Source organism: Triticum aestivum, chromosome 5A, assembly GCF_018294505.1.
Source record: "Triticum aestivum cultivar Chinese Spring chromosome 5A, IWGSC CS RefSeq v2.1, whole genome shotgun sequence".
NCBI lineage: Eukaryota > Viridiplantae > Streptophyta > Magnoliopsida > Poales > Poaceae > Triticum > Triticum aestivum.
Window position 1 is genome coordinate 76526964 of NC_057806.1, and position 72089 is coordinate 76599052.

The 72089-nt window shown below is 45.2% G+C and overlaps 2 protein-coding genes across 4 annotated transcripts; both read left to right on the plus strand.

The window, feature by feature from the left end:
* Positions 1-22024: 22024 nt before the first annotated feature.
* Positions 22025-26123, plus strand: LOC123102378 (pentatricopeptide repeat-containing protein At5g14770, mitochondrial). 2 transcript variants are annotated; one of them, XM_044523713.1, is made up of 5 exons: positions 22025-25030; positions 25216-25279; positions 25392-25479; positions 25572-25613; positions 25790-26123. In XM_044523713.1, the coding sequence occupies exon 1, from the start codon at positions 22067-22069 to the stop codon at positions 24887-24889; it is 2823 nt and encodes a 940-aa protein (XP_044379648.1). In that variant the 5' UTR covers positions 22025-22066; the 3' UTR covers positions 24890-25030; positions 25216-25279; positions 25392-25479; positions 25572-25613; positions 25790-26123. The 2 variants fall into 2 exon arrangements, with proteins under 2 accessions (XP_044379648.1, XP_044379647.1); XM_044523712.1 differs by having other exon boundaries at positions 25392-25613.
* A 3339-nt stretch (positions 26124-29462) lies between these two features.
* Positions 29463-43461, plus strand: LOC123102379 (kinesin-like protein KIN-12F). Of its 2 annotated transcripts, XM_044523715.1 has the most exons (39): positions 29463-29899; positions 29995-30613; positions 31055-31210; positions 31291-31374; positions 31453-31572; positions 31681-31794; positions 31886-31978; positions 32078-32238; positions 32322-32396; positions 32490-32577; positions 32666-32724; positions 32817-32880; positions 32969-33034; positions 33113-33295; positions 33393-33497; positions 33589-33824; positions 33898-33967; positions 34046-34111; positions 34197-34250; positions 34359-34438; positions 34519-34588; positions 34721-36895; positions 37047-37385; positions 37904-39987; positions 40093-40264; positions 40353-40460; positions 40546-40706; positions 40889-40976; positions 41106-41180; positions 41268-41501; positions 41580-41678; positions 41775-41846; positions 41925-41983; positions 42067-42178; positions 42281-42391; positions 42483-42653; positions 42735-42800; positions 42900-43019; positions 43105-43461. In XM_044523715.1, the coding sequence occupies exons 2-39, from the start codon at positions 29996-29998 to the stop codon at positions 43234-43236; spliced, it is 8940 nt and encodes a 2979-aa protein (XP_044379650.1). In that variant the 5' UTR covers positions 29463-29899; position 29995; the 3' UTR covers positions 43237-43461. The 2 variants fall into 2 exon arrangements, with proteins under 2 accessions (XP_044379650.1, XP_044379649.1); XM_044523714.1 differs by having other exon boundaries at positions 37904-40264.
* The last annotated feature ends 28628 nt before the right edge of the window (positions 43462-72089 follow it).

Genomic DNA, 72089 nt, shown 5'->3' on the forward strand with positions numbered 1-72089 from the left:
TCAATACCTAGTTCAATCTCGTTACCGGCAAGTCTCTTTACTTGTTCCGTAACACATCATCCGGCAACTAACTTATTAGTTGCAATGCTTGCAAGGCTTATAGTGATGTGCATTACCGAGTGGGCCCAGAGATACCTCTCTGACAACCGGAGTGACAAATCCTAATCTCGAAATAGGCCAACCCAACAAGTACCTTCGGAGACACCTGTAGAGCACCTCTATAATCACCCAGTTACGTTGTGACGTTTGGTAGCACACAAAGTGTTCCTCCAGTAAACAGGAGTTGCATAATCTCATAGTCATAGGAACATGTATAAGTCATGAAAAAAAGCAAGAGCAACAAACTAAACGATCAAGTGCTATGCTAACGGAATGGGTCAAGTCAATCACATCATTCTCCTAATGATGTGATCATGTTAATCAAATGACAACTCATGTCTATGGTTAGGAAACATAACCATCTTTGATCGACGAGCTAGTCAAGTAGAGGCATACCAGTGACACTCTGTTTGTCTATGTATTCACACATGTATTATGTTTCCGGTTAATACAATTCTAGCATGAATAATAAACATTTATCATGATATAAGGAAATAAATAATAACGTTATTATTGCCTCTAGGGCATATTTCCTTCAGTCTCCCACTTGCACTAGAGTCAATAATCTAGTCCACATCGCCATGTGATTTAATACCAATAGTTCACATCACCATGTGATTAACACCCATAGTTCACATCGACATGTGACCAACACCCAAAGGGTTTACTAGAGTCAATAATCTAGTTCACATCGCTATGTGATTAACACCCAAAGAGTACTAAGGTGTGATCATGTTTTGCTTGTGAGAGAAGTTTAGTCAACGGGTCTGCCACATTCAGATCCGTAAGTATTTTGCAAATTTCTATGTCAACAATGCTCTGCACGGAGCTACTCTAGCTAATTGCTCCCACTTTCAATATGTATCCAGATTAAGATTTAGAGTCATCTGGATCAGTGTCAAAATTTGCATCGACGTAACCCTTTACGACGAACCTTTTGTCACTTCCATAATCGAGAAACATATCCTTATTCCACTAAGGATAATTTTGACCAATGTCCAGTGATATACTCCTAGATCACTATTGTACTCCCTTGCCAAACTCAGGGCAGGGTATACAATAGGTCTGGTACACAGCATGGCATACTTTATACAACCTATGGCTGAGGCATAGGGAATGACTTTCATTGTCTCTCTATCTTCTGCCATGGTCCGGTTTTGAGTCTTACTCAACTTCACACCTTGTAACACAGGCAAGAACTCCTTCTTCGACTGTTCCATTTTGAACTACTTCAAAATCTTGTCAAGGTATGTACTCATTGAAAAACTTATCAAGCGTCTTGATCTATCTCTATAGATCTTGATGCTCAATATGTAAGCAGCTTCATCGAGGTCTTTCTTTGAAAAACTCCTTTCAAACATTCCTTTATGCTTTGCAGAATAATTCTACATTATCTCCGATCAACAATATGTCATCCACATATACTTATCAGAAATGCTGTAGTGCTTCCACTCACTTTCTTGTAAATACAGGCTTCACCGCAAGTCTGTATAAAACTATATGCTTTGATCAACTTATCAAAGTGTATATTCCAACTCCGAGATGCTTGCACCAGTCCATAGATGGATCGCTGGAGCTTGCATATTTTGTTAGTACCTTTAGGATTGTCAAAACCTTCTAGTTGCATCATATACAACTCTTCTTTAATAAATCCATTAAAGAATGCAGTTTTGTTTATCCATTTGCCAGATTTCATAAAATGCGGCAATTGCTAACATGATTCGGACAGACTTAAGCATAGATACGAGTGAGAAAATCTCATCGTAGTCAACACCTTGAACTTGTCGAAAACCTTTTTGCGACAATTCTAGCTTTGTAGATAGTAACACTACTATTAGCGTCCGTCTTCCTCTTGAAGATCCATTTAATCACAATGGCTCGCCGATCATTGGGCAAGTCAATCAAAGTCCATACTTTGTTCTCATACATGGATCTCATCTCAGATTTCATGGCCTCAAGCCATTTCGCGGAATCTGGGCTCATCATCGCTTCCTCATAGTTCGTAGGCTCGTCATGGTCAAGTAACATGACCTCCAGAACAGGATTACCGTACCACTCTGGTGCGGATCTCACTCTGGTTTACCTACGAGGTTTCGGTAGTAACTTGATCTGAAGTTACATGATCTTCATCATTAGCTTCCTCACTAATTGGTGTAGTAGTCAGAGGAACAGATTTCTGTGATGAACTACTTTCCAATAAGGGAGCAGGTACAGTTACCTCATCAAGTTCTACTTCTCCTCCCACTCACTTCTTTCGAGAGAAACTCCTTCTCTAGAAAGACTCCGAATTTAGCAACAAAAGTATTGCCTTCGGATCTGTGATAGAAGGTGTACCCAACAGTCTCCTTTGGGTATCCTATGAAGACACATTTCTCTGATTTGGGTTTGAGCTTATCAGGATGGAACTTTTTCATATAAGCATCTCAGCCCCAAACTTTAAGAAACGTCAGCTTAGGTTTCTTGCCAAACCATAGTCCATACGGTGTCGTCTCAACGGATTTAGATGGTGCCCTATTTAACATGAATGCAACTGTCTCTAATGCATAACCCCAAAATGATAGTGGTAGATCGGTAAGAGACATCATAGATCGCACCATATCTAATAAAGTACGGTTATGACATTCGAACACACCATTACACTGTGGTGTTCTAGGTGGCGTGAGTAGTGAAACTATTTCACATTGTTTTAACTGAAGGCCAAACTCTTAACTCAAATATTTTACCTCTGTGATCATATCATAGAAACTTGTATTTTCTTGTTACGATGATTCTCCTCTTCACTCTGAAATTCTTTGAACTTTTCAAATGTTTCAGACTTGTGTTTCATTAAGTAGATATACCCATATCTGCTCAAATCATCTGTGAAGGTCAGAAAATAACGATACTTGCCGTGAGCCTTAACACTCATCGGACCGCATACATCAGTATGTATTATTTCCAATAAGTCAGTTGCTCGCTCCATTGTTCCGGAGAACGGAGTCTTAGTCATCTTGCCCATGAGGCATGGTTCGCAAGCATCAAGTGATTCATAATCAAGTGATTCCAAAAGTCCATCAGCATGGAGTTTCTTCGTGCGCTTTACACCAATATGACCTAAACGGCAGTGCCACAAATAAGTTGCACTATCATTATTAACTTTGCATCTTTTGGTTTCAAGATTATGAATATGTGTATCACTACGATCAAGATCCAACGAACCATTTTCATTGGGTGTGTAACCATATAAGGTTTTATTCATGTAAACAGAACAACAATTTATTCTCTTACTTAAATGAATAACCGTATTGCAATAAACATGATCCAATCATATTCATGCTCAACGCAAACACTAAATAACATTTATTTTAGGTATAACACTAATCCCGAAAGTATAGGGAGTGTGCGATGATGATCATATCAATCTTGGAACCATTTCCAATACACATCATCATTCACCCTTAACTAGTCTCTGTTCATTCTGCAACTCTCGTTTCGAGTTACTATTCTTAGCAACTGAACCAGTATCAAATACCGAGGGGTTGCTATAAACACTAGTAAAGTACATATCAATAACCTGTATATCAAATATACCCTTGTTCACTTTGCCATATTTCTTATCCACTAGACATTCAGGGCATTTCCGCTTCCAATGAACAGTCCCTTTGCAGTAGAAGCACTTAGTCTTAGGCTTAGGTCCAGACTTGGGCTTCTTCACTTGAGCAACAACTTTCTTGCCGTTCTTCTTGAAGTTCCCTTTCTTTCGCTTGGCCCTTTTCTCGAAACTAGTGGTCTTGTTAATCATCAACACTTGATGCTCTTTCTTCATTTCTACCTTCATCGATTTCATCATCATGAAAAGCTCGGGAATCATTTACGTCATCCCTTGCATACTATAGTTCATCACGAAGTTCTACTAACTTGGTGATGGTGACTAGAGAATTCTGCCAATCACTATTTTATCTGGAAGATTAACTCCCACTTGATTCAAGCGATTGTAGTACCCAGATAATCTGAGCACATGCTCACTGCTTGAGCTATTCTCCTCCATCTTTTAGCTATAGAAATTGTTGGAGACTTCATATCTCTCAACTCGGGTATTTGCTTGAAATATTAACTTCAATTCCTGGAACATCTTATATGATCCATGACATTCAAATTGTCTTTGAAGTCCCGATTCTAAGATGTTAAGCATGGTGCACTAAACTATCAAGTAGTCATCATATTGAGCTAGCCAAACGTTCATAACGTCTGCATTTGCTCCTGCAATAGGCCAGTCACCTAGCGGTGCATCAAGGACATAATTCTTCTGAGCGGCAATGAGGATAAACCTCAGATCACGGATCCAATCCGCATCATTGCTGCTAACATTTTTCAACTTAGTTTTCTCTAGGAACATATAAAAATTAAACGGGGAGCAACATCGCGAGCTATTGATCTACAACATAGATATGCTAATACTACCAGGACTAAGTTCATGATAAATTAAAGTTCAATTAATCATATTACTTAAGAACTCCCACTTAGATAGACATCCCTCTAATCATCTAAGTGATCACGTGATCCAAATCAACTAAACCATAACCGATCATCACGTGAAATGGAGTAGCTTTCAATGGTGAACATCATTATGTTGATCATATATACTATATGATTCACGCTCGACCTTTCGGTCTCAGTGTTCCGAGGCCAGATCTGCATATGCTAGGCTCGTCAAGTTTAACCTGAGTATTCTGCGTGTGCAAAACTGGCTTGCACCCGTTGTAGATGAATGTAGAGCTTATCACACCCGATCATCACGTGGTGTCTGGGCACGACGAACTTTGGTAATGGTGCATACTCAGGGAGAACACTTTTTATCTTGAAATTTAGTGAGAGATCATCTTATAAAGCTACCGTCGAACTAAGCAAAATAAGATGCATAAAAGATAAACATCACATGCAATCAAAATATGTGACATGATATGGCCATCATCATCTTGTGCCTTTGATCTCCATCTCCAAAGCATCGTCATGATTTCCATCGTCACCGGCATGACACCATGATCTCCATCATCTTGATCTATATCAATATGTCGTCACATGGTTGTCTCGCCAACAATTGCTCTTGCAACTATTGCTATCGCATAGCGATAATTGTAAAGCAATTATTTGGCGCTTGCATCTTATGCAATAAAGAGACAACCATAAGGCTTCTGCCAGTTGCCGATAACTTCAACAGAACATGATCATCTTATACAAAAACTTATATCTCATCACGTCTTGACCATATCACATCACAACATGCCCTGCAAAAACAAGTTAGACGTCCTCTACTTTGTAGTTGCAAGTTTTACGTGGCTGCTACGGGCTTAGCAAGAACCGTTCTTACCTACGCATCAAAACCACAACGATAGTTTGTCAAGTTGGTGCTGTTTTAACCTTCTCAAGGACCGGGCGTAGCCACACTCGGTTCAACTAAAGTTGGAGAAACTGACACCCGCTAGTCACCTGTGTGCATAGCACGACGGTAAAACCAGTCTCGCGTAAGCGTACGCGTAATGTCGGTCTGGGCCGCTTCATCCAACAATACCGCCAAACCAAAGTGTGACATGCTAGTAAGTAGTATGACTTATACTGCCCACAACTCACTTGTGTTCTACTCGTACATATGACATCTACGCATAAAACCTAGGCTCGGATGCCACTGTTGGGAACGTAGTAATTTCAAAAAATTTCCTACGCACACACAAGATCATGGTGATGCATAGCAACGAGAGGGGAGAGTGTTGTCCACGTACCCTCGTAGACCAAAAGCGGAAGCATTAGCACAACGCGGTTGATGTAGTCGTACGTCTTCATGATCCGACCGATCAAGTACTGAACGCATGACACCTTCGAGTTCTGCACACGTTCAACTCGATGATGTCCTTCGAACTCCGATCCAGCCGAGTGTTGAGGGTGAGTTTCGTCAGCACGACGGCGTGGTGACGATGATGATGTTCTACCGACGCAGGGCTTCGCCTAAGCACCGCTATGATATGATCGAGGTGGATTATGGTGGACGGGGGCACCGCACACGGCTAAGAGATCAAGAGATCAATTGTTATGTCTTTGGGGTGCCCCCTGCCCCCGTATATAAAGGAGTGGAGGAGGGGGAGGGCCGGCCCTCTCTATGGCGCGCCCTAGGGGAGTCCTACTCCCACCGGGAGTAGGATTCCCCCTTTCCTAGTAGAACTAGGAGCCCTTCCAAGTAGTAGGAGTAGGAAGGAAGGAAAGGGAAGGGAAAAGGAGAAGGAAGGAAGGGGCCCCCCTCCCAAGTCCAATTCGGACCAGCCTATGGGGAGGGGTGCGGCCACCCTTTGAGGCCTTTCTCTCCTTTCCCGTATGGCCCATTAAGGCCCAATACGAATTCCCATAACTCCCCGGTACTCCCGAAAATACCCGAATCACTCGGAACCTTTCCGATGTCCGAATATAGTCGTCCAATATATCGATCTTTATGTCTCGATCATTTCGAGACTCCTCGTCATGTCCCCGATCTCATTCGGGACTCCAAACTCCTTCGGTACATCAAAACACATAAACTCATAATATAACCGTCATCGAACTTTAAGTGTGCGGACCCTATGGGTTTGAGAACTATGTAGACATGACCGAGACACGTCTCCGGTTAATAACCAATAGCGGAACCTGGATGCTCATATTGGCTCCTACATATTCTACGAAGATCTTTATCGGTCAAACCGCATAACAACATACGTTGTTCCCTTTGTCATCGGTATGTTACTTGCCCGAGATTCGATCGTCGGTATCTCAATACCTAGTTCAATCTCGTTACCGACAAGTCTCTTTACTCGTTCCGTAACACATCATCCGGCAACTAACTCATTAGTTGCAATGCTTGCAAGGCTTATAGTGATGTGCATTACCGAGTGGGCCTAGAGATACCTCTCCGACAATCGGAGTGACAAATCCTAATCTCGAAATAGGCCAACCCAACAAGTACCTTCGGTGACACCTGTAGAGCACCTTTATAATCACCCAGTTGTTGGAAATATGCCCTAGAGGCAATAATAAATTGGTTATTATTATATTTCCTTGTTCATGATAATCGTTTATTATCCATGCTAGAATTGTATTGATAGGAAACTCAGATACATGTGTGGATACATAGACAACACAATGTCCCTAGTAAGCCTCTAGTTGACTAGCTCGTTGATCAATAGATGGTTACGATTTCCTGACCATGGACATTGGATGTCGTTGATAACGGGATCACATCATTGGGAGAATGATGTGATGGACAAGACCCAATCCTAAGCCTAGCACAAGATTGTATAGTTCGTATGCTAAAGCTTTTCTAATGTCAAGTATCATTTCCTTAGACCATGAGATTGTGCAACTCCCGGATACCGTAGGAGTGCTTTGGGTGTGCCAAACGTCACAACGTAACTGGGTGGCTATAAAGGTACACTACAGGTATCTCCGAAAGTGTCTGTTGGGTTGGCACTAATCGAGACTGGGATTTGTCACTCCGTGTAAACGGAGAGGTATCTCTGGGCCCACTCGGTAGGACATCATCATAATGTGCACAATGTGATCAAGGAGTTGATCACGGGATGATGTGTTACGGAACGAGTAAAGAGACTTGCCAGTAACGAGATTGAACAAGGTATTGGGATACCGACGATCGAATCTCGGGCAAGTATCGTACCGCTAGACAAAGGGAATTGCATACGGGATTGATTGAATCCTCGACATCGTGGTTCATTCGATGAGATCATCGTGGAACATGTGGGAGCCAACATGGGTATCCAGATCCCACTGTTGGTTATTGACTGGAGAGTTATCTCAGTCATGTCTGCATGGTTCCCGAACCCGTAGGGTCTACACACTTAAGGTTCGATGACGCTAGGGTTATAGGGAATAGATATACGTGGTTACCGAATGTTGTTCGGAGTCCCGGATGAGATCCCGGACGTCACGAGGAGTTCCGAAATGGTCCGGAGGTAAAGATTTATATATGGAAAGTCTTGTTTTGGTCGCCGGAAAAGTTTCGGGTTTATCGGTAATGTACCGGGACCACCGGGAGGGTCCCGATGGTCCACCAAGTGGGGTCACCAGCCCCGAAGGGCTGCATGGGCCAAGTGTGGGAGGGGACCAGCCCCTGGTGGGCTGGTGCGCCCCCCCACCAAGGCCCAAGGCGCAAGGAAGAGTGGAAGGGGGCAAACCCTAGGCTCAGATGGGCCTAAGGCCCACCTAGTGGTGCGCCCCCCCCTCTCCCCCCTTGCCCGCCCCCCTAGATGGGATCTAGGCTGGCCACTACCCCTAGGGGTGGAAACCTAGGTGGGGGCGCAGCCCCTCCCCTCCCCCTATATATACTTGAGGTTTTGGGCTGCCATAGACACGATTCAATCTCCTTCTTGGCGCAGCCCTACCCCTCTCCTTCCTCGTCTCTTGCGGTGCTTGGCGAAGCCTTGCTGGAGTACCACGCTCCTCCACCACCACCACGCTGTCGTGTTGCTGCTGGATGGAGTCTTCCCCAACCTCTCCTTCTCCCCTTGCTGGATCAAGGCGTAGGAGACGTCACCGGGCTATACGTGTGTTGAACACGGAGGTGCCGTCCGTTCGGCACTAGGATCATCAGTGATTTGGATCACGACGAGTACGACTCCATCAACCCTGCTCACTTGAACGCTTCCGCTTAGCAATCTACAAGGGTATGTAGATGCACTCTCCTTCCCCTCGTTGCTAGATTACTCCATAGATTGATCTTGGTGATGCGTAGAAAATTATGAATTTCTGCTACGTTCCTCAACAGTGGCATCATGAGCTAGGTCTATGCGTAGTTATTATGCACGAGTAGAACACAAAGTAGTTGTGGGCGTCGATATTGTCAATTATCTTGCCGTTACTAGTCTTATCTTGATTCGGCGGCATTGTGGGATGAAGCGGCCCGGACCAACCTTACACGTACGCTTACGTGAGACCGGTTCCACCGACTGACATGCACTAGTTGCATAAGGTGGCCGGCGGGCGTCTGTCTCTCCCACTTTAGTCAGATCGGATTCGATGAACAGGGTCCTTATGATGGGTAAATAGAAATTGGCAATTCACGTTGTGGTTTTGGCGTAGGTAAGGAACGTTCTTGCTAGCAACCTATAGCAGCCACGTAAAAACTTGCAACAACAATTAGAGGACGTCTAACTTGTTTTTGCAGCATATGCCTTGTGATGTGATATGGCCAAAAGGATGTGATGAATGATATATGTGATGTATGAGATTGATCATGTTCTTGTAATAGGAATCACGACTTGCATGTCGATGAGTATGATAACCGGCAGGAGCCATAGGAGTTGTCTTAATTTATTTATGACCTGCGTGTCAACATAAACGTCATGTAATTACTTTACTTTATTGCTAAAGCGTTAGCCATAGTAGTAGAAGTAATAGATGACGAGACAACTTCAAGAAGACACGATGATGGAGATCATGATGATGGAGATCATGGTGTCATGCTGGTGACAAGATGATCATGGAGCCCCAAGATGGAGATCAAAGGAGCTATATGATATTGGCCATATCATGTCACTATTATTTGATTGCATGTGATGTTTATCATGTTTTTGCATCTTGTTTACTTAGAACAACGGTAGTAAATAAGATGATCCCTCATAATAATTTCAACAAAGTGTTCCCCCTAACTGTGCACCGTTGCGACAGTTCGTTGTTTCGAAGCACCACATGATGATCGGGTGTGATAGATTCCAATGTTCACATACAACGGGTGTAAGACAGATTCACACATGCAAACACTTAGGTTGACTTGACGAGCCTAGCATGTACAGACATGGCCTCGGAACACAGAATACCGAAAGGTAGAACATGAGTCGTATAGAAGATACGATCAACATGAAGATGTTCACCGATGTTGACTAGTCCGTCTCATGTGATGATCGGACACGGCCTAGTTGACTCGGATCATGTAATCACTTAGATGACTAGAGGGATGTCTATCTGAGTGGGAGTTCATAAGATGAACTTAATTATCCTGAACATGGTCAAAAAGGTCTTCGCAAATTATGTCGTGGCTCGCGCTTCAGTTCTACTATTTAGATATGTTCCTGGAGAAAATTTAGTTGAAAGTTGATAGTAGCAATTATGCGGACTAGGTCCGTAAACTGAGGATTGTCCTCATTGCTTCATAGAAGGCTTGTGTCCTTAATGCACCGCTCAGTGTGCTGAACCTCGAACGTCGTCTGTGGATGTTGCGAACATCTGACATACACATTTTGATAACTACGTGATAGTTCAGTTAAATGGTTTAGAGTTGAGGCACCGAAGACGTTTTGAAACGTCGCGAAACATATGAGATGTTTCGAGGGCTGAAATTGGGATTTCAGGCTCGTGCCCACGTCAAGAGGTATAAGACCTCCGACGATTTTCTTAGCCTGCAAACTAAGGGAGAAAAGCTCAATTGTTGAGCTTGTGCTCAGATTGTCTGAGTACAACAATCATTTGAATCGAGTGGGAGTTGATCTTCCAGATGAGATAGTGATGTTTCTCCGAAGTCATTACCACCAAGCTGCTAGAGCTTCGTGATGAACTATAATATATCAGGGACATATATGATGATCCTTGAGATATTCGCGATGTTTGACACCACAAAAGTAGAAATCAAGAAGGAGCATCAATTGTTGATGGTTGGTGAAACCACTAGTTTCAAGAAGGGCAAGGGCAAGAAGGGATACTTCATGAAACGGCAAATCAGCTGCTGCTCAAGTGAAGAAACCCAAGGTTGAACCCAAACCCAAGACTAAGTGCTTCTGTAATAAGGGGAACAGCCACTGGAGTAGAATTACCCTAGATACTTGGTAGATGAGAAGGCTGGCAAGGTCGATAGAAGTATATTGGATATACATTGTGTTAATGTGTACTTTACTAGTACTCCTAGTAGCACCATGGTATTAGATACCGGTTCGGTTGCTAAGTGTTAGTAAACTCGAAATAAAAGGCTCCGGAGTAAACGAAGACTAGCTAAAGGTGAGCTGGCGATATGTGTTGGAAGTTTTTCCCAAGCTTGATGTGATCAAGCATCGCACGCTCCCTCTACCATCGAGATTGGTGTTTGCATTGAGCATAGACATGATTGGATTATGTCTATCGCAATACGGTTATTCATTTAAGGAGAATAATGGTTACTCTGTTTAATTGAATAATACCTTCAATGGTCTTGCACCTAAAACGAATGGTTTATTGAATCTCGATCGTAGTGATACACATGTTCATGCCAAAAGATATAAGATAGTAATGATAGTACCACCTACTTGTGGCACTGCCACGTAAGTCATATCAGTATAAAACGCATGAAGAAGCTCCATGTTGATGGATCTTTGGGCTCACTCGTTTTTGAAAAGTTTGAGACATGCGAACCATGTCTATTGGTGTATATGCATGAAGAAACTCCATGCAAATGGACCGTTTGGACTCACTTGATTTTGAATCACTTGAGACATGCAAATCATACCACATGGGCAAGATGACTGAAATCCTCGTTTTCAGTAAAATGGAACTAGAAAGCAACTTGTTGGAAGTAATACATTTTGATGTGTTCAGTCCAATGAGTGCTGAGGCGTGTAGTGGATATCGTTATGTTCTTACTTCACAGATGATTTGAGTAGATGTTGAGTATATTTACTTGATGAATCACGAGTCTGAATTATTGAAAGGTTCAAGTAATTTCAGGGTGAAGGCGAGAGATCGTCGTGACAAGAGGATAAAATATCTATGATATGATCATAGAGATGAATATCTGAATTACGAGTTTGGCACAGAATTAAGACATTGTGGAAATTGTTTCACAACTAATACAGCCTTAAACACCATAGTATGATGGTGTGTCCGAACATCATAACTGCACCCTATTGGATATGATGCATACCATGATGTCTCTTATCGAATTACCACAATAGTTTATGGGTTAGGCATTAGAGACAACCACATTCACTTTAAATAGGGCACCACGTAATTCCGATGAGATGACACCTTATGAACTATGGTTTAGAGAAACCTAAGCTGTCATTTGTTAAAAGGTTTGGGGCTGCGACGCTTATGTGAAAAGTTTCAGGCTGACAAGCTCGAACCCAAAGCGGATAAATGCATCTTCATAGGACACCCAAAAACAGTTGGGTGTACCTCCTGTCTCAGATCCGAAAGCAATAAGGGATTGTTTCTAGAATCGGGTCCTTTCCCGAGGAAAAGTTTCTCTCGAAAGAATTGAGTGGGAGGATGGTGGAGACTTGATGAGGTTATTGAACCGTCTCTTCAACTAGTGTGTGGCAGGGCACAGGGAGTTGTTCCTGCGGCACCTACACCAATTGAAGTGGAAGCTTATGATAGTGATCATGAAACTTCAGATCAAGTCACTACCAAACCTCGTGGGATGACAAGGATGCGTACTACTTCAGAATGGTACGTAATCCTGTCTTGGAAGTCATGTTGCTAGACAACAATGAACCTACGAGCTATGGAGAAGCGATGGTGGGCCTGGATTCCAAAATGGCTCGAGGCCATATAATCCGAGAGAGGATCCATATATGAAAACAAAGTGTAGACTTTGGAAGAACTACTTGATGGTCGTAAGGCTGTTAGGTACATATGGATTTTAAAAGGAAGACGGACAATGATGGTAAGTATCACCATTAAGAAAGCTCGACTTGTCGTTAAGATGTTTTCCGACAAGTTCAAGGAGTTGACTACGATGAGACTTTCTCACTCGTAGCGATGCTAAGAGTCTGTTGGAATTATATTAGCGATTACTGCATTATTTATGAAATCTTGCAGATAGGATGTCAAAACATTGTTTCCTCGACGATTTTCTTGAGGAAAGGTTGTATGTGATACAACCGGAAGGTTTTGTCAATCCTGAAAGATGCTAACAAGTATGCAAAGCTCCAGCAATCCTTCTAAGGACTGGAGTAAGCATCTCGGAGTTGGAATGTATGCTTTGATGAGATGATCAAAGTTTTTGGGTGTATACAAAGTTTATGAGAAACTTGTATTTCCAAAGAAGTGAGTGGGAGCACTATAGAATTTCTGATGAGTATATGTTGTTGACATATTGTTGATCAAAAGTGACGTAGAATTTCTAGAAAGCATATAGGGTTATTTGGAAAGTGTTTTTCAATGGAAAGCCTGGATTAAGCTACTTGAACATTGAGCATCAATATCTATAAGGATAGATCAAAATGCTTAATGGTACTTTCAAATGAGCACATACCTTGACATGATCTTGAAGGTGTTCAAGATGGATCAGTCAAAGAAGGAGTTTTTGCCTGAGTTGTAAGGTATGAAGTTAAGACTTAAAGCTCGACCACGGCAGAAGAAAGAGGAAGGACGAAGGTCATCCCCTATGCTTTTGTCATAGGCTCCATACGGTATGCCATGCTGAGTACCACACCTGATGTGTGCCTTGCCACATATTTGGCAAGAGGGTACAAAGGTCATCTAGGAGTAGATCACCAGATAGCAGTCTAAATTATCCTTAGAGGAATAAGGATATGTTTCTTGGTTATGGAGGTGATAAAGAGTTCGACGTAAAGAGTTACGTCGATGCAAGCTTAACACCTATCCGGATAGCTATGAGTAGAGATACTGGATATGTATAATGAAGCAACAATTTAGAAAAGCTCCAAGTAGAACAATTATTTGAAATGGCTCCAAATGTAGCGTAGTAGTTGCATCTACAAGATGACATAGAAATTTGCGAAGTACATACGGATCTGAATGATGCAGACCCGTTGACTGAAACCTCTCTCACAAGCATAACATGATCAAACCCGGAACTCTTGGGTGTTAGTCACATGGGGATGTGACCTTGAGTGTTAATCACATATCGATGTGAACTGGATTATTGACTCTAGTGCAAGTGGGGGACTGTTGGAAATATGCCCTAGAGGCAATAATAAATTGGTTATTATTATATTTCCTTGTTCATGATAATTGTTTATTATCCATGCTAGAATTGTATTGATAGGAAACTCAGATACATGTGTGGATACATAGACAACACAATGTCCCTAGTAAGCCTCTAGTTGACTAGCTCGTTGATCAATAGATGGTTACGGTTTCCTGACCATGGACATTGGATGTCGTTAATAACGGGATCACATCATTAGGAGAATGATGTGATGGACAAGACCCAATCCTAAGCCTAGCACAAGATCGTATAGTTCGTATGCTAAAGCTTTTCTAATGTCAAGTATCATTTCCTTAGACCATGAGATTGTGCAACTCCCGGATACCGTAGGAGTGCTTTGGGTGTGCCAAACATCACAACGTAACTGGGTGGCTATAAAGGTACACTACAGGTATCTCCGAAAGTGTTTGTTGGGTTGGCACGAATCGAGACTGGGATTTGTCACTCCGTGTAAATGGAGAGGTATCTCTGGGCCCACTCGGTAGGACATCATCATAATGTTCACAATGTGATCAAGGAGTTGATCACGGGATGATGTGTTACGGAATGAGTAAAGAGACTTGCCGGTAACGAGATTGAACAAGGTATCGGGATATTGCCGGTAACGAGATTGAACAAGGTATCGGGATACCGACGATCGAATCTCGGGCAAGTATCGTACCGCTAGACAAAGGGAATTGCATACGGGATTGATTGAATCCTCGACATCGTGGTTCATCCGATGAGATCGTCGTGGAACATGTGGGAGCCAACATGGGTATCCAGATCCCGCTGTTGGTTATTGACCGGAGAGTTATCTCAGTCATGTCTGCATGGTTCCCGAACCCGTAGGGTCTACACACTTAAGGTTCGATGACGCTAGGGTTATAGGGAATAGATATACGTGGTTACCGAATGTTGTTCGGAGTCCCGGATGAGATCCCGGACGTCATGAGGAGTTCCGGAATGGTCCGGAGGTAAAGATTTATATATGGGAAGTCCTGTTTTGGTCGCCGGAAAAGTTTCGGGTTTATCGATAATGTACCGGGACCACCGGGAGGGTCCCGGTGGTCCACCAAGTGCGGCCACCAGCCCCGGAAGGCTGCATGGGCCAAGTGTGGGAGGGGACCATCCCCTGGTGGGCTGGTGCGCCCCCCCACCAAGGCCCAAGGCGTAAGGGAGAGTGGAAGGGGGCAAACCCTAGGCTCAGATGGGCCTAAGGCCCACCTAGTGGTGCGCCCCCTCTCTCCCCCCTTGGCCCCCCCCCCCCTAGATGGGATCTAGGCTGGCCGCCACCCCTAGGGGTGGAAACCTAGGTGGGGGCACAGCCCCTCCCCTCCCCCTATATATACTTGAGGTTTTGGGCTGCCATAGACACGATTCAATCTCCTTCTTAGCGCAGCCCTACCCCTCTCCTTCCTCGTCTCTTGCGGTGCTTGGCGAAGCCTTGCTGGAGTACCACGCTCCTCCACCACCACCACGCCGTCGTGTTGCTGCTGGATGGAGTCTTCCCCAACCTCTCCTTCTCCCCTTGCTGGATCAAGGCGTAGGAGATGTCATCGGGCTGTATGTGTGTTGAACACGGAGGTGCCGTCCGTTCGGCACTAGGATCATCGGTGATTTGGATCACGACGAGTACGGCTTCATCAACTCCGTTCACTTGAACGCTTCCGCTTAGCGATCTACAAGGGTATGTAGATGCACTCTCCTTCCCCTCGTTGCTAGATTACTCCATAGATTGATCTTGGTGATGCGTAGAAAATTTTGAATTTCTGCTACGTTCCCCAACACCAGTTACGTTGTGACGTTTGGTAGCACACAAAGTGTTCCTCCAGTAAACGGGAGTTGCATAATCCCATAGTCATAGAAACATGTATAAGTCATGAAAAAAAGCAATAGCAACAAACTAAACGATCAAGTGCTATGCTAACGGAATGGGTCAAGTCAATCACATCATTCTCCTAATGATGTGATCCTGTTAATCAAATGACAACTCATGTCTATGGTTAGGAAACATAACCATCTTTGATCAACGAGCTAGTCAAGTAGAGGCATACCAGTGACACTCTGTTTGTCTATGTATTCACACATGTATTATGTTTCTGGTTAATACAATTCTAGCATGAATAATAAGCATTTATCATGATATAAGGAAATAAATAATAACTTTATTATTGCCTCTAGGGCATATTTCCTTCAAAGAGATGATGGCCTGCTGCTCCGCCTACAGATCCCCGTCGCCAGCGTCCCTCACATCATCCTTCTCTGGCTCATCCTCATCCTCCTCCACCTCCTTCGCCTCCTTCGCGGCCTCTTGCGCCTCCATCTCCTGCCGGCGACGGCGTCTTGCTTCCGCAGCCGACTCCGATCGGAGGGAATCGTGGATGGTCTACTGCTCCGCCTGCAGATCCTCGTCGTCAGCGTCCCCCACATCCTCGTCCTTCTCCTCCGGCTCATCCTCGTCGTCGTCCTCCTCCTCAAACTCCTCCTCCGGATCCTCGCGCTATCCCGGATCTGTTCAACGAGCTCGAGCCGGCGCTCTGGCGTCAGAAATGGCTCACTCCTCACCCGACGTGGGGGACGGCTACTAGGCGGACAGGTGGAGTGGAAAGTGGCGGCGGCGGCGGACATGAGAAGGAAAATGTGGATGGATGATAGGGTTTCGGTGCCGCTGATCGACTTAAATAGACGGGCAATGCACTACGCGGTCCGCCGAAGCTGCGCCACGCGGCGCCACCGGTGCGACGGAGGAGACGAGTTTCGGACCGCCGGGTTTGAGGGCGTTTCCGACCGAGACCCCTTCATCAGTCCGATGTGGTGGGCGTGCCCAGACGCCCTCATATCCATCCCATATTTGGGCTAGATATGGGGTGCCGGCCAGCCCGGGCGTTTGAGGGGGCGTCTAGGTCAAAAAATCGTGACCGGCGTGGCCCGCCCGAGTGTATGAGGCAGGTTTAAGGGGTCTAGTTGTAGATACTCTTATATTCCTTGAATTACCAAAATGTAAGATGCATCTTGTGCCGGTTAGAAAAACATTTTTCAATACTGATGCTTTGTGTAAGTAGATAACACCCTGCGCGTTGCCGTGAAAATTTATGGCAACAAAATTGGCAAAAACAAACATAAAAATACGATAATAATGCTGCACCACATACTCGTCGTGTGAACGGTAACAACCTTTCAGGTAAGTGACGGGTGACATTGAAGTTCAATTATTTATTGCTAAAAAAGAAATAAAAAAAGTAAAAGATGATGATGTGGCATGTGCTTAATGATGTGGAATACTTGCAAAATGAAAGGTTGATGTACTTGATGATGTAGATGGATCCGGCTTGCCTGCTCCCATCCATGCTCCCACTTCATTCTACGGTTGTACTTTTCCTTTTTTTTCTTTCTAATATAATCATATCCTCCCTGATTTTAAGGGGATGGGGTCGGGCCTTATTTTGTTCCAATCAAATCAAGCCACGTATGCGGGAGCACGAATGGGCACACACGCGGAAAGCAGGCAAGTCTCGTCCGATGTAGATGGGTTACATATGCTTGCCCATTCTTTGTTGACAGAGTAAACTCAGGAGAGTTATGTCTCGCCCATACGTTTTCTGTTATACAGTATTTTTTTTAGTCTTATTATACAGTAATTGTTTACCGGCGGGTGACTATCGGGCCGGCCCATTAACGCAGGTCGCTCGCTGCAGCTTGTGTCAATGTAGGTTCGCTCTTCTTCAATTTTTCTTCACTTTTTATCTTTATCTTTGTTGTTTTCTTTGGTTTTTCTTTATTATACTTTGGTTTTCTTTGTTGTTTCACTGGTTTTCTATGTTTTTTTGTTATACTTTGATTTTTTTGGTTTTTCTTTGTCTTCTTCGGTTTTCTTTGCTTTCTTTTGTTTCTTTGTCCTTTTTTTATCTTTAACACATGTCATTTTTTTCTCAGTACATAATGTACTTGACAGTGAATTGGAGCATGCAGAAAGTGGGGGGCCAAGGTTGACTTGACAGTGATTCAAAGCATGAAGGTTACCTGCCACCAAAGTAATAAGGTTTTCTTTTCTTTCTTGTTTAGGCGAGATGTGCGCGTAGAATACTTGCGATGTGGAATGTTTGGACACTAACTAGACTACTACGTACTATATCAAGTTTACACCCTCAAAAAAAAAAATCAAGTTTACTAGTCAAGTTTGTTATGTGAGAGCAAGGACTATGGATCTTAATATGGACTTTAATACACATCCGACGTTAGACTTTTAGGTTAAGAATCTGACCCTCATGTACTTATTGTGTACTAGTACATGATTGGAGAAGGAAAAAAGGAAACATTGTGCATTGCATGGGCATCTTGGTGATAACGGAACAGGTCTGGCTTTGCTTCCATTTGGAGGGAGCAATTGGCTTGAGCTCCTGTTGCTTACCTCAGGGGTCAGTTTATCTGCCAAACCTACCACCTGCTCTCTCGTTTTTTTGCGAATTAACAACTTGCTTCTCTGACCTCCCTCGTGTCTCTGTTCCACGCGTGTTCGTTCACTTCATCTCTTTTCTTTCTCCCTCTCCTCTTCTAAATTGCCTGCCTGCGACGACACGTCCGTGGATTGATTTCTTGACGTGACAAGATCAAGATCTAGAACGCCAAAAGGTCCTAGCCAGCCAAACACGCAAGAAAATGCATGGAAGAACCTCAGATTTGCCTGCGTGGCAGTATAAGTCCATGTCCTTATGGTTTTTTTTTTGGCTACACTGCACTTGGATAGCTTGGCAAGTCAAGTAGTGATGACCACGAGGATGACCACCAAGGTTGGTCAGCAATCGCTAGAACATTGAAAATTGACAACATTCCTATGAACTCACGAGCATGCACTCATCCCTATAAACGCATGCACACACATCCAGCTTCTATAAGCACCTCCAAGATACTGAGTTGACACCAATTAATGTTTTGTTGAGTAGATAAACACCTTGTGTGTTCATGCAAAAATTTATAGCAATGAAATTAGCAAAAAATGGAATAGAGAATACGATAATAATACCGCACCACGTCCTGTCGTGTGAAAACAAGCTCTGAGGTAAGTGAAGGTGGACGCACATTATATTGAGGTGTTACATAAATATATTTTTACATTGTATAAACATTTTTTTAAAAATTATGGAGATTTTTTGAAACACGTCAATATTTCTTCAAAATGGCGCATACATTTTAATGGAAATAAATCTTTTCTATTCCGTGTGCACATTTTCTTACATTGTATAAACATTTTTTAAAGTTACATCGACATTTTTTGAAACACGTTAACATTTCTTTACATTTTCACCTAATTTTTTTAATGGAAATAAACATTTTTTTACATTGTATACACATTGCTAAAAGTTTTTGCATGCATTGTTTTTAAGTGCGGAAACCCTTTTTCCATTATCACGAACATATTTTTGAAAGTTATCAACATTTTCTAAAACTGCGCTAACAAATGTTCTATACTACAGTAACATTTTTTCAAATTCACAAATCTAATTTTCTTAAGTAAATTTATGTTCATGAATTATATGTAAAAAAGGGGGAAAACGTAATTTGTGTGACGTCAGTTTGATGACCCACGTCTCTACTAGTTTGGCCCACCACCGGCTCCCGTAATATCCTCGCGATGATGCAAACATAGGTGCACCGAGTAAACTGTCAGTCATTTTTAAACTTATCTTTTGAGAAAAAAGGCAATAAAGAAAAGATCGACTGAGTGGCGAGTCGTCTGATCATGCAACAAGAGCTTTGTTCAGAAACATCAAGCATCACAACATAGACTATGTCGAAACACTAATGATGTTACAATCACGTGAGCTCGCAGACTCGCGCCTCTATAACATTAGTGATGTTTTAGAAAAATGCAACACCGGGATGGCTGCGACGACAGAGGTGGCCGGTGATGGTCAGGGACGGCGCGGAGGAGGTTGGCAGTGGGCATGCCGAGCTTGGGCGCTCCACGACGACACCATGGCAGTGGAGGCGACATAGGACCGAGGTGAGGGAGGAAGGGAGAAGGTAGGCCGGTGACCGAGGAAGGAGGGAGGAGGAGATGGGGGAGAACCGACGACCAAGGTGAGGGAGAAGGAGAGCTTGCTCACTAGCGGCGGCGACAACGCATTTGGTGCCGGCGTCTCTCAGTCGCCCCTGTGGGATCTCAGATCTTGTAACAAAGCAGTTGTTGCTGTAGAAGAAGATTGCAACAACACCCCAGTTGCAGACCTGGACTCTGGAGATTCGAAGGTCACGAAGACGATCGGCGCATGCAAAGAGATTCGTCGGGTGAATGAAAGCGTTTTCCTTTTACTTTTTTTTTTGAGAAACAAGCGTTTTCCATTTACAAAAGCAGAGTAAATGGCGCAGCCACTGTGGATTTCATTGGGCTAAGACTGACTAACCACAAGTTTAAAGGAAAAAGAGTGACTAACCGAAATCACTAATTAAGAAGTGCTCGTTGTAAAGAATACTTTATTTTTTCAGGTCGCGACAAGTGGCGCACATGCAACACACCACTTGTCGCAACCTGGGAGTTTTCCTTTTTTTGTAGATCCGTTTATACAAAACATTTTATCTTCTAAACCGTGCATCCAAATCTCGAAGCGTTTTCACTATTGAATTCCTCGCGTCGAGATTTTTAAAACTAGATCCCATATTGATAGGTTTTGACGAACTTTTTTTTCACAAAAAAACCGGTCAAAAAAACCGGGCGAAAAAACCGAAACAGGAAGAATGGTTTTTTTTTCCTTTTCGAAAGAGGCACGTCCGTGCCTCTCGCAAAATCACGCCCGTGCCTCTCGTGAAAGCAAACCCGTGACTCTCGTGGAAGGGAAAAAACAGAAAACACATTTTTTTTTTTGGTTTCCGAGAGGCACGGACGTGACTCTCGCGAAAGCACGATCGTGCCTCTCACGGAAGCAAACCCGTGACTCTCGTGGAAGGGAAAAAACAGAAAACACGTTTTTTTTTCGTTTCCGAGAGGCACGGACGTGACTCTCGCGAAAGCACGATCGTGCCTCTCGCGGAAGCAAAACCGTGACTCTCGCGAAAGAAACAAAAAATAGAAAACGCGTATTTTTTCTCTTTCTGAGAGGCACGGCCGTGACTCTCGTGAAAGCACAACCGCCCTCTCACAAAAGCAAAACCGTGACTCTCGCGAAAGAACAAAGCACAGAAAACGCGTTTTGTTTTTTCTTTTCCGAGAGGCACTTCCGTGACTCTCGCGGAAGCACAACCGTGCCTCTTGCGGAAGCAAAACCGTGACTCTCGCGAAAGAAAAAAAACAGAAAACGCGTTTTTTTCGTTTCTGAAAGGCACGGCCGTGACTCTCGCTAAAGCACAACCGTGCCTCTCGCGGAAAAAACCATGACTTTCGCGAAAGAAAAAAATATGTTTTTTTCGCCCAATTTTTTTTTCAAATTCCTTTTTGTTTGAAAAACTAAGAAAGGCGGGGGAAAACCAAAACGTAAAAAACCCCCCGAAAAAAACCATTTAAAAAGCCAAAAATGCGTACGGAAAAAAATTCCGAAAAAAACGTCCAGAGCACGACACGTGGCGAATGATTGAGAGTGCGCCAAGTGACGCTGATTGTTACAAGGCTCCCGAAAGAGCGCTTGTTAACTAGTTGCTCCCCTGAGGTCATGTACAATGGTTGATAAGACATTCTTATCTTAAGTCTTGCATGTAATTTAGAGATGACAAAAAAATATGTCTACAATGGGTTATATCTTAGCCTTATCTTCAATAATTAGCAATTCCTTAAAACATGGTGAGACAAATTGTGCTAAGAGATCATCTCTTGTCTTATTTTAAATAAAAAAAAACAAGCCTTTTCTTATGAGTTCTTTCTCTTTCACCTCATTATTTATTCTATGTGACACTACTAAGATAGCACCATTGTACATGCCTTGACTAACCACGAAACCCCATCAGTTTGAGCCCATGGGCTTGACGGGCACCAAGCGGAGACTTCCTTTCGGCCCTAGCGTTCCTCCTCCGACCCCACCTCCCGCACTCACAGGCCGGCAGTGGAGGCTCCCCTCCCCTCCCATGGCGCCACCGCCCCAACCCCTCCACGCCTCATTCCTCTGCTCCCTCGCGCTCGCGCTCCTCCGCGCCGGCCGCCTCTCCGCGGCCTCCCACGTCGCCTCCACCCTGCCGGCCGCATCCCCTCCCGCGGCGCTCCTCCGCCGCCTCATCCCGGCCCTCGCCTCCGCGGGCCTCGCCGCCGCCGCCGTCCGCTTCCGCCCCGTCCCCGGCGACCCGCTCTCCCTCAACTCCACCCTCCTCTCCCACTGCGCCCTCCGCTCGTTCCGCCCCGCGCTGGCCCTCCTCCGCTCCTCCGAGTCCGTGGACACCGTCAGCTATAACGTCCTCATCTCGGGCCTCGCCGAGCAGGGCCGCCACGGGGGCCTCGCCCCGGTCCTGCTCGCCGAGATGTGCAAGCGCGGCGTCCCGTTCGACGCCGTCACCGTCAACACGGCGCTCGTGGCGCTCTGCAGGGATGGCCAGGTGGAGGGAGCGGCGGCGTTGGCTGAGATGATGGTGATGGGCGGGGGAATCCACAGGCTGGATGTGGTGGGTTGGAATGCCCTCATTGATGGGTACTGTAAGGCGGGAGACATGGAGGCGGCGCTGGCAGCGGCCCAGAGGATGAAGACACAGGGGGTGGGAGTTGATGTGGTGGGGTACAATACCTTGGTTGCTGGGCTCTGCCGTGCCGGCGAGTCTGATGCTGCAAGGAACATGCTGGAGACAATGATGGGGGACGGCGTGGAGCCGAACGTGGTGACATACACGACATTCATCGCTGAGTGTTGTAGGACGAATGCGGTTGATGATGCCTTCAGTCTGTATGAAGAAATGGTGAGGATGGGTGTCCTGCCGGATGTGGTCACACTCAGCGCTCTTGTTGATGGGCTTTGCAGGGCCGGGCGGTTCTCAGAAGCGTATGCACTTTTCAGGGAGATGGAGAAGATTGGGGCTGCGCCGAACCATGTCACCTATTGTACACTGATTGATTCACTGTGGAAGGCACGGAGGGGCAATGAGTCGCACGGTCTATTGGCGGAGGTGGTCTCCAGAGGCGTGGTCATGGATTTGGTCATGTATACATCTTTAATGGACTGGTTGGGCAAGCAAGGGAAGATCGATGAAGTGAAGGACACGTTTCGTTGTGCTCTGTCGGATAATCATACTCCCAATGGTGTCACTTATACCGTACTAATCGATGCACTCTGCAGAGCTGGTAATGTTGATGGGGCAGAGCAGATGTTGTTGGAAATGGAGGATAAATCTGTTCGTCCAAATGTAGTTACATTCTCATCAATCATCAATGGTCTTAGTAAACAAGGATTGCTTGACAAGGCAACTGATTACATGAGGAAGATGAAGGAAAGGGGCATTGATCCAAATGTTGTGACCTATGGAACAGTTATCGATGGCTTCTTCAAGTGCCAGGAGCAAGAATCAGCTCTTGACTTGTACCATGAAATGCTGTGTGAGGGTGTGGAAGTTAATAAATTTATTGTTGATTTGCTGGTGAATGGTCTGAGGAAAAATGGGAAAATGGAGGAAGCTGAAGCGCTGTTTAGAGATATGAATAAACGTGGTATGCTACTAGACCATGTAAACTACACCACTTTGATAGACGGGCTCTTTAAAATGGGTAACATGCCAGCTGCTTTCAAAGTTGGTCAGGAGTTGACGGAGAGAAACTTGTTGCCTGATGCTGTTGTCTATAATGTGTTTGTCAATTGCCTTTGTATGCTTGGGAAATATAAGGAAGCAGAATCAATTTTGAAAGAGATGCAAACTACAGGTTTGAAACCTGACCAAGTGACATATAATACTATGATCACTGCACAGTGCAGGGAAGGGAAGACTGCCAAAGCTCTAAAACTCCTCCATGAAATGAAGAGGAGTTCCATAAAGCCGAACCTCATCACATACAGTACACTTATTGCGGGTCTTTTTGAGGCTGGGTCTGTCGAGAAGGCGAAGTTTTTGTTAAATGAGATGGCTTCGTCTGGATTCTCTCCGACCTCTCTGACTCATCGAAAGGTGCTGCAAGCATGCTCTCAAAGCGGGAGACCAAACATGATTTTGGAAATTCATGAATGGATGGTGAATGCTGGGCTTTCTGCTGATATCACTGTCTATAATACACTTCTGCGTGTTTTGTGTTATCATGGAATGACAAGGAAAGCTACAGTTGTCTTGCAAGAGATGTCAGGAAGAGGAATTGCCCCAGACACCATCACATTCAATGCTCTAATTCTTGGTCATTTCAAGAGCACCCATGTAGACAATGCCTTTGGTACTTATGATGAGATGCTTCGCCATGGGGTCTCACCGAACATAGCTACATTCAACACGCTCTTGGGTGGGCTTGAGTCAGCTGGAAGAATTGGAGAAGCAGATAAGGTGCTGAATGAGATGAAGAGAAGGGGCATTGAGCCCAGCAATCTGACTTATGACATACTGGTCACAGGATATGGAAAACAAAGCAACAAAGTTGAAGCAATGCGGTTGTATTGTGAAATGGTGGCTAAAGGCTTTCTTCCAAAAGTAAGCACATACAATGCACTCATAAGCGACTTTGTTAAAGTTGGAATGATGAGTCAAGCTAAAGAGTTGCTCAACGAAATGAACAAGAGGGGTGTTCCACCCACATCCTGCACTTACGATATTCTTGTGTGTGGATGGGCAAAGCTTAGAAATGGTACAGAGGTGAGAAAATTGCTCAAAGATATGAAGGACAAAGGATTTAGTCCATCGAAGGGCACTCTTAATTCTATATGCAGAGCATTTTCAAAACCAGGGATGACCTGGGAAGCTCAGCGTTTACTTAAAAAGCTTTACAAGGTTTAGGAGTGTCAAGCATTGATTTCTCATCTACCAAGCAAACATCGATGATGGTCTGATTGAGACTGTTCTTAGTATGACCGCGTCTCGCGGCACGCCGTCAAACGTGACAAGAAGCTACTGGCAGAGATGATCGCCGAGTCACGTGTAAGTGTGTCTGGTTCTCTGTTCAGTTGGTGTGGTGTATCAAATTTAATCAGTTCAATGTAATGTTGTTGTGATGGTGTTTTTGATCTATAAGTAGTTAACAGCTTTCTTAACACGCTCTGTGTGATGGTGCTGCTTCAGTAGCAAGTGTGGTGATGCTTATCTCGCAGAATTTACTTTTGCAGGATGACCCTTTGAATGAGCGGAAGATCATGAATTATGTGAAAAGATCCCCCACAAGCTCCAAAGGCATGTGATGTTGCCATTTTGTTTCCTTTTATTTGTATTGCTAGTTGCTAACATATTCCTTTGTGGTATGTGATTAATCGTTCCATGTTTCCCTGCACTGCTTTCTTTCTAGATGGAGCTGCAATCTGTTCATGTGAACCTTGTCAAGATTATTATCAGCCTATCAGTGAAGAGCTACCCTTCATTCGTAAGGAGCAGATGTGAGTTTCTGAAATTATTGGCTACCGCTCGTGTTATCCTTGTGTCATGTTACATTGTGAATCTGACAGCACAAGGCATGTTTTGCCAGCAGCCTGGTTCTGAAAAGCAAGCAGCAGATATCATTTACAACCAGGTGATTATTATGAAGTTAGATACACTTTGCTTTCTGAAAACTCATGTTCGTGGTTGTTTTGTGTTTTACTCTGTTCTGTCATCAAACTACTACTCTTGGAATTGCCGCCTGATCGATAGGATCATGGAACTGGATAAATCTCTTATGTGAAACTTTCATCCTCTCTGTTTGTGTAGGATCTAATGCAGCGAGGCTTCTGACGGAGAAAATCAGGAGGCTTCTTCTCATATACTCTGCCCAGCCGGAGCAAATGAGGAAAGCAGCCAGACGTGGCGGCGCACTGCTCTTGGGTTCTTCTACAGCGATTGTTCTTGTGGATGCGTCGGCTGGCGACCGGCTGCTGCAGTGCTGCTACTACACCTCCTGGTGCGTTTATATATGCTGTGTAGGTTTGCATTGGGCAGAAGTTCTTTGTCTGTAATTGTGGTTTGATTTGATACTAAATCGTTTGTAAGTGTGTCTGCAAGAGAAATCATCTTAAGCATGATAGAGATAAATAGTTTACAGAAATCTAATGGTACTCCTCCGTTTAAAGCAGACATATATATATATATATATATATATAGGACTTGACATCAGGATCGATCACACCCGTATCCGTATCAAAAACTCCAAGATGGGATGTGATTTGATACGCTCTTGTTTTTTTTTGAGACACTAATACGCTCTCTGGTGGTGCCACCAATTAAAGTCCATGTGGCAGACCAGATCCATGAAATTCAAAATGTTTTGTGCAATGAGTTATTACTAAGGAGGATCGAAACTGTTTGGTGTGCGGCTGTTATATGATCCGGATCCATTATCCCGCATTGATGGTAAATGCCAAAGTTATCAAGTGGTTGTTGATTTTATTTAATAGCCGGTCAACTTTGCGAAGGCATGCTTGTGGACGTGGGTGATCAATCAATGTGAAAGAATTCGAAATACTAGAGGGTGCTTGGATACAAGGGACTATTTTTAGTCTGACTAAAAGTAGTCTCTTTTAGAGGCTAAAGTTTCAAGCACCCCTGACTAAAAAGAGGCTAGGACTAGTCTTGAGGCTAAAATCTTTTAGTCATGGAAAACCTACTAAAATATGTATTAGCTCTCTCTCTCCTCATTTAATTCCTCTCAGTTCTGGATTGGAGGGTTTGGAGGATAATAAATGCTCAATAACTAGATTTTAGTCTTTTTAGTATTTGGATCCAAGCATGGGACTAAAGCGTATCCAAGCATGCTCCTAGTATCCACCTTAGGTAGGAGCACGGTTTTCACCGAGCATGAATTCCGTGGCCCCGAACAGATAATTGTACTGCCGAGAGGACTGTTTTTTCCCGTCACAAACATGTAATAACTGGTGGTAATTTTGTACTACACGTAGTGCTTCAGGAGGGCCTGTCTCAGTCTCTTCCTGTAGTAAAATAATGGTGGAAATCCGGCCTAGAACGTGCGTAGCCGTTGGGTTTCGCACCATCCGAATTTTCAAACAGCAGCAGCAGGCAGCAGCCCCTGCCCTACCCTGTCGTATATACTACGGCCTTCTTTGATTCATAGGATAATTTTTTTATAGAAATAGAAAAATTATAGAAAATGAGATGACATGCAAATCAATTTCTATAAAAAAAGAGATGTCATTTGGTGCATAACATAGGATATTTTTCATTGAATCTAGGCTAATGTTTTTTTCCTCCAAAATGTGAAAGATTGATTCCTATCCTACATAGGAATAGAAATCCATTCCTACAAACCAAAGGGCTTTAAAGAAACTTTTCCTTTGCAGATCCTATTTTATAGAATTCCTACAAAAATCCTACAAACCAAAACCAAAGGAGGCCTATATGTTCCACGGAATCCCTGCATTAACAAAGATCCCCGCCCGGCCGCGCACATGGTGGTTTTAGCCACAAGCTGGAGCTGAAACGAGATTTAGCAAATTGTACATGTGCAATGCCGTAACGGAATCGAAGGACCGAACCGCGACTAAACCGAGTGTATGTAAAATACACACATGACATGACCACACATAATTTGTACTCCCTTCGTTCTATAATTCTTGTCGTGATTTTAATTTTAAAATAAATATTTTTAGTAAAAAATATAAAATTTACCAACTGTAGTTCCTTTTTATCCTAGTTATTTTAGTGACATTTTTTAGAATTGGTAACATTTTTAATGAAAATATATGCGGGTATGTGCATGCACATTTAGGCAGGAAGATCGAGAAAATGAAAACCAAAAGGGAAAGTTAGATTATTAAGGGGTTTAGCTGCCTAATTATGTAAGACTCGTTGGGGGCGGGGGGGGGGGGGGGTGGTTCATGAATCAGTGTTTCTTGGCTCCATCCTTGTCTTGGCATGTTCGACCTACTCCATTGAGCCGATATTCACCATCTCTTGCTTTCTGTCTCTTTTTTCTCGTTGATTCAGGAACTAATCATACCTTGTAAGAGCAACTCTAGCAGTCGGTCTGATCATCATAATAGCCGCTATCAGAGCAACTACACCGAATCGCCATATCGGTCTGATCACCATAATAATTGCTATTATGGTGATTTTGACAAAAAATGACACTCTAGCAATTGTCATACTTGACAAGACAACCAAAGTATATGGAGTAGCCTCCCTATATGGCGACTCGGAGTTGCCTTTTGGAGGGCACTCCTTATGTCAGTTGCATGTAAATTCGTGTGGCGGGAGGAAAGTTCAGGTGCCCCCACCTCACGCAGGATGACGTACTAGGAGTTTGGGGAAAAAGAGATGTCTCATTGACTAATGGGTCCCACAATTATTGCGGCAACAAATAGGGGGACTCTCAATTTGCATGTCGGCTACCCAACATCCATATCCATATGAAGCGCGTGCTCCATATGGCTGATGGCGATCGCTGATACGGTGAATCTGCCATTGTTGCTCTAAGCCTACCATGTGTCAATAGCTTGTGAGAAACTACCGCCTTTTCCGGAGTTGAGGAGTGTATGTCTACCAAGAAGAATGATTTAGAATATGTTCAAAAGTGGCTATGCCTTTATATTTGCGCAATTGCTGTGCACACGATCTTTCGTGCAGGATCCGTGCCCAACACTTTTCTTAAGCCACACAGATTCAAAAAGGAGGAAATCCAGTGGTGTGCATGACTAGTAGTTTGTGGATAGTGTGTTGTTTCCTCGTCTGCATAGCAGTGCTCATATGTGAAACATGCCGAAACCCATTAGATGACAAACTACACACATGTGTATTAATCTTGATTTTGTTTCAGGTTCGCTCGATAGCCATTGCCTCAATGTGATATCCCTAAAGACAAAGCACATATTCTCATGCCCCTCACGTCTCACGGTGCGGAGGTCTGTTTCTTTCCACGCATTCCGCACGATTTGCACTTCTTTGATGTGTGCTGTCAATGTTCCTCAATAGGCCACTTTGAATTTTTTTTTCACAAGTACTCCCTCCGTAAACTAATATAAGAGCGTTTACGCTCTTATATTAATTTACAGAGGGAGTATTATATGGACGAGGATGTTCGCGCGCATGGTCACCTGGAAAAAAAAGTTTGATACTACCAAGCCGGCAAGCCCACTTCAACATTTTCACCATTTTACCTGTTGATTGATCCGGATCCACGATCACGTATGATGGATGCCCTAATTAAGACCCCCTCGCGCATCAGCACTGTGGTAGGACCACTGAGAAAAAAGAACACGATCGCCATTTCGAGCCTCAAACGCGGCGGTCGCCCTCCACCGAAAAACGGTCTCCAAATTTCGAACCCTTCCAAGCGGGGGGAGGGGTCAGCCTCGCCCGTGATCCCATCGCAGCCGTCCATTTCGAAAGGATTCTCCCCGACCCGCATCCCGTTACCCTACCCTACCCCACCCCACCCACACTTCCTCGGCCACCTCGCAATCGCACAAACCCAAATCCTTCCTCCCCTCCCCCCCGCCTCGAGTTTGTGTGTGTGAGAGAGGGGGTCTAGAACCTTCTAGAACGGAGAGCACTAGGCCCAGCTCGCCGGTCCGGCGGCTCGCCGCGCAACCCTAGGTAGGTCCGGTCCTCGCGCTCCCCCGCCAGGCGATTCGGAGGGGGCGGCGACGCGATCTGCGACCTGCGCCGGAGCGACGTCGACTGTTTCGATTCTTGTTTTTCTCCCCCCAATTTTCGAAATCTCCCGCCCGCCGCGGGCGACCCTGGATCTCCCCCGCGGAAGAGGGCTCTAGAGGCTGCGGCGGCGGCACTGCATTACACCATTCGCCGCCTCGCGCTGCTCCTCGCCACCGCCGCCGCCACATCCGCGTCCGCCTCCTCCGGGCTCAGGTGCGTCCAGCTTCTTCTCCGGGAAGGCTTCGGCCCGTTCGGGCTTTGTGTTTTCTGGTCCGGGGGTTTGAGCCAGGCCCGTGGCGTCCGTGCAGAATGGTGCGGGATCTCGGCGCCGCCCGCCGCACCCCGGCGAGGGCCTCCGCCTCGGAGGCCGGCAACGACGAGAACGCGCAGGGCGACGGCTCGGCCCCAGCGCTCGTCGGTGGCTCTGCGGAGTCCGACGCGGGGGCGTCCCGACCCCCTCTCCTCGCCATCCAGCCGCAGGCGTCGGGGCTGAAGCGGAAGCCGGAGTCGCCGGCGCCCACGCCCTCCAAGCTCCCGTTCCGGACCCCCGAGAAGGCCGCCGCGCGGAGCCGGTTCGGGTGGGCCCCGCCCCGCGCCGAGGAGCTGCCGCCGCGGATGGGCGCGACCACGATGACCACTCCCCGTGCGCATCGCGGTAAGGCCGTGCCGGCGGCCTCCTCCGAGGGCGGGTCCACGCACAGCACGCCCACGAAGAGCGTGTCAAAGCCGGCTTACAGTGTGGGGCTGAGCGGGCCGAGGCCGGTGACGAGCGGTGGTGCCCGGGGCCCAGGATCGGGGTTGGGGTGCTCAATGGCAGCCAGGGGTGCGCCCGTGTCGTCTGGGCCAGCCACGGTGGTGAGTTCTGTGGAGGTGCCCCAGTTCGAACTACGGGAAGATCCCTCCTTCTGGATGGACAATAACGTGCAGGTATGCACTCTGATTTTTGTTGGTGCCTAGTGAAACCATTGATTAATTGCTTGGAAATAACATTGTGTCTACTCATCATTTAGCTCAAGTAGTACACTGTGGCTAGTGATTGATAATTACAGAATTTCATTTGGTAGTCTGAATCTCAACGTATGAACTGGGGAAAAAGGAGCTACTTTTTTGCTAATTTTCTTCCGACTTAGGTAATCGTAAAACTAGAAATGTTCCTCAGTTAACAATTATGTAGATTGCCGTAAGATTCTTTCTCTTTTCACTTTTGGGAGGAATTATCCGTTTGCATTTAAGACAAGGAATGATGCATGTGAGCTTTAAATTGTGAATCAGTACATGTGTTGGAGAGTCAGCTTCACCATCCACATGATTCCAAATACAGAAAAAACCCACCCTACACCTTATTTACATTTGTGGTTTATTCTCCAGGTTGTTATCCGTGTCCGCCCTCTAAATAACTCGGAGAAAACTGTGCATGGTTATAATCGGTGTTTGAAACAAGAAAGTGCCCAGACTATCACATGGATTGGTCAGCCAGAAACCCGTTTTACATTTGACCATGTTGCCTGTGAAGGAGTGAACCAGGTCAGCTTGAAAACGATTTGATTTCATGCTTTGATTCTACTTCTCAGATTGTGGTTAACAGATGAATTTGAAATTGCCAGGAAGTACTTTTCCGTGTTGCTGGCTTACCAATGGTTGAGAACTGTATGGCTGGATACAACAGCTGTGTCTTTGCATATGGGCAGGTAGCTCACAATGTCGTTGTTTTATTTGTTGACCATGAGGATTGCGTTCATGCTCTTAAACCTTTTAACTGTTTGCAGACTGGAAGTGGAAAGACATACACGATGCTTGGCGAAATTAGTGATCTGGAAGTGAGGCCTAGTCCAGAACGTGGAATGACACCACGCATTTTCGAGTTCCTGTTTGCGAGAATTAGAGCGGTAACAGACTCCCCATGCATAACATATTCGTTAGTGTCTACTGCATGAGCAAGTATCTCATCATGCTGCTAATCTTGAACCCGTTATGTGTGCAACCGAAAACTGTAGGAGGAAGAGAGCAGGAGGGACGAAAAGCTCAAGTACAACTGCAAGTGTTCTTTTCTTGAGATTTACAATGAACAAATTACAGATCTTCTTGACCCTTCGTCCACAAATCTTGCAGTATGCTTTCACGCTATTGTTGAAGTGAATACGACATATTAGTGCAACACCATTTTTTGTGATTTTACTAAGCATGAAACCTAATGTGCAGCTCCGAGAAGATATAAGGAATGGAGTATACGTAGAAAATCTGACTGAACTTGAAGTTGGCTGTGTCAATGATATCATTAAACTTTTGATGCAGGTAATATAGTTATTCTTGATTTATTTTTTCTTGTGAATATCTCATGGCAATACTGCCCATGAATTTGAAGTAATCAGGCTTTCCTGAAACCTATTTCAGGGCTCCATGAATAGGAAAGTGGCTGCTACAAATATGAACCGTGAGAGTAGCCGCTCCCACAGTGTGTTCACGTGTATTATCGAGAGTACGTGGGAGAAAGATTCTACAACTAACTTACGGTTTGCAAGACTGAACCTAGTTGATCTTGCTGGGTCAGAAAGGTAGGTAGACAATATTCTCTCTTGTGCCACAGTTTATTGTGCTAAGTGAAATATCAGTTCCTTAATATATCTACCTGAAACAGGCAGAGAACATCCGGTGCTGAAGGTGAGCGGCTGAAGGAAGCTGCTAATATTAACAAATCGTTATCAACACTGGGGTTCGTATCTAACACTCTTTTAGTTGAAAAATTATCTGAACATGGTGTTGCTATTACTCATCCATGTGTCCTTAACTGAACTGTGAATTGCAGTCTTGTGATAATGAGTCTAGTTGATCTTACAAACGGGAAGCAAAGGCATGTTCCTTATAGAGACTCAAGATTAACGTTTCTTCTCCAGGTAGCAATCTTGAGATAACATATTATTGTTTTCATAATTGTTGTTCCTTGCAGTGTAGTAATTATTCTACTTCCACTTTCACATATAGGATTCTCTTGGTGGAAACTCCAAGACCATGATCATTGCAAATGTCAGCCCTTCATTGTGGTAATGAATTTTGGATTTAGATCCGACCTAACTTGGATAGAGCTTGAGATGCATTTTCGTATCCTCATATTTTTCTGTGTGTGTTTAAATAGTTCTGGCAATGAAACACTCAGTACCCTCAAGTTTGCTCAGCGTGCAAGGCTCATTCAAAACAATGTAATTATCTGCCCTTTAAGTCAATTTTCATTTCCAAAATATCTTTGGTGACTAACCATTTGTAATTCTCACCTCTTCAAATTTGAAGGCTGTTGTGAATGAAGACGCTTCAGGAGATGTTCTAGCTTTGCAGCATCAAATTCGTCTCCTAAAGGTAATGTCTGCAGAATTTGAATCCCACTTCCAGTTCAATATAACATCACCCTAAACTAAAAGATGGTCCTTGTTTCAGGAGGAGCTAGCTGTCCTCAAGCGTCACCATGTCACTAGATCTTTACCATTCAGTACTGATATTTGCGGAAGATCTGGAGGTGATGTTGATGATGGCAGTGATCACATGAGTGTGGATGAGGAAAATAACAGTGACGCCCAAAGCATAAAGTCTTTGGAAGATTTAAAAATTTCAAATAAGCAGGTAATCTGCCTTTGTCTGGATTCCCTTAAATTCTGTCTGTGTGTGCACTTCTATGTCTCTCTGTGTGAAAATTGTTCATAAATAAATTACCTTGCAGATGAGATCACTGGAAGAAACACTAGCAGGAGCTTTGAGAAGAGAATCAATGGCAGAGTCCACTATAAAGCAACTTGAAGCTGAAATTGAGCAGTTGAACCGATTGGTAACCTTTTAGCAACAACGAACAAGTGTTGTAAAACCTATCTATACATTTATTAAGGGGACATCCTGTAATGATTCTCGGTACATCTTAGGTTTCTCAACGAGAGGAGGATACAAGGTGTGCTAAGATGACGTTGAAATTTCGAGAAGATAAGATTAACAGGATGGAGGCTCTTGTTCATAACAAATTGCCAGCAGAATCATATCTACTTGAAGACAACAAAACTTTGTCACGAGAAATAGAGTTGCTTCGTGCAAAAGTGGATAAAAATCCAGAAGTAACCCGTTTTGCACTAGAAAATATCCGTTTATCAAGCCAACTCAAGAGGTATATATATTCTATACCAACATGCACCCATATTTGTTGTACTGTACTAAAACGTTTTATTATGTATCTGTAGGTATCAGCAGTTCTGTAACGAAGGGGAGAGGGAGGTTCTGTTGGATGAAGTTTCCAACATTCGTAATCAGGTCTATATTAACCTTCAGTTCGTAATTCTTACCAGTGCTGTAGTGGGTTTCTTTAATCAGCATTCCTTGTCCTTACAGGTCGTGCAAATGCTTGAGGGGAGGATGTTAACTGAGCAGCAAAATAAACTTTCATCCAAGTTTGAGGTTTAATCCCTGATTAGCTTTTCTCCCCACAGAGATTTTTTTTCAACAAATTAGCTCATACTTCCATCTTTATTCATATGTTCAGGACACAGAACATCGCTCTAGTTTAGCAAGTGAGCCCGGAACTTTGCCTAAGGAGGTACTCGTCCCCCTCTAGACAATAATTTTATCCTTTGCTTATGGTTATGTTGATTGAAACTGCAACGGCCAAGCACACCATATGTTAATGTTCTCGATCCCTTTTCAGTTGAAAAGAGCTTGTCAAGAACTGGAAACCTGCAGGAGTGAGCTACAAGGTTGCTTGGAATCAAATAAAAAACTAACTAGGTAATTGTGCAGTCAATAAGAGCTAGCATGCGTTTTCCTTGCTGTAATTTCTGTTTTTGAGCAGTTAAATTGCTTCACAGGGAAATAGCTGATCTGCAAAAAGAATTGAGTACCATCAAAATGACAAAGAGGGAGGAATGCCATTTTGAGGTATGAACAATAGCTTCTCTGAAGTATCTGATCCATGCTCTCATATTCTACAGAAATCATGCTATCCGTTATGTTGATTGAGAAAATAAGAAAACCTGACATGATGTTTTTTTTATTCTATGGACACACCAGTATTGTTCCAATGCACGTGCAAAAATGGAAGATTGTTGTGATGAGGCTTTCATGGACAACACAGAAGATATATTAAACCTGCAGCTGGAGTTGGACATACTTAAAACAATTCTTGCAGAAGAGAGGACAGTCCGTGGAGAGGTCGAGGAAAGAACTAATACCTTAAGTGATGAGCTGAAAGAAGCAAATTTACGTATCCTTCAAGCTTACAAGCAGAGTGATGCCATAGAAAGCGAACTGAATGATGCAAGATCTGTTATTGAAGCTCTTGAGTCACAGCAGATTTTGTTGATAAATGAACTAGATGAGTTGAAAAAGAATAATCAGAAAAGCTTTGAGATTCTAAAAAAGAGAGGCAGAGAAATCTCAAGATTAAATACTGAGATTGACAACCACCGTAGACAGGGCCTGGTGGCTAGTGGAGAGCCCAAAATGCAACTTTTGAAGTGTATTGAAAATGAAGATTCACCTCTGCAGAGAAAGCTGAAAAGGATGCAAGCTTCACTTGAGAAGGCAAATGACTTAAATACAAGGTACCAAAGAGATCAGGCGTCTGATAGTTCTGCGGAGCAAGAAATGGATGAAGTCCGTAGACAGGTTGAAGTTGAAACAACTGAGGTGATTATGTGCTTACAAGAAGAGCTTATGTCGCTCCAACAACAGTTAGATGCTAGTAACAAAAATGAATTGTTGGCCAAACAAAGCCTAGATGAGCTTCAACTGGAAAGGAAAGAGTTGAATGACAGGCTATTTGAGGTGATGAAAGAGAATGAAAGCCTTTCTGAACTAACTAAGGAAAAAGAAAAGAAAATTCAGCTTTTGACCAGTGGCTGGGAGAGCTTACAAGAAGATCTCATAGCGCTCCAACAACAGTTGGATGCTAGTAACAAAAATGAGTTGTTGGCCAAACAAAGCTTAGCCGAGTTCCAACTGGAAAGGAAGCAGTTGAATGATAGGCTACTTGAGGTGATGGAAGAAAATGAAAGATTTGCTGAACTAATTGAGGGAAAAGAAAAGAAAATTCAGCTGTTGACCAATGACTGGGAGAGCTTACGTGAAGAGCTTTCATCTCTCCAACAACAGCTAGATGCTAGTAACAAATATGAGTTATCGGCCAAACAAAGCCTGGATGAGCTTCAACTGGAAAGGAAAGAGTTGAATGACAGGCTACTTGAGGTGATGAAAGAGAATGGAAGCTTTTCTCAACTAATTGAGGAAAAAGAAAATAAAATTCAGCTTTTGACCAATGACTGGGAGAGCTTACAAGAAGAGTTTCTATCGCTCCAACAACAGTTCGATGCTAGTAACAAGAATGAGTTGTTGGCCAACCAAAGCTTAGATGAGCTTCAACAGGAAAGGAAACAGTTGAATGATAGGCTACTTCAGGTGATGAAAGAGAATGAAAGTTTTTCTGCCCTAACTGAGGAAAAAGAAAAGGAAATTCAGCTCCTGACCCATGACTGGGACAGATTAGCTGCTGACATTGGAAGCTTTCTCGTTGAGGGAAATGCTTCTCTTGATGAAGCTTCTGACCAGGTTGCCTTTATTTTGGAGTCCTTTTCTCAAAGAAGATGGGTTGAGGATCAAGTCCAGAAGATGTGTCAGGGTATATCTGACAGAGAGAAGTTACTCGAAGAGCTCCAAAGCCGGTTGAAAGAGGCAGATGATACAAAATGCGACTTGGACCTGAAGTTAAGGTCCTTAAGAGGAGCAATGGAGGCAATAAATGAGATGCATCAACATGAAAGGAATGATCAAGAAAAAGCTATTGCTCTTTTAAGATCTCAAGTATCTGAACAAGGACAGGTGAACCAGAGACTAGAGCTTTTGTTGGATGAATCCATTAGAACATTTGTGCAGAAGGAGGTTCTTGAACAAAGCTATGAATCATCACTGAGGGGGATGGTAGAAGAGATTCATCAGCTCAAGACTCAATTAGACCAGTCAAAGATACACATAGCTCATTCGTTGAGTCAGATCAAGGACAAGGAGCAGACATTTGAGAAGCTAAAAAATGAAGAAAATACCATTCTGTTAAGAATGTTATCAGATGTTCTGAAGGCAAAGGGTATTATACATGAGTTTGGTGTTGGATTCAATACATTGGAGTCAAGCTTTTCTGTGGACCCTGAAGAAGTTGTTTGTCAAAATTCAGACTTGAATTTGGAGGATCGGGTAAGATAATGCTCTTGTTATTTGGTATCAAGGTGAACCAAACAATCTACTATTTATGTCAGTAAGTTCCTACTGTTAATCGATCTGTATCCATTAAGAGTGTCGGTCTTTATAAATTCATGGCATGACCTTATTTTACTCCATGCTTTAGGATGAACTTAAAACATTCGGAGCCCTTGAAGCTGGAGAGCAGTGCAATGCTGACGCCCTTTGCCAACTTAGTAAGGAGATGGAGTCTGCAGTTTATAAATTACAGACGCTGCAGTCTCAGATGGCCAAGCTTCTGCAAGAAAAGGAAAATGTGAAAGGATGCCTTCTCCAGAGTCGAAGAACTGTCCAAGATCTAAATTCTGAGGTCCTTCAATTGAAGTCACAGATAATTGATCAACAGACGCGCTATGAAGCGAGAGTGGAAGAACTGGAAATAAAGATGCAGGGAAAGGACAATGACGCTGCAACATCACTTGTTTCATGGCATAAAGAGATAGAGGTACCACTTTTAAATACCCAACATCGTTAAAGGCCATTAGGCATCCATTGAAAACCTTTTTCTGTATATCTTCTGTTGGTTTTCAGAAAAGCAGACTAGGTTTCAATTGGGTTTGTAAAATAATATGAGCATTGGCAGTAGACTTGTTTCTACCTCCTCGCCAGGAGATAAATAATACAGTAGACCTGTTTATGTTTCCAGTAACAAGGCTCTTACCCAAAATGTACATGCAGGGGGTATTAATTTGCAAGAAGTAATAGTCATGTGGATTCTTTTTGAGAAATTTCAAAAGTTTTGCATCTCAATGCATCGGTAGATAGAAAAATCTTTTACCGAGTGATGAAATGTGGATTATGTGAAGGTGCATCTGCTTGAGTCAATGCACCACTATACTTCTGCCCTGCAAAGGCATGATGGGTTTTGTTATTTATTTTTTATGTAGAAGCAGCTGAGTTACATTTAATTTCTTGAGTTGGTTAACCTTGATCCCTAGTTTTCAACTATGATCATTCTTTCAGGCACTTGAAGCTGAGCTCTCAGAGACCAAAGTTCTTGCACAGCAGAAATCATTTGAGGCTTTTACTCTTATAGCCAAGTTTCAAGATGCGCAGGCAACTATAGCTGATGCAGACTCTACAGTCAAGGCACTGGTGGAAGCGAATGAAAATGCAAAACTCCAAGCAGAGAAGTACAAACAAAAGGAATCTTCTTATATTGTTGAAAAGAATGACTTGCTAAACGAGGTCAGTAGTTTGAAGATGATGCTGGATGTGAAGGGACAATATTACCTGGATATGGAAAAGAAATTCGAATCAAGCCTGCTTGAAGCAAATGAGGTAGCTCTTGAACTGGAAGATGGCATCAGATGTCTGAAGAATTTGCTATCGGAGAACCTTGAGTTTGTTTCTTCAGATGTTAAATGGATGAAGTCAAAACTTTGGCAGTTCACAGAGTTGGCAAGAACTTGGTTGGAGGAGAACTGGTTAGAGATAATTGGAAAAGATTGTGCTGTGTCTGTGTTGCACCTCTGCCATATGGGGATTTTGTTGGAGAGAATTACTGGGCTGCATGCAGAAAATGGTTTCCTTCAGCGCGGGATCTGCGAATCTAATTCTTTGATATCTACTCTGAGACAGCACAATGATAAAGCAAAAACTGAACTGGAGATGTGTAGTGTTCTCAAAGGAAAATTACTACTTGACATCAACCACAGTTTTGGTCGTGTTGCAAAGAAGGAACAAGAAGCAACTGAACTGAGCTCAAGACTGGATTCTTTCGGGAAGAAAATTCTGCATTTGCAAGCACAAGAAGAAGCAATGTTGGCACGGTCAGATTTCATTTATAACGAGCTATCTGTGTTGACTAAAGAGATTGATGCTACCAACAGGAGTTCTTTGGCAGCTGAATCCAAAGAAAAGGAAGAGCTGCACAACCAACTGGATGAGGCTTTGTTTCTCAATGGAATGTTGAAGGACACAATGCTTGAGGTTCTGAGTCTGCCTGAAGTGAACAGTGCTATACCTGCAAAGGATATGAAAGGATGTAATGAATATGAGTTGTGCAGTTGGTTTGTAAACTGCCACCATGATTCGATCATGATCAATGCAATTGCAAGTGATATTGAATTTATTGTTTTGGCTTCAGAAGTGGAGCAAGAAAAAATACAACTGCAAACACAAAATCTTATGTTTACCGAAGTACTTGAAGGATTGAAGACAGAAGCAACTCTGTGGAAAGTTGACCAGGATTTGGGTAGTCTTGCAATTTATGCTTTACACGAGGAGAACAGTAATACAAGGATTGATTTGGAGAACCTAAAGCGGAACAAGGATGAAGTTATGGAAAGCCTACTTGCAACGCGTGAGGAAAATTCAAAACTTCGATATGTAGTTGATTCCTTGGAGTCCAACATCAAATCCTTGCAAACAGATCTAGATGGGAAAGCCAAAGCTCTGATGGAGTTGCAATGCTCCCATGCAGCCTTATGTAAAGAGCTTGAGTTGAAAGCTGAGGTCACTGAACTTGGAATTTCAAGAGAAAATGCTTTGAGGTCCGAGAATGATTTACTGAAACATGAAAAGCTGGATATTCTGTGCAAGGACCAGAGGATGTTTCATTTGGTTTCTAATATTGATATGGAGAAGTTATCATTCTCCTTCCAAGCATATTTGGATCAAATTAACACAGAAGTGCAAAAACACATTGATGAGCAATTGACCACAGTGATGAAGTTCTCCAATGACTTAAACTTGGTTCAATTGTCTGTTGAGGAGTTGAGCACCCATAATTCCTTTCTACAGTCTGAATTAGCAAGGAAAGATGAATTGGCAAAGGGCTTATCATTTGATCTTAGCCTATTACAGGAGTCAGCGTCGGTTGCAAAAGATCAAGCAGATCAACTTATTGAGTTGACTGAAGCAATCACCTCATTAGAACATGAGGTTGCTTCTAAATCACATGATCTTGATAATCTTGTTTCTGGAAGCCAACTACTAGAAGCTCAAGTCATGAAGAGTAATGAAAAGATTTTGGTGCTAGAGGAGCAGCTAGCAAGTACAGTTGGTGAACTAAATGCAGTTTCTATGGAAAACACTGAGTTGAGATCTCAGCTCAATCATATTGAACAGATCGGTTACTCTATGAAAGAGGAGTTAGCCCATAAAAGTAATGCCACTGAAAGAATGGAAGAAGAGTTGATTGAGCTGAGAAATTTACTTGATGAAAGGAACAGCTTCCTTCAAAATTTACAAAATAACTTCTCCAAGCTCTCGGATGAGAAGCAATACTGTGACTCTCAGGTGCTTCTCTTGAGAGAGAAGCTGGAGATGGCTCAGGCAGTGGCAGAAGAAAGTGAAGCAATTGCTACGGAGGCCCGACAGGTTCAGCTACCTACTTGACTATTGTTTTTCTCTCTTAATATTGCTTGTGTTATTCTTCTTGTATAACCCTTCTGTTGTACTTCTACAGATAGCAGATGAAAGGAAGACATATGCTGAAGAGAAGGATGAAGAAGTCAAGCTATTGGAGAGGTCAATTGAGGAGCTCGAGAGTACCATATTTGCTCTGGAGAACCAGGTGAGCTGTCTACTTCTATTTCAGTGTTGATTCTTACTTACTGCAGTAACTTCTTGTAACAATAGCACTGGTTATTTCTCTTAAGGTGGGCAACATCAAGGATGAAGCGGAACGACAGAGAATACAGAGAGAAGAATTAGAAGTGGAGCTGCAGAGAGTCAGGCACCAAATGTCGTCTGTACCATCATCTGGGAAACTAAAGAGCTTTGGGGAAGATGGAATGGTTGATTCAACTGACTCATTCAGGTTTGCAAGATTACTATTTTTTACCAGTCACAAATTTTGCAGTTGTTAGTTCATTTGTTAGGTGTTTGAGCCTACTGTCTTGTTTCACATTCGTTTCCCTGTTTTTTTTTTCTTGATGAAAAGCAGAGCTCCTGCCATGGTTCTTAGAAAAAGATAACACTTGGCTTAACTTTCTCCTGCAGGCACTCAAGAGAGATACATACCGAGCTACTAAGTGCTCAGGAGAGTATCAAAATGCTTCAAAAGGAGGTTGCTGAAAAGGAATCAGAGGTAATAATATATTCTCTAATCATTTTAGAAATATTTTAGTTGTTCAGACTTCAGACTATGGTCATCTGCTATCATCCAGGTGTTATCGAAATATTGATGGGTTTGCTATGTGCTCTCTTATTCTTATAGATTGCTCAATGCAAGTCACACATATCTGAGCTAAACTTACATGCTGAGGCAGCAGCACGTGAATATAAGCAGAAGGTAAGCAGTCTCATTTGTCTGATTTAGTTTCATGAAGTGAAATTAGCAACAATTTTCAAGGATGCTAATGAAAAATGATCTGGTTAGTTCATGGAGCTAGAGGCTATGGCACATCAGGTTAATACTGACAACCCATCAACAAATGCTTGCTCCATGAGACCGGAGAAGATTAGCTTGAAACCTCGAGGTTCAGGCTCCCCATTTAAATGTATTGGATTGGGCTTTGTACAACAAGTGAATTCTGAGAAAGATGAAGAACTTACTGCTGCAAAGCAACGTATTGTGGAACTCGAGGGCATAGCAGCTAGTCGACAAAGGGAGGTGAGATTTCTCTTAAAGAACACTTTATTCTGTCGATTCTGTTTTGTAGTTTTACTAACTTACCTTTTTTCTATGTAGATATTCATGTTGAATGCGAAATTAGCTACAACAGAAAGTATGACACATGATGTGATTCGTGATATGTTGGGGGTTAAGATGAACATGACAACTTGGGCGGTAGGAATGCATATTCGCTTAGTTCTAAATTTATATATTCCAATGTATGCATCTAAACCACTTATGTTTTGTAAACATGTTCCTATTGTATTGTAGACACTAGTTGACAAACAGCAAAAGATGAGCACAAAAGAGTCAGTTGCTTATCAAACTGAAGAATCTAAAGAGGTAACTGCCACAGTACCTAAAATTTTCTTGCAACTTGTCTTATCTCTTGAACTGTGTTTAAAACTAAGTATTTATCAGTCCAATGAGCTGATGAAGTTGAAGCAGCAGCTTGATGAATTCATTGAAGAGAGACAGAGGTAGATACTTTTCCATCTACTATGACCTCCTTATAATCTCAATAATAGGTTATATGATATACATGTGAATGTTTTTGCAACAGTTGGATTGATGAAATTAACCAAAGACAATCAGAACTTGGAGCTGCCCGTATTACTGTAGAGCAATTACGGCAAAAGGAACATTTTATGGTAGCTGAAGTTGACTTGCTGAAGGTATGACAATTAAGGTTTCCACTAGAAAGGAAAACACATATTTCTTTCTCTGTTGCTATGGTAAATGTTTGTTTGTTATATTAATAGGCTGGTATATTGTAGGCTGAGAATGCAAACTACAAAACGATCATTTTTAATCTTGAAGATGAAGTAAAGAAGCTTACCAGACAACAGAATCTCCAGCTGCGAATTAATCACCATGTCAAAACTAAGGTATCCAGTACTTCTACATCTTGTTTGTTATTTCTGAACATTGCTGTTTCAGCGTCTGATCATCTTCCGTGCATTTTTTACTTCTCGATAGGAAGAGAATATCCTTCTGAAAAAGCAGAATGAAGAACTAAGTGCAAAGCTGCAGCAGCTAGGGGCCATTGTTACCCGCACAAAAGAAAAGCTTGCCCGCTACATGGTCTCGGATGGAAAAGATCCACATCAGCAGATTGAAGAGGAAGAGCTTTTGAGGAAGAAACTAGAGGTGCGTGTACTTTGTTTCCATCTGTAAAGCATTATGGTGTGTACAAGGGCACTGATATTCTGCTTGTTTACATGTCAACAGGAAAGTGAACAAGATAGAAGCAAACTCGCAGAAAATCTATCGAGTTTGTGTACCAGTGTTCTGAAGGTATGGGTATTTCTGCTAAGAGGAAAAGCAGCGTCCTCATGTGGTTGATGTGAGCTTGCCACATTACATGACCAAACATGAACCTTACTGTTGCTACAGGTAGCTGGAGTTAGAAACCATGAATCTGAAACGAGTCTTCTGAAAGCAATGGAAGCCCTAAATCAACTCCAGTGCTGCATTTCTTCCTTGGAGAGTGAGGTTGAAGATCTTCGAATAAAGGTGCGATGGTGCAAAAACCATTTTCGAAACGACCTAATTAAATCTTGTTATTTACTGACAACGAAAAAAAATTCACCTTCTGCAGTGCAAACTACTGCGTGAAAAAGCTCGACTAAACAGTCTCCGGAGCGACTCGTCCTCTATGAGCTCGGGGGCGAACGAGAGCTCCAGATCGCCAAGCTTGTGCAGATCTCCAAGCATTTCGTCTTTCCGATGAGGCAAAACAAGTGTACATAATACGTAGTTTGTTAGTACTGGTTAGTCATCAGCTAACACCTATCTGTAGGCCTTACGCATCTCCTAGTACAGTTGAAGGGAGGATGGGAATCTAGCAATCTCCATTGCCGATGTTGTACCTGTTCATCTGAAGCTGAACGATGTACATTCCATTAATGAAATCCACTGCAACCATTCTTTATGTGTCATATCGTCTGTGAGCTTATATTTTGTCTGTGTTTGGCTCTATGCTGCTGCGGGCAAGCTCACGATTTTGACTCACGCCTACATTTTGGATTTTGGAGCTCCTAAGAGTCGGAGCTCTCATGGTTGATTGAGGTCCTGTTTGTTTCATAAGTCCTAGGACTTTTTTAAGTCCCAATTTATAAGTCCCGAGTCCTTACCTGTTTGTTTACAGGGACTTATCATGGGCTAGAGGTTATTAAATGACATGCTGAAAGACCATGTTACCCCTAGTAATAAAACACTTGTTCATAACCCTTGTTCATACAATTGAATTATAGAATAGTGACAACCGAAATAACACTTGTTCATAACACTTGTTCATACAAATGAATTAACACTTGTTCGTGCCAACACTTGTTCATAACAACCGAAATAAGAGAGATTACATAACAATCGAGATAACAGAGATTACATAAGCAAAGAACACTTGTTCATATCATTGTTGTTTCAAGGACCACAACCCATCAGCGACCCAAGCTCTGAATTGATTCATAGCAGCACTGTCCATCTCATTTGTTGTAGTCGTTGGCATAGATAATGGTACATAGTTTTCATCTTGATCACACAAGTCGAAATCTATATCGGCTAGTTGACTTTGTCTAATAAAATTGTGCAGTGCAATGCAAGCCACAATGATTTTGCTTTGTTTCTGTTGTGGATAACTAGGCAAGTGAAACAAAATCCTCCACTTGTTCTTCAGGACTCCAAAACACCTCTCGATGACATTTCTAAGTGAAGAATGAGTGAAATTGAAGTGTTCCTTTTTTCCTCTAGGCATTGTGCCATCACGGTACTCCTGAAAATGATAGGTTAAACCCTTGTATGGTGCAAGATAACCCGGTCTATTTGGATACCCTGAGTCCACAAGATAGAACTTATTAGGTGGTGGTTTTGGAAACTTGTCACCAAATCTGGATTAGGCATCATTGAAGACCCTCATGTCATGCACTGATCCTGGCCATCTAGCTAGGACAAATGTGAATCTCATATCAAAGTCACACACACACATCACATTCTGACTCTTCTCCTTATGTCTATTCCTATGCTAAACATGTTGTAACAGGTAGTTCCGTTGCCTAGTGTTGTCATAACCCAATCATGCCCAGACTCTATTGGTACTCTTCTAGGCCCTTTGTTACAGTAAGAGTCCAAGTAGTACATACCAATCATGCAGGCCATCTGCATCATTCTTCTCTTCCTTTTTTGGTGCATGAACAACATCAGTGCTTCATCATCACTGCTGCTCACATCATCACTGCTGATTCCATCAACACCGCTGTCATCATCCTGAAACATGCAAACATTAGTACAACTTCTTCATCATGCATCACCTCTTCAAATTGAAAACATTAGTACATGCAAACATTATGAAACACGCTAACATGCAATGATCACTTAACAAGGTCACACAGCACAGGTCCATTACATATATTAGAAAAAGGACAAACAAAAGTAGAATCAAGCTGGTTCAAATTCTACACCAAGGTATACCATTGTACACACAATTAGCTAGCACAAAAAGAAGATGAATTTGCACCATGTGACAGAAAGCTATACCAATCAGAAATTTACCTCTCCAAAAGCATTGTTGTCATCTTCATCTTCAAAGCCTTCATTCTCATCAACATCTTCTGAAGACGCAGCAGTTGACGAAACACGTTACTTCCCCGCAGCTTTTCCTCTACTACCGGCCAATGAGGACCCATGGGCTCGACCTACACCGCGTCCGGTGACTTGGGACACGGTCCTCCCACGCCCTATGAAGCCTCCCTCAACGGCAGCTGCGCCCGGGGCGACGAGCGGACGCAGGTGAGAGCCGGCTCGACCTCCGTTGTTCAGAGACCGGGTGCGGCCTCCTCCGCCCTGGGACATGATACGTCTCCAACATATCTATAATTTTTGATTGTTCCATGCTATTATATTATCTGTGTTGGATGTTAATGGGCTTTATTTTACACTGTTATATTATTTTTGGGACTAACCTACTAACCCCAGGCCTAGTGCAAATTGCTGTTTTTTTGCCTATTTTAGTGTTTCACGGAAAAGAAATATCAAATGGAATCCAAACGGAATGAAACCTTCGGGAAAGTTATTTTTGGAACAAACGCGATCTAGAGGACTTGGAGTGGATGTCAAGAAACAAACGAGGAGTCCATGAGGCAGGGGGGCGCGCCCTCCCCCCTCATGGGCCCCTCGTGGCTCAACCGACCTACGTCTTCCTCCTATATATACTCATATACCCTGAGAACAACCAGGAGCACCACGAAACCCTATTTCCACCGCCGCAACCTTCTGTACCCAAGAGATCTCATCTTGGGGCCTTTTTCGGAGCTCTGCCGAAGGGGGCATCGATCATGGAGGGCCTCTACATCAACTCCATGGCCTCCCCGGTGATGTGTGAGTAGTTTACTTCAGACCTTCGGGTCCATAGTTATTAGCTAGATAGCTTCTTCTCTCTCTTTGGATCTCAATATAAAGTTCTCCTCGATCTTCTTGGAGATCTATTCGATGTAACTCTTTTTGCGGTGTGTTTGTTGAGATCCGATGAATTGTGGGTTTATGATCGGTCTATCTATGAACAATATTTGATTCTTCTTTGAAATCTTTTATGTATGATTGGTTATCTTTGCAAGTCTCTTTGAATTATCAGTTTGGTTTGGCCTACTAGATTGATCGTTCTTGCAATGGGAGAAATGCTTAGCTTTGGGTTCAATCCTGCAGTGCTCGATCCCAGTGACAAAAAGGGAAACAACACGTATTGTATTGTTGCCATCGAGAATAAAAAGATGAGGTTTATATCATATTGCTTGAGTTTATCCCTCTACATCGTGTCATCTTACCTAATGCGTTACTCTGTTCTTATGAACTTAATACTCTAGATGCATGCTGGATAGCGGTCGATGTGTGGAGTAATAGTAGTAGATGCAGGCAGGTGTCGGTCTACTTGTCACGGACGTGATGCCTATATACATGATCATGCCTAGATATTCTCATAATTATTCGCTTTTCTATCAATTTGCTCGACAATAATTTGTTCACCCACCGTAATACTTATGCTATCTTGAGAGAATCCACTAGTGAAACCTATGGCCCCCGGGTCTATCTTTTATTATATAAGTTTCCAATCTATTTTATCTTGCAATCTTTATATTTCAATCTTTATCATAAAAATACCAAAAAATATTATCTTATCATCTCTATCAGATCTCACCCTTGCAAGTGGTCGTGAAGGGATTGACAACCCCTTTATCGCGTTGGTTGCGAGGTTCTTATTTGTTTGTGTAGGTACGAGGTGACTCGCGCGTGGTCTCCTACTGGATTTATACCTTGGTTCTTAAAAACTGAGGGAAATACTTACGCTACTTTGCTGCATCACCCTTTTCTCTTTAAGGGAAAACCAACGCAGTGCTCAAGAGGTTGTAGGACACGGGCCTCCCACGACCAGGTCCAATAGGAGGAAGACCATGACCGTCCGACTGGTCAAGGAGGAGTTGCTGGTACGATCCCAACTCCGGGTAGTCGTTGACGTTGCTGTTGAGATCCAAGAATCCCCTCTCCCCCTCCCCTGAGATTTCCGCCGGCGGATGAGCCCTGGGATGCCTGATGATGCAAGGGGAACTGAGAGAAGAAGGGGATCCGGTCCTCCTCATCGTCGGCCATGGCAGCGGCGGTTCAGGGCACAACTGGCAACAGCAGCGATTGGAGCAGGGTGCGGGGAAGGAGCGAAGCGGGGATGCGGGGAAGGAGCGATGTGGGGAAGCGATAAGGTAGGTGCGGGGCAGGGGTAATCGATGGAAAAGTCCCTATAAGTTCCTCCTTGAGTGTCTTTTTTGATAAGTCTCAAATCACCACTTTAAGTCCCTATAAGTCCCCCCTGTTTGGTTTAGATGGGACTTATAGGGACTTTTTTAAGTCCCTAAACCAATAAGTCCCTGGAAACAAACACCCTCCGAGGTGTATAGTTTTGAATTTTGCTCGTGATTTTGACTGGGTCGTGCGCCCGGTGGGTCCCTTTGGTCAGGGCATAATTATTCAATGCTCGAGTGATGTGAGCGTTCTTAACTGTCTTCACATGGTGGACCCAACATGTCAGCTGGTGAGAGCAATGATCTCGGCCGTTTACCTAACACTTCGGTGCCTTCGTGCCCGTGTTGCACGCGTGGTGATTTGACGAACTTGGTGGAAGTTTGGACCACTCAATGATTCGACGAGCATTGCAAGTGTGCCAAGACGACGAACTGATATGTTTTAACCTCTAAGTATATAAATTTGAGCATGCCAAGATGCTCTACTGCATTTCAATCGTATTTTTGCAGTTAGTGTTGAAGGTTCAATGTTCTGCTGGAATATTCTTACTTATGGTAAGCCTATTTGTATTCAAAATATTTAAATTTCTTCAACGAATTGCATTGTAAGACAATAGGCTTTGGGGGGAACCAGCACAACCCTCTAGGGGTGGCCTATCACACATATATATATAATGAGGAGGTATACAACGTTACAATATACACATGTAAATACAGTCTAACACCCTCCCTCAATCTTAGCCACTTTCTAATGAATCTAGAAGGGTAAGATTGCGCCTGCAAGTCTCAAACTGTGGCAAAGGCAATGGCTTGGTGAAGATGTCAGCAAGTTGATCCTTGGAAGAAATAAACTTGATCTATAGTTGCTTCTGAGAGACACGTTCATGCACAAAGTGATAGTCAACTTCAATGTGTTTCGTTCGGGCATGGAATACCGGATTTGCAGAAAGGTATGTAGCACCGATGTTATCACACCAAAGAACAGGAGGCTGTGATTGGGGTATACTTAACTCCTGAAGCAAGGACTGTACCCAGATGATCTCTGATGTGGCATTGGCCACAGCCTTATACTCAGCCTCAGTACTGCTACGCGAGACAGTAGCCTGTTTCCGAGCACTCCAAGCAATCAGGTTAGAGCCAAAGAAGACAGCATAACCCCCCGTGGATCGCCTGTCATCCGGATTGCCAGCCCAGTCTGCATCAGAATATGCTGAAAGACAACCAGAGTCAGACGGCCGAATATGCAAACCATGAGCCACCGTGAAACGAATATAGCGCAAAATCCGCTTAACAGCAGACCAATGAGTGTCACGGGGTGACTGCAGATACTGGCAGACTCGGTTAACAACATAGGAAATGTCTGGTCGCGTGATCGTCAAGTACTGGAGCCCACCAACAATACTCCTGTACTCTGTCGCATCAGAAGAAGAAAGAAGCACACCATCAACAGCATTGAGCTTATCAGTGGTAGACATGGGTGTAGTCGTCGGTTTGCACTTAAGCATCCCAGCTCGCTGCAACAAATCCAGAGAGTACTTCTTCTGCGTCATAACAAGGCCAGCAGCACGAGAAGTAACCTCCACACCAAGAAAGTAATGAAGCTTCCCAAGGTCCTTGACCGCAAAATCAGCACCAAGTGAGCGAACAAGCGCAGTAGCAGCCGATTGAGAGGAGCTGACCAAAATGATATCATCTACATAGACCAACAAGTACATAGTAACCTCAGGCCTTTGAAGAAGAAACAATGAGGAGTCAGCAGTTGATGATGCAAAACCATGAGCACGAAGAGCCATTGCAAGACGAGCATGCCAAGCACGAGGAGCCTGCTTCAGACCATAAATTGCCTTGGACAGACGACAGAGATGATCAGGGCGATCCGGATCAGAGAAACCCGGAGGCTGGCGCATGTAAACCTCCTCCGCCAAGACACCATGAAGAAAAGCATTTTGAACATCAAGCTGACGAAGAAACCAACCTCGAGTAACAGCCAGAGAGAGAAGAAGTCTGATGGTAGTAGGCTTGACCACTGGACTGAAGGTGTCTTCATAGTCAAGTCCAAAACGCTGTCGAAAACCACGAGCAACCAGACGAGCCTTATAGCGCTAAATGGACCCATCAGAATGCCTCTTCACTTTGAAAACCCATTTGGAATCAATGACATTTACCCGTGATTGTGGAGGAACAAGAGTCCATGTCTGATTGCGAAGAAGCGCTTGATACTCCTGCTCCATGGCCTCTCTCCAATGAGGAATGCGCATAGCAGCTTGATACGTGCGTGGCTCAGAGGATGGATCTGCGAGAGCAGCAGACATGCACGCCGCTAACCAAGCAACTGTGCCATCGTGACGTTGCTTAGGCTGAAAAATGCCACTCCGACTGCGCGTATGTGGACGTAGAGCAGCAGCAGGAGCCGGCGGAGGCGAAGGTGATGAAGACGTGACGGTCACCGGAGATGCAGGAATCACCTCAGGCGAGCTCGGGACAGACGACTCCGGGCTGCATGGCGAAGACTGGCCCGACGACAGGGGCTCAGAGGCCATGGGCGAACTGAGAGTGGGCGAGGCCAGCTTCGGTGACACCGGCCCAGACGGCCTTGGCGAGGCGAGAGCAGGCGAGGCCGGCCCTGGTGAGAAGGGCCCAGACACCCTGGGCGAGGCAGGGGCGGGTGAGGCCAGGCCTGGTGATGACTGCCCCGACGCCCTGGGCGAGACGGGGACCGAGGAGGCCGGCCCAGTCAGCGGGGTTGCAGGGCGCGACGATGGCGAAGGCAGCCCAGAAGCCAGAGGCGACCGGGCCAGGACGTCGATCGGCCGTGCATGAGCACGGAAACCGAGGCCATGCAGGGGCGCCATGTGCTCCTCATGCACAACAGAAGGTGCCGAGGATGAAGGCGATGGCGACGAAGAGGAAGATGGCACTTCCAGAATCTCCAAACGAGCCCCACGACCAGTGCCTGCACCATGGTTAGGCAACAATAGAGGAGAATATGCAACATCATCAAATTGGTCAGAAGCAACAGAGGATGAATGCATGACAGGTGGCTCGGTAGTGGACACAGGGAGTTTGGCAAAGGGAAAAACATGCTCATCAAACACAACATCCCGAGAGATGTAGACACGATTAGTGGGCACATGAAGACATTTGTATCCTTTATGAAGAGAGCTATAACCAAGAAAAACACACTTCTTGGAACGAAACTCGAGCTTACGCTTGTTATATGGACGGAGATGGGGCCAGCAAGCACACCCAAACACCTTGAGAAAGGTGTAGTCCGGTTGTTCATTAAGGAGAACTTCAATGGGAGTCTTCATATTCAAAACACGAGTGGGAGTACGATTGATGAGAAAACATGCAGTGATGAAAGCATCACTCCAAAAACGAAACGAAACAGATGCATGGGCCAAAAGAGTCAGACCAGCTTCAACAATGTGACGATGCTTACGTTCTACTGAACCATTCTGCTGATGTGTATGTGGACATGCTAAACGGTGAGTGATCCCAAGCGACTGAAAGAAGGAGTTGAGGTTGCGATACTCGCCACCCCAGTCCGACTGAACATGAACAATTTTGTGCTTGAGAAGGCGTTCAACATGTTTTTGGAACTGAACAAAAATGTCAAACACATCAGATTTACGTTTGATAAGATAAAGCCAGGTAAAGCGGCTGTAAGCATCAACAAAACTGATATAGTAATTATGACCACTAACAGAAGTCTGAGCAGGACCCCATACATCTGAAAACACAAGTTCTAAAGGATGTTTCACCTCACGACTGGACTCCGAAAAAGGAAGTTGATGACTCTTCCCCTGCTGACAAGCATCACACACTGCTACATCTTTATTACTAGACACACTAGGAAGCTCATGACGACGCAAAACATGCCGGACAATAGGTGTGGCCGGGTGACCAAGACGAGCATGCCACTGTGACGGAGATACCCGAACTCCACTGAAGACGCGAGCGACGCGAGGATGCTCCAGACGATAGAGACCTTGGCAGAGCCGCCCACTAAGAAGAATGTCCCCCGTGCCCCGATCCTTAATAAAAAGATCAAAAGGATGAAATTCACAAAGCACATTATTATCACGAGTGAGTTTAGGAACTGAAAGAAGATTACGTGTCACAGATGGAACTCGAAGAACATTGCGAAGTTGAAGACTCCTATTGGCATGTCTAGTGAGAAGTGATGCTTGACCAATATGAGAGATGTGCATACCTGCTCCATTGGCGGTGTGGATCTTGTCGGAGCCATGGTAGGGTTCACGAGTGTGAAGCTTCCCCATCTCACTGGTCAGGTGCTCTGTCGCCCCAGAGTCCATGTACCAGTAGGGATCAATGGAGTAGGACTGAGTGTGTCCCTGTGGCTTCTGCGGCGGCGGACGATCAGCCATGGCGACCTGACGAGCAAAGTTGCGTGTATCCTTCCCGTCATTGCCGAGACCAAGAAAACCCCGCTGGAAGCGCTTGTGACACTTCGAGGCCCAGTGCCCATCGCGACCACAAAGCTGGCACACACGTGGACCGCCAGCCCCTGGTAGCGTCGCAGTAGGAGGAGGGGCCGAGGCGGGTGGTGGTGACTGCCCCGAAGGAGCCCTGGATGAAGCAGAGGAGCGACCACCCTTGGTGGCGGCGTTTGCCGAGAGGGCGCCATTGCCCCTGGATCGGCGCGTCTCGACTCGTTGCTCAGTAAGCAGGAGGCGTGAAAAGACCTCGTGTGCTGGCATGGGCGTGGAGTTGCCCCTCTCATTGATGATCTCGACTAGGGCGTCATACTCCTCATCAAGACCATTGACAATAAACGAGTTGAACTCGGAGTCGGTGAGGGGCTGTCCAATGGAGGCCAGCGTGTCGGCGAGACTCTTGACTTTGTTGTAGAACTTAGTGGCGGTGGAGTCAAGCTTCTGACACTCCCCAAGTTGGCGACGGAGCCCAGATACACGAGCCTGCGACTGTGCCGCAAACGAGCGCTCAAGAATAGTCCATGCCTCGTGGGACGTCTTGGCGAAGACAACAAGCCCAGCAACGGCCAGAGAGAGCGACCCCTGGATGGAGGAGAGGTTCGCCTGATCCTGCCCTGTCCAGACACGGTGAGCCGGATTATAGACCGGTCCGTGCACGCTGTCAACCAGCGCAGGAGGGCAAGGGAGAGAGCCGTCGACATAGCCAAGCAGATAGTGACTCCCAAGAAGCGGAAGAACCTGCGCGCGCCAGAAGATGTAATTGTCCGACGACAACTTGATGGTGATGAGATGGCCGAAGTGAAACGGCGGCGGCGGCTGCGATCCCATCGAGGAGACTGGCTGAGGTGAGACCACCGTGGAGACAGTCAGAGGGGCAGCCGGCGCGGTGACAGAGGGCGCGATGGCCGCGGTTGACGCCGCGAAGCCTGCCAGCGGTGCAGTGGCCGAGGGCGCGACAGCCGCGGTTGACGGGGCGGCGGCGGTGTGGGCCACAAGCGCCTGCCCGGGCGAAGTAGCAGCCGGCGGGAGCGCGAAGAGGGAGCCGACGCTCCGTGTCCCGATCGGCGCCTGAAGGGAGGCGGCATCCAGCGGCCTCGAGAGAAGTGCCGCGAGGGAGGCCGGCAGAAAACCGGTGGCGGTGGAGCCGGACGCAGCGGCGGACGTCATAGCAGTCGGGCGACGGCGACGGCGGGCGCGACGGCGGCGGCGGCGGCGGCGGCGGCGGTTTAGGGTTTTTAGGCGGAAGCGGACGTAACCTAGCGTGATACCATGTAAGACAATAGGCTTTGGGGGGAACCAGCACAACCTTCTAGGGGTGGCCTATCACATATATATATAATGAGGAGGTATACAACGTTACAACATACACATGTAAATACAGTCTAACATGCATGATGAATTAGGATCTTCTGTCTACATGGACTGATATTTTCCCAACAAAGGTGGAGTCACCGATAAACACTGAATGCCCAGAAAAAGTTGCATCATACTTGTGCCCGTGTAGTTCTTGTCATACTTTTCTGTTGCTGATTCGTCGTACTCCAGGTGACGCATCTATCTAGGGACAATAATTCAATCATATCGGACGGTCTATTGTTCGCTATGAAGAGTTGCGATGCAATATCTTTGAGATAGACGGAAATGCTTTCAATGTGTCAAAGACACAATGGATCGTAAAAGATAATCTTGGTGACTTCTTTCTTTTCCTTGGAATGAACTATCCAATTGTGGGCGTTGGTCCACAAATAGACCTAGAAAATGAAATTTTGCCGATGTTGAGGAATGATTTTGTATACATATGTTCTGGACTGCATTGCATGCTATCGGTAGATACTGACGCTGGCGTTGTCTTCGTCCCACCGGGCCGACTGATGGTTCGTCGATAGCGTGTAGAAGGCGCAGCTGGCGTTGTTCTCCTCCGCGACCGCCTGAAGCCGTGCCTCCGCGGTGGCCGCTTCCTGGCGAGCGGCGGCTTGAGCGCGGACGACATCGTAGATGGCATGCTGCTCCACCACGAAGTTGGGTTCGCCGCGGCCATGGCCGCCACGGCCTCTTCACTCGCGTGGTCGCCGTAGATCTAGCCCTCCGCCAGCCGGTGCTGTTCCAAGAGGAACAAGTTGTACCGCTGTTCCTCCTGCGCCTGCTGGAACGTCGACAAAGGCGCTGGCGCAGGCCGCACCTCTGCCATGGCGGCGTTGAACTGCGGCTGCGCCTGCTCCATGGTGAAGCCGACGTGCACAAGAGGCACGAGAGCCAGTGCGGAGTCATCGAAGCCCGTCTCCATCGTGGTGTCGTCGTCGTTGGATACCTCGGGCGAGCTGGCTGGCAAGCCGGCCTCGACCCCCTGGCACAACGGCTATGCCAGTCGACAACAAAAGGCGACCACCGCGTGCTTCATCTCCGGCAACAGACTGTCCCACAGTGCTTTCCCGCTGACGGTCATGGCGGATGCAATGTAAGGGATGAGGATGTGGAGGGGCTGGTGTTGTGGTGTGGAGTTAGTCGGGTGTTGCCGCCTTTATATAGCGGATTCCAGTGAGGCTAGGCATCAGTGCGTCAATGCGCGGCGCTGGAGTGGGTTTCTCGGCCGACGAGCCTGCTTAATGGCGGCAGATGGACGAACAATGGCATTGAATGGACGCAGTAGATATCCGTCTCGTCCCGTCCACTCACACATTTCTAGTATTGAACAGGCGCGGACACCGGAGACGCATCGCAGGCGGCGCCCTGGGCCAGTGCACCGCTTCAATGAAGGAGGCAGTGAGAGGCCGCGTGCGCCCTGAGCCGCTTTCAATGTTGAGCGGCACGCTCTACAGCGGCATGAATGCAGGCGGCTGGCACCGGGCAGGAGCGCGCGCGGGAGGGGGAGGGGTTTTTGGTGGGTCAGGGCGGTCAGAAAACGGGCTTGGGATCGGTCCAGTCTCCCGCAAACCTCCCCACGCTTCTCTCTGGTTTACGGAAGAAATCGCGTCCGAACTGCTCTATGAACCGATACAGGTCGGCGTTAGATGACTTGCGCAGTCTGGACAACACGGTCTAGACGATTGCGGAAGGTTTACGGTCCGCCTTAGAAATGCCCTAAGCCTTTGTTAGTTATTACCTTGTTTTCAATATATGAACATACAAGTACTTACAAGAACGCAACTTATCTCGCTGGCCTTCATCTCACGTGCGAAAGAAGAGTGTATCATACTCATATATTTTAGATGAACTGCTTGTGCCACTGTCAAAACATTTCTTTTTATCAAATCATGAATACTTACCTTGCAAGTTCATTTTAACATCCCTTATGTATGTGTAAACATACGGGAACAAAAACGTTTAACTGCTCCTAAAATGAAACAAAACCTCGTCACGTTCCCTAATATTGTGCACAATATCATATTTTTGCCAGTTATCTCCCCAAAGGAATGTCATTGCAGTTGCTTTCAAAACAAAAACATCACAATATGCGCCAAATACATCTACGAAGCAATTTATTTCGCACGTAAGAGACATTAGTTCAAAGTCATTCCATCGACCCCTTCAATAAATACATAGGTTTGTAAGGCTATGCCTCAACCCATGACCTTACCGAATTACTCACGCATGATGATCGGGTCGCAAGAAGAAATTATTGAAGAACACATCATGGAGAATAGTTTATTGATAATATGTCTTGCAATGGTTACTGGAAGCGATACACAATTACAAAGTAAGGCTAACTTGGGATGAATTTTGCGGTGATGGTGGAGGCTACCGAGATGGAGATAGAAATGACGACGACTAGGATTTGTGGATGCTACTGTTGACGAAGATGAAGGTCTCTGAGTTGCTCTGATCCGATTTTGGTGCTGGTCCTTTAATGAAAGTTGGAGTGTTGGACGCCACGCTGCCGCATGCACCTGATAAGTGCACGTGCCCTCGTACCAAACGCCGGCTTGCGCTCTAGATTGATTGCTGCATCTCCCACTTGTGATGCAGAGCATCCTATGGACATCACCATGTCAACAGCCCCCTCGCCAAGTGACACATGCGGCATCTACTTCATGCATATAAAGGTGAATCATCTCTATCCTTAGAGGATGGAATACTACTTGACCCCTCTCTCGTGTGCATACATAGATGTGAGCGAAGCTACATATTCACCGAGGAGAAGTCCAAGCTCAAGAGGATATGTACACCATCATCGAAGAGAACGCAAGGAAGGAGGAGTCCAACAGCTGGAAGAAGAAGCACGGATCAGAAGACCCCGTGCGCACGGCCTATCCAGAGAGTGTTGGGGAACATAGTATTTCAAAATTTTTTTTGCCTACGCACACGCAAGATCCATCTAGATGATGCATAGTAACGAAAGGGGAGAGTGTGTCCACGTACCCTCGTAGACCGAAAGCGGAAGCGTTTAGTAACGCGGTTGATTTAGTCGAACGTCTTCGTGATCCAACCGATCCAAGTACCGAACGCACGACACCTCCGCGATCTGCACACGTTCAGCTCGGTGACGTCCCTCGTACTCTTGATCCAGCTGAGGCCGAGGGAGAGTTTAGTCAGCACGACGACGTGATGACGATGATGATGAAGTTACCGACGCAGGGCTTCGCCTAAGCACTACAATGATATGACCGAGGTGAAAATCTGTGGAGGAGGGCACCACACACGGCTAAGACAACTGTCAACTTGTGTGTCTATGGGGTGCCCCTCCCCCGTATATAAAGGAGGGGAGGAGGGGAGGGCCGGCCCTCTTTATGGTGCGCCCAAGGGGGAGTCTTACTCCCATTAGGAGTAGGTTTTCCCCCCTTCCCTAGTTGGAGTAGGAGAAGAAGGAAGAGGGAGAGAGGGGGAAGGAAAGGGGGGGCACCCAATTCGGATTGGGCTTGAGGGGGAGGGGGGCGCCCTCCACCTGGCCGCCTGCTCCTCTCTCCCACTAAGGCCCAATAAGGCCCATTGACTCCCCGGGGGGTTCCGGTAACCCCCCGGTACTCCGGTAAATGCCCGAACTCATCCGGAACCATTCTGATGTCCAAACATAGCCTTCCAATATATCGATCTTTAGGTCTCGACCATTTTGATACTCCTCGTCATGTCCATGATCAAATCCGGGACTTCGAACTACCTTCGGTACATCAAAACACATAAACTCATAATACCGATCGTCATCGAACGTTAAGCGTGTGGACCCTACGGGTTCGAGAACTATGTAGACATGACCGAGACTCACTTCCGGTCAATAACCAATAGCGGAACATGGATGCTCATATTGGTTCGTACATATTCTACGAAGATCTTTATCGGTCAAACCGCATTACAACATACGTTGTTCCCTTTGTCATCGGTATGTTACTTGCCCGAGATTCGATCGTTGGTATCATCATACCTAGTTCAATCTCGTTACCGGCAAGTCTCTTTACTCGTTCCGTAATGCATCATCCCATAACTAACTCATTAGTCACATTGCTTGCAAGGCTTATAGTGATGTGCATTACCGAGAGGGCCCGGAGATACCTCTCCGACAATCAGAGTGACAAATCCTAATCTTGGTCTATGCCAACTCAACAAACACCATCGGAGACACCTGTAAAGCATCTTTATAATCAGCCAGTTACGTTGTGATGTTTGATAGTACACTAAGTGTTCCTCCGGTAGTCGGGAGTTGCATAACTCATAGTCATAGGAACATGTATAAGTTATGAAGAAAGCAATAGCAATAAACTAAACGATCATAGTGCTAAGCTAACGGATGGGTCAATTCAATCACATCATTCTCTAATGATGTGATCCCGTTCATCAAATGACAACTCTTGTCCATGGCTAGGAAATTTAACCATCTTTGATTAACGAGCTAGTCAAGTAGAGGCATACTAGTGACACTCTCTTTGTCTATGTATTCACACATGTACTAAGTTTCCGGTTAATACAATTCTAGCATAAATAATAAACATTTATCATGATATAAGGAAATATAAATAACAACTTTATTATTGCCTCTAGGGCATATTTCCTTCAGTCTCCCACTTGCACTAGAGTCAATAGTCTAGATTACATTGTAATGATTCTAACACCCATGGAGTCTTGGTGCTGATCATGTTTTGCTCGTGAGAGAGGCTTAGTCAACGGGTCTGCAACATTTAGATCCGTATGTATCTTGCAAATTTTTATTTCTCCCTCCTTGACTTGATCGCGGATGGAATTGAAGCGTCTCTTGATGTTCTTGGTTCTCTTGTGAAATCTGGATTCCTTTGCCAAGGCAATTGCACCAGTATTGTCACAAAAAAATTTCATTGGACCCGATGCACTAGGTATGACACCTAGATCAGATATGAACTCCTTCATCCAGACTCCTTCATTTGCTGCTTCCAAAGCAGCTATGTACTCCGCTTCACACGTAGATCCCGCCATGATGCTCTACTTGGAACTGCACCAACTGACAGCTCCACCATTTAATAAAAATACATATTCGGTTTGTGACTTAGATTCATCCGGACCAGTGTCAAAGATTGCATCGACGTAACTGTTTACGACGAGCTCTTTGTCACCTCCATAAACGAGAAATATATCCTTAGTCCTTTTCAGGTATTTCAAGATGTTCTTGACCGCTGTCCAGTGACCCACTTCTGGATTTCTTTGGTACCTCCCTGCTAAACTAATAGCAAGGCACACATCATGACTGGTACACAACATTGCATACATGATAGAACCTATGGATGAAGCATAGGGAATGACTTTCATTTTCTCTGTATCTTCCGCCGTGGTCGGGCATCGAGTCTGACTCAACTTCACACCTTGTAACATAGGCAAGAACCATTTCTTTGCTTGATCCATTTTGAACTTCTTCAAAACTTTATCAAGGTATGTGCTTTGTGAAAGTCCAGTTAAGCGTCTTGATCTATCTCTATAGATCTTGATGCCTAATATATAAGCAGCTTCACCGAGGTCTTTCATTGAAAAATTCTTATTCAAGTATCCTTTTATGCTATTCAAAAATTTAGTATCATTTTCGATCAACAATATGTCATCCACATATAATATCAGAAATGCTACAAAGCTCCCACTCACTTTCTTGTAAATACAGACTTCTCCAAAAGTCTGTATAAAACCATATGCTTTGATCACACTATCAAAGTGTATATTCCAACTCCGAGAGGCTTGCACCAGTCCATAAATGGATCACTGGAGCTTGCACACTATGTTAGCACCTTTTGGATCGACAAAACCTTTCGATTGCATCATATACAACTCTTCTTTAAGATATCCATTAAGGAATGCAATTTTGACATCCATTTGCCAAATTTCATAATCATAAAATGCGGCAATTGCTAACATGATTCGAACGGACTTAAGCATTGCTACAGGAAAGAAGGTCTCATCGTAGACAACTCCTTGAACTTGTCGAAAACCTTTCGCAACAAGTCGAGCTTTATAGACTGTAATATTACCGTCAGCATCAGTCTTCTTCTTGAAGATCCATTTATTCTCTATGGCTTGCCGATCAACGAGCAAGTCAACCAAAGTCCACACTTTGTTCTCATACATGGATCCCATCTCAAATTTCATGGCCTCAAGCCATTTTGCAGAATCTGGGCTCATCATTGCTTCGTCATAGTTCGTAGGTTCATCATGGTCAAGTAACATGACCTCCAGAACAGGATTACCGTACCACTTTGGTGCGGATCTTACTCTGGTTGACCTACGAGGTTTGATAGTAACTTGATCAGAAGTTTCATGATCATCATCATTAGCTTCCTCACTTACTGGTGTAGGAATCACTAGAACTGATTTCTGTGATGAACTACTTGTTGGGGAACGTAGTAATTTCAAAAAAATTCCTACACACACACAAGATCACGGTGATGCATAGCAACGAGAGGGGAAGAGTGTTGTCCATGTACCCTCGTAGACCGTAAGCGGAAGCATTATGACAACGCGGTTGATGTAGTCGTACGTCTTCATGATCGACCAATCCTAGTACCGAAAGTACGACACCTCCGCGATCTGCACACGTTCGGCTCGGTGACGTCCCACGAACTCTTGATCCAGCTGAGTGTCGAGGGAGAGCTTTGTCATCACGACGGCGTGATGACAGTGATGATGATGCTACCATCGCAGGGCTTCGCCTAAGCACTACAATGATATGACCGAGGTGGATTATGGTGGAGGGGGGAACCGCACACGGCTAAGGGATCAATGATCAACTTGTGTGTCTATGGGGTGCCCCCTGGCCACGTATATAAAGGATGGAGGTAGGAGGAGGCCGACCCTCATAGGGCGCGCTACTAGGACTCCCTAGTCCTAGTAGGATTCCACCTCCCACATGGAATAGGAAAAATGGAAGGGAGAAGGAAAGGGAAGGAAGGGCCCCCCCTTTCCCTAGTCCAATTTGGACCAGTCCATGGGAAAGGGGCGCGACCACCCTTGAGGCCTTTCTCCCCTTTCTCGTATGGCCCATTAAGGCCCAATACGAATTCCCGTAACTCTCTGGTACTCCGAAAAATACCCGAATCACTCGGAACCTTTCCGATGTCCGAATATAGCCTTCCAATATATCGATCTTTACGTCTCGACCATTTTGAGACTCCTCGTCATGTCCCCGATCTCATCTAGGACTCTGAACAAACTTCGGTCATCAAATCACATAACTCATAATACAAATCGCCATAGAACGTTAAGCGTGCGGACCCTACGGGTTCGAGAACTATGTAGACATGACCGAGACTCATCTCTGGCCAATAACCAATAGCGGAACCTGGATGCTCATATTGGTTCCTACATATTCTACGAAGATCTTTACCGGTCAAACCGCATAACAACATACGTTGTTCCCTTTGTCATCGGTATGTTACTTGCCCGAGATTCGATCGTCGGTATCTCAATACCTAGTTCAATATCGTTACCGGCAAGTCTCTTTACTCGTTCCATAATGCATCATCCCGCAACTAACTCATTAGTCACATTGCTTTCAAGGCTTATAGTGATGTGCATTACTGAGAGGGCCTAGAGATTCCTCTCCGATAGACGGAGTGACAAATCCTAATCTCGATCCATACCAACTCAACAAACACCATTGGAGACACCCGTAGAGCATCTTTATAATCACTTAGTTACGTTGTGATGTTTGGTAGCACACAAGGTGTTCCTCCGGTATTCAGGAGTTGCATAATCTCATAGTCAGAGGAACATGTATAAGTCATGAAGAAAGCAGTAGCAATGAAACTGAAACGATCATAATGCTAAGCTAACGAATGGGTCTTGTCCATCACATCATTCTCTAATGATGTGATCATGTTCGTCAAATGAAAACACATGTCTATGGCTAGGAAACTTAACCATCTTTGATTAATGAGCTAGTCAAGTAGAGGCATACTAGGGACACTCTGTTTGTCTATGTATTCACACATGTACTAAGTTTCCGGTTAATACAATTCTAGTATGAATAATAAACATTTATCATGAAATAAGGAAATAAACAATAACTTTATTATTACCTGTAGGGCATATTTCCTTCAGTCTCCCACTTGCACTAGAGTCAATAATCTAGTTCACATCATCATGTGATTTAACACCAATAGTTCACATCCTTATGTGATTAGTTCACATCTCCATGTGACTAATACCCAAAGAGTTTACTAGAGTCAATAATCTAGTTCACATCTCTATGTGAGTAACACCCAAAGAGTGATCATGTTTTGCTTGTGCGAGAAGTTTAGTCTATGGGTCTGCAACATTCAGATCCGTATGTATTTTGCAAATTTCTATGTCTACAATACTCTGCATGGAGCTACTCTAGATAATTGCTCCCACTTTCAATATGTGTCTAGATCGAGACTTAGAATCATCTAGATCGATGTAAAAAGCTTGCATCGACGTAACTCTTTACGACGAACTCTTTTATCACCTCCATAACCAAGAAATATTTCCTTCGTCCTCTAAGGATAATTTTGACTGCTGTCCGGTGATCTACTCCTAGATCACTATTGTACTCCCTTGCCAGAATCATGCTAAGGTATACACTAGGACTGGCACACAGCATAGCATACTTTATAGAACCTATGACTGAGGCATAGGGAATGACTTTTCATTCTCTTTCTATTTTCTGTTGTGGTCGGGTTTTGAGTCTTTAATCAACTTCACACCTTGCAACACAGGCAAGAACTCCTTCTTTGACTGTTCCATTTTGAACTACTTCAAAATCTTGTCAAGGTATGTACTCATTGAAAAATCTTATCAAGCGTCTTGATCTATCTCTATAGATCTTCATGCTCAATGTGTAAGCAGCTTCACCAAGGTCTTTCTTTGAAAAATTCTTATTCAAGTATCCTTTTATGCTATCCAGAAATTCAGTATCATTTCCAATCAACAATATGTCATCCAAAAATAATATCAGAAATGCTACAGAGCTCCCACTCACTTTCTTGTAAATACAGGCTTCTCCAAAAGTCTGTATAAAACTATATGCTTTGATCAACTCATCAAAGCGTATATTCCAACTCCGAGATGCTTGCACCAGTCCATAGATGGATCACTGGAGCTTGCACACTTTGTTAGCACCTTTAGGATTGACAAAACTTTCTTGTTGTATCATATACAACTCTACTTTAAGAAATCCATTAAGGAGTGCAGTTTTGACATCCATTTGTCAGATTTCATAAAACGTGGCAATTGCTAACATGATTCAGACAGACTTAAGCATCACTACGAGTGAGAAAATCTCATTGTAGTCAACACCTTAAACTTGTCGAAAACCTTTTTGCGACAATTTGAGCTTTGTAGATAGTAACACTACTATCAGCGTCCGTCTTCCTCTTGAAGATCCATTTATTCTCAATGGCTCGCCGATCATTGGGCAAGTCAATCAAAGTCCATACTTTGTTCTTTATACATGGACCCCATCTCAGATTTCATGGCCTTAAGCCATTTCGTGGAATCTGGGCTCATCATCGCTTCCTCATAGTTCGTAGGTTCATCATGGTCTAGTAACATGACTTCCAGAAAGGATTACCGTACCACTCTGGTGCGGACCATACTCTGGTTGTCCTACGAGGTTTGGTAGTAACTTGATCTGAAGTTTCATGATCATCATCATTAGCTTCCTCACTAATTGGCGTAGAAATCACTAGAACCGGTTTCTGTGATGAACTACTTTCCAATTCGGGAGAAGGTACAATTACCTCATCAAGTTCTACATTCATCCCACTCACTTCTTTCGAGAGAAACTTCTTCTCTAGAAAGGATCCACTCTTAGCAACAAAGATCTTGCCTTTCAGATCTGTGATAGAAGGTGTACCCAACAATTTCTTTTGGGTATCCTATGAAGACGCACTTTTTCGATTTGGGTTCGAGCTTATTAGTTTGAAACTTTTTCACATAAGCATCGCAACCCCAAACTTTAAGAAACGACTACTTTGGTTTCTTGCCAAACCATAGTTCATACGGTGTCATCTCAACGGATTTAGATGGTGCCCTATTTAACGTGAATGCAGCTGTCTCTAATGCATAACCCCAAAATGATAGTGATAAATCGGTAAGAGACATCATAGATCGCACCATATCCAATAAAGTATGATTACAACATTCGGAAACACCATTATGCTGTGGTGTTCCAGGTGGCGTGAGTTGCGAAACTATTCCACATTGTTTCAAATGAAGACCAAACTCGTAACTCAAATATTCGCCTTCACGATCAGATCGTAGAAACTTTATTTTCTTGTTACGATAATTTTCCACTTGACTCTGAAATTCTTTGAACTTTTCAAATGTTTCGGACTTATGTTTCATTAAGTAGATATACCGATATCTGCTCAAATCACCTGTGAAGGTCAGAAAATAACGATACCCGCTGCGAGCCTCAACACTTATCGGATCGCATACATCAGTATATATTATTTCCAATAAGTGAGTTGCTCGCTCCATTGTTCCGGAGAACGGAGTCTTAGTCATCTTGCCCATGAGGCATGGTTCGCAAGCATCAAGTGATTCATAACCAAGTGATTCCAAAAGTCCATCAACATGGAGTTTCTTCATGTGATTTACACCAATATGACCTAAACGACAGTGCCACATATAAGTTGCATTATCATTATTAACTTTGCATCTTTTGGCTTCAATATTATGAATATGTGTATTACTACGATCGAGATTCAATAAACCATTTGTATTGAGTGTATGACCATAGATGGTTTTATTCATGTAAATAGAACAACAATTATTCTTTGACTTAAATGAATAACCGTATTGCAATAAACATGATCCAATCATATTTATGCTCAAAGCAAACACCAAATAACATTTATTTTAGGTTCAACACTAATCCCGAAGGTAAAGGAAGTGTGCGATGGTGATCTTATCAACCTTGGAATCACTTCCAACTTACATCATCACCTCACCCTTAACTAGTCTCTATTTATTTTGCAACTCCCGTTTCGAGTTACTACTCTTAGCAACTGAACCAGTATCACATACTGAGGGGTTGCTATAAACACTAGTAAAGTACAAGTCGGTGTCAAAACCGACGGATCTCGGGTAGGGGGTCCCGAACTATGCGTCTAGGCCGGATGGTAATAGGAGGCAAGGGACACGAAGTTTTACCCAGGTTCAGGCCCTCGATGGAGGTAAAACCCTACGTCCTGCTTGATTAATATTGATGATATGGGTAGTGCAAGAGTAGATCTACCGCGAGATCAGAGAGGCTAAACCCTAGAAGCTAGCCTACGGACTAAACCCCCCCGGTTTATATAGACATCGGAGAGGGTTAGGGTTACATAGAGTCGGTTACAATGGTAGGAGATCTGAACACCCGTATCGCCAAGCTTGCCTTCCACGCCAAGGAAAGTCCCTTCCGGACATGGGATGGAGTCTTCAATCTTGCATCTTCATAGTCCAGGAGTCCGGCTGAAGGTATAGTTCGGCTATCCGAACACCCCCTAATCCAGGACTCCCTCAGTAGCCCCTGAACCAGGCTTCAATGACGAGAGTCCGGCGCGCAGTTTGTCTTCGACATTGCAAGGCGGGTTCCTCCTCCAAGTACTTCATAGAAGATTTTGAACACAAAGATAGTGTCCGGCTCTGCAAAATAAGTTTCCACATATTGCCATAGAGAGAATAATATTTACACAAATCTAATCTACTGACGTATTCCGTAGCGTGACACACCACGACCAAGCCTTTATCCGAGTCGTTTCAGTATCCCACCTCAGCGCGTTATGCGAGGCGGTTTCCTTGGCACGTCTTGTCAAAGCAGAGATCGTGTCCCCTTATTCTGGGATTCTCATCAATACGGGCATGGGTAACCCAACCGCTTCTAGGACTCCTAGATCATAGGCAAGTCCAAACGGACACGGAGAGGATGCTCGATATCCACCCTCTTTATAAAGGGACGAGGCATTTTATTTTCCCTCCCATGCTCAATCGAATCCTTCCCCCACCTCAAGCTCAAACGCCCAAAGTTCAGGTCAGGTGCTCCGAACCTTCAGTCATGTCCGGATCTAGCCTTCAAGGCCGATGGGTGCCTTCCCCCGTCACGGAAGAAGACATCAAAAAGTTGAGGGAGGCCAGATATCTGACCGCCGAGATTCCTCATTGGCTGCCTCCCCGGGGGCAGGCCGTCCCCTCCCCCGAAACCCAATGAGAGCGGCGTGTTCGTCTCCCACTTCCTCCGAGGTCTAGGCCTTGCATTGGATCCTTTTGTCAGGGGCTTGATGTTTTACTACGGGCTAGATTTCCATGATCTAGCTCCGGACCCCTTTCTCCATATCACGACGTTTATTGTTGTGTGCGAGGCCTTCCTCCGGGTTACCCCTCACTTTGGCCTATGGCTCAAGACTTTTGAAGTAAATCCGAAGATGATCGAGGGGCAACATGTAGCGTGTGGAGGTGCCTCAATACGCAAGATGACAGGAGCTGCATGGCCCAAAGGTTCCATTCCAGAGGTGTCTGAATTGTGGCAACAGGAGTGGTTCTACATCACGGCTCCTAGAAGTGCCAAGTGGGCGGCCGCCCCCGTTTTCCGCCCGGGCCCTCCTCCACAACTGATGTCATGGATTAGCAGAGGATTAAGCTGGGGTCCGGCCAAGGACGTGCCTATACTGCAAAGCCGCATTCAAGATCTCTTTGATGGAGATTTCAGTTTGGTCGCGGTAACACAAGTTATGCTGGTTCGTCAAGTCCAGCCTTGCAAACGCCGGCCTCTTCACTTATGGGAGTTCAATCCCGAGGGACCGCGCGCCATTCAGAATTTCCTCGGCCTGACGCACGAGGAGATGTACAAGTCGTTCTTCGGACCTCAAGTGGAGTGTTCGGAAATCACCAAGGACGCGGGCCTGAGTAGCAACCGCGCCGCCGAGCAGGTAAGGCGTCTTCCGACCGAGCGCACTACCTCTCCTTTGATGCTAAGTTATTTCTGAGATTTCACTTTTTGACCAGGACTTGCTAACGAAGGCGAAGTTGATTCGGTGCTCGGCCCCCCCTCCTTGAGGGTTCGGAAAATCCGATATTGGAAAAGATGCTCCAGACCGCACCTTGCCCGGAGCCCTTGAAGGAAAATGCGGGTGGTTGTGGGCCCCCAACGCTGGCCGCTCTAGCCGAGGGAGCGAGCGTCTCCATGAAGGAAGATGATCAGAAGAGGAAAATGATTGCGTCTGGGGATTCGGAAGCCGAAGCTTCCAAATGGGAGAAGAAGTCTCCCACAGAGGGTCCTACCCCGGGGGATGCGCTTGCCGCACAAAGTTCGCGGGGGGATCAATTCTCCCACGAGTCATAAGTGAACCAAAATAACTTGATAGTACAGATATGTCGTCTTTTCTTCTGAGAAGGTAACCACTGCATGTATCTTTGCAGTTCGGGCCTTAGCCCCTCTCAAATGAGCTCGTCTTCGGGGGATCTTCTTCCAGAGATGATGGAGAGCGAAACGACTCCTCCGGACTCCTCCGCTCCGGAAGTGGGCGACCCTGAAGTGTCATCGTGGAGGGCCTCTCCGAGTCCGGCGAGGCCAGAAGATAATCCCGTCGACCTCCGAAGTTCCTAGTGTCCGGCTCCCGAAGAAAGCAGACAAGTGAGTCCGGCACCGTCTAGTGTGCGGTCGGATGTTCTGAGGGAGTTGGTGGGGCGAGCGGCCATCTCAGATGAACACAGTGTGCTGATGAATACGGTGATGGAGAGAATCTCGTCCGCCGAAAGTGGATTGCATAAAGCTTTTATGAGTCTACTGACAGGTTTTGAGGTACGTAAAATAATGTATGATAGTCCTGCACATGCTAAGTGTGCCCTGTGTAGATAATAGCCCCTGAGACTCTGGTTGTCGTTGAGAACGACGACGATCAGAGGATCATAATCCCAGGTAGTAACCATACTTCTTTTATGAGCAGGTGATGGAAGTCCGGTGGCTAGCCGGACTAGCGAGTTTGCCCATTTAAAACGGCAGTTGGATGCGGCAGATGCCGACATCGAGCTTGTTAACAAAAGGCTTGACGAGGCGCAGGGTATGTGTTATTATATGGTAAACGCCGCATAGTAAGAGCAGCATGAAGCTAGTGTATTTAACATGTTATTACTGCAGATGGAGCTGCCACTGTTGAAGCCTTGCGGGCGGAACTTGCCCGAGCCAAGGAACAAGCGAGATTGGGTAATGCGGCTGCTTTGAAGGCGGCCGAAGAGTTGCGAGCCGAGAAGGCCGCGCATGGCGAGAGCCGGGATAAGATGGCCAATATGGCCATAGAATTGAAAGCCGCCGTCGACCGTTGCCGGGCTCTTGAAAAGGAAAACCAGGCGAAGGCATCGGACCTTGAGAAGGCTGCTGCAACGGGAAAAGACCTCCGCTTTGCTATGAGGGCAAAGAAGGAGGAGCTACGAGAAGCCGGGGATATTGTAGCCGGGAAATCCTTTATGCTGTAGAGGAAGTTCGGAGATCCATGGTATGCCCCTCTGGATCGGCTGTGGAGTTCGGGGGATGTGTATATGGATTTGGCGGCGAGCGCTGCCGATGCGGCCAAATACTTCCAGAGTCAGACGGACTGTGAAGTAGACCAGCTGTTTTGGAAACAATTCCTTTCTCGCGAGCATCCGCTTTCATTGACGGACCAATTAGCCGAATGGGCCAAACTAAATAGGTTGTCCGGACTCTCCATGAGGTCTGTTGTGGATCAGCTATGGCCGGGAAGGTCGAAACCGAGAAGCTATTTCGGCTTGGTGCAGCAGTTCCTTGACGTGGTGCCGCACATAAATGCGATGAAGAGGTCGGCGTGCATAGAAGGCGCACGAATGGCCTTTGCCCGTGCTAAAGCATACCGGGCAGAGATGGATGCTACCACGGTTGCAGCGCAGGATTTGGCCATAGGTCGAAGGGCTGCTGAGCACTACTTTGAGGAAGTTCTTGAGGGTGCTTGTTTGATAGAGACCCAGTGCTCAAAAAATATTATGTTTGAGTGACATGTAATCTCATTGTAAGCGAAATGCTTTTATAAATTTTCATAAGGCTACTTTTATACTTTTGCCTGAAAGTAATGTGATGCCTCCTGGGCGGCTGTTTATGTATACATGTGTATAACCTGAAAGATTGCAGTCGTCGGCTTCAACCCCCACGCATATAATGTGGAGGTGTTCGCAGAAACACGCGTTCACACTTAACCCAACGTCTTGGTCCTATTAAGGAGGTGATAGCGGAGCGAGCGAGGCAACTGGACTATAATGCTTTAACACTTTCACTTAGCCATAGGAGTTTGACAGTGGGGCTACTAGATAGCCCCTGGTGGCTCCGCACTCTCCCGATCCCGGGGTGCGTATATGCCTGGCCGGAAAGCGGCCCTTCGTTAAGGCGGAGGAATTCTAACATTCCCATGGGTCATCGAGTGGTTGACCAGTCTCGCACTAGATCATGACAGTCAGTTTTCGGCTTTCTCTAGTGAGGTGCTCGTCCGGATGAACCAGGGCACAATCACAGTAGTTCTCCTGGTGCTACCTTAGCCGGTAAAGCGGAACGTAAGGCACCAAAACACAGGAGCCGGGCAAACCCAACATTTGACCAAAGACAATGATTCGGAGCTGATGCATATAGGGCCAAACTCGCGACACCGAACACTCCCTAAGGTATTCGGTCTTTGTGGTATAAACCTGGCCTAAATAATGGCCTTTGTAAGAAGCCCCTTAGGTCCAGGTACGTACGTTGGTCCGGCGTGGCCACATGCCAAGACGTCAGCATCCTTCTCAACGGTGGATATGTATCAACAAGAGACAATAAAAGAAGGTTTACGCAGGGTCTTAATCTGAAAAGAATCCTTGGAGCGGGTCCCTGCTGCACGTCTGCGCCTGTGTCTCTGTTGTGCCGTATCTGGACGGGTGTGGCACGATGATCGTCTGCAAAAGAGAGGAATTTAGGTGAAAAAGGTTGTCGTGCAAAAGATAATTAAAAAACTATGCATAATTCAAGATGAGGAGGAATGGACACATGTCTGCGCACGTTGAGCCCCTTGTAATAGGGGTGTGATCATTTATTCGGTATAAGTAGCGGCGCCGGACTCGATTAGTTGTGTCTGAGGTCTTAACGACCTATAGGGCGCTTTCGCTAGTCCGGGCGCCTTTAGTGTGTGGCTGCCAAGGCAGCCTCACTCTCTTCGGCGCGCAGAGATCGCTTGATATTTCCGTGCACTGAGATGATGCCGCGTGGACCAGGCATCTTGAGTGTGAGGGAGGCGTAGTGTGGTATTGCGTTAAAGCGAGTGAAAGCTTCACGCCCGAGCAGCGCTTGATAGCCACTTTGAAACGGAGCGATGTGGAAGGTTAAATGCTCGCTACGGAAGTTATCGGGGGAGCCGAATATAACTTGTAGTAGGAGGGAGCCCGTACAACGAGCCCATGGGCCTGGCGTTACTCCTTTGAAGGTAGTATTGCTATGGCGAATTTGTGTTGGGTCTAACCCCATCCCGCGGATTGTATCCTGGTATATTAGGTTTAGGCTGCTGCCGCCGTCCATCAAGACTCGTGTGAAGTGATATCCGCCAATTACTGGGTCTAATACCAAGTCAACCCATCCCGCGTGTCGGATACTTGCTGAGTAATCGCGATGGTCGAAAATGATCGGTTGAGACGACCATTGGCAGGACTTCGCGGTGACAGGCACTTGGGTATATTTTCCTGGGGGTGCCGCATTGTTTTTTCCCTTGATCATGTGTAGTACGTTTATTGTTTTGACTTCTGGTGGGAATTTCTTTTGTTCCCCAGTGTCTTGCTTGGGAGGCTCGTCCTCGTCTTCACTTGGTGTATCCTCCACCTTGTGTATAGCGTTGAGCTTGCCGGACTGCTTGAAGACCCAACATTCTCTGTGGGTATGTTTAGCAGGCTTGCTAGGGGTACTATGTATCTGACATACCTGGTCCAGAATTCTGTTGAGGCTGGACGGTTCATCCCTGGTGCCTTTAGTGGGCGTCTTTTGGCCTGGCCGGGAGCTTTTGAATCCAGCATTTACTGCCGTGCCCTTCGTGATGTCTCCTTTATTCCGGCGTTTGCTATTGCTGTTGCACCGTGATTTCCCGTTTCCATCTCTAACTTCAGATGTACTGGGGTCGCTGGTGCTGCATCTGGCTAGCCAGCTGTCCTCACCCGCGCAAAAGCGGGTCATGAGGTTTGTCAATGCGGCCATCGTTCTCGTCTTATTTTGGCCGAGGTGTCTGGCGAGCCATTCGTCACGGACGCTATGCTTGAAAGCTGCTAAGGCTTCGGCGTCCAGACAGTCGACAATCTGGTTCTTTTTAGTGAGAAACCTGTTCCAAAGCTTTCGGGCTGACTCTTCGGGCTGTTGGGTTATATGACTCAAATCGTCCACATCCGGAGGTCGGACATAAGTTCCTTGAAAATTTACCCGAAAGGCATCTTCGAGCTCTTCCCAACTTCCAATGGAGCTTCCGGGGAGGCCTTTGAGCCAGTGATGAGCTGGCCCTTTGAGCTTGAGGGGTAAGTATTTGATGGCGTGGAGATCATCTCCTCGAGCCATATGGATATGAAGGATATAGTCCTCAATCCAAACCCTAGGGTTTGTTGTCCCATCGTATGCCTCTATGTTTACGGGCTTGAATCCCTCTGGAAATTCATAGTCCAGCACCTCATCGGTGAAACATAGGGGGTGTGCGGCACCCCTGTAACTGGGTGTACCGCGTTGTTCTGATGCTTGTTGTGTTGCATTGTATGCTGGGGCGCGCTTGCGTGGTCCATAGATGGATCTTGTTGCGCCGTCCTTTGGGTGCGAGCCCTCGCGTGGGTCGCGTGTTGTATTGTGAGCGGCATTGTACGCCGTTCTGTGTTGATAGAGGGGTCGTCTATCCGACCAAGTGGTTGCTTTGATATTTGGTTCTGGGGGGCTGGAGGCCTCCTCATCGAATTCGGGTAGCAGCTTCCGCTTTGGGTAGCTCTTTGAGGGGCGATCGTCGCCATACATTGTTGCTGTATTAAGTATTTTACTCCATCTGAATTGGAGTTTGTTTTGCACGGCCTTGAGCCTTCACTTCTGCTTTTTAAGGCTCTTTGCGGTGACAACGAGCCTTTCGCGGGCATTCTGATGCTCCGGGTGCCTGTCCAGCGTTATGTCGTCCGGACCATTATCCCTGATAGGATTTGTTTGTTCGGTTTGAATATCCGGATTGCCGTTGTCCAGTAGCGGTTCGCCCTGCTCCAGTGCTAGGTCTGTGTGATCGCTATTTCTGTCGAGGCAGGATTTGGGGCGGCGCTTGCATCGCTGTTTTGACTGCTTTTCGAGGGAACAGGCCTTTAGTGCGTCCTTCCGCTCCTCGTCGTCATCTTTTGGTGCGTCCACCGTGTATACGTCATATGACGAGGTGGCGTTCCATGGCCCAACAGGCGCTGGTTCTTCATTCTCTCCTTCATCGGCGTCCATACCATCGATGTCTTCGGAGTCAAAGTCGAGCATGTCGGTTAAATCGTCGACAGTGGCTACAAAGTGGGTGGTGGGTGGGCTTTGAATTTCTTCATCGTCCGTACTCCAACCTTGCTGACCGTAGTCCGGACAGGGCTCTCCTGATAAAGAGAGAGACTTCAGTGACTTTAGGATATCGCCGAAAGGCGAGTGCTGAAAGATGTCTATGGCAGTGAACTGCATGATCAGCGCCCAATTGGATTCGATCGGCAGGGGCACGGAGGGTTCGGAGTCCAGAGAAGAATTTGGCTCCATGGAGTCACGAGTCTCGCAGAGTACGGGGCTGGTGTTCGGCTCAACCGTCGTTGGGATCACAGCCCCCGAGGTGGCATCCAACCGCCCATCCTCGATCGACGCGGCTGGCTCCGAACTAAGGGTCGGTGCCGACGCAGGTGCGGCCGCCAGGGTACTGTTCGGCGGCAGAGCTAGATCATGCTCGTCATGACAGTGCGGCGCG

Excerpts from the sequence above, each read along its gene's own strand:
- LOC123102378 (XM_044523712.1), top strand. The coding sequence starts at position 22,067 with ATGGCGCCACCGCCCCAACCCCTCCACGCCTCATTCCTCTGCTCCCTC.
- LOC123102379 (XM_044523714.1), top strand. The coding sequence starts at position 29,996 with ATGGTGCGGGATCTCGGCGCCGCCCGCCGCACCCCGGCGAGGGCCTCC. Across the intron at positions 34,251-34,358 it reads CCGGAACTTTGCCTAAGGAG|TTGAAAAGAGCTTGTCAAGA; the intron begins GTACTCGTCCCC and ends ATCCCTTTTCAG. Across the intron at positions 42,801-42,899 it reads TGTGTACCAGTGTTCTGAAG|GTAGCTGGAGTTAGAAACCA; the intron begins GTATGGGTATTT and ends CTGTTGCTACAG.